Raw genomic sequence first — 72,089 nt, 5'->3', positions numbered from 1 at the left:
CCTATGTATTTGTTTTTCAATATCTGACTTCTAGATTACGTATAGGATCATGATTCTAGTAGCTAAATCTAATGTTTTAGTGTCAGGAAATACACAACCATTTCTCTTGCTGTGAGGACCTACTTCTCAAATTATACTACTACTACACACACACACACACACACACACACACACACACACACACACACACACACACACACACACACACACACACACACACACACACACACACACACGATGTATCTTCTCAACTAGGGAGTCGTGAGAACCGACCGAGACAAAGGGAAAGTCTTGGTGTCTTTACACACACAAACACACGTGTGTGTGTGTGTGTGTGTGTGTGTGTGTGTGTGTGTGTGTGTGTGTGTGTGTGTGTGTGTGTGTGTGTGTGTGTGTGTGTGTGTGTGTGTGTGTGTGTGTGTGTGTGTGTGTGCGTGCACAGCAGCAGCATGCGTTGCGGTGTGCAGGTTCCCAGGGCGAGGGAGGAGAGACAGGGGTGAGGTCACCAGCGCGACCTTTCTGTCTTTGTGACCGCTGTGTGGGAGTCGCTCACAACACACACACACACACACACACACACACACACACACACACACACACACACACACACACACACACACACACACACACACACACACACACACACACCAGTGACTGAACAAGCTTTATAAAAGAGGTTTTGTTTTGTTTCACAGTCAGCTGTTTTGGTCAAGATGTTTCTTATCTGTATTTAAATCCACAACATCTGAATGAATTGCTCTATTGTTGGACTTAGTTAGTTCTCAGTTGCTATACGTCTGATTTCACTCATTAGGATTCCATAGAAGCCAGCGTGCCCTCAATGGAAGCATGTTGCGCTGCGAAAATAGCCGATCTACAAGCTCTCAATGCGTCTGTGACCCACTGAGAGCTTCTAAGATCGGCTTGTAAGATTGTTATTTTTTTTTTAAGATTAAGAGCAGGGGTCAACGTTTTCAGGCCAAGGACCCCTTAGCTGAGAGAGATGAAGCAGGGACCCCTTAGCTGAGAGAGATGAAGCAGGGACCCCTTAGCTGAGAGAGATGAAGCAGAGACCCCTTAGCTGAGAGAGATGAAGCAGGGACCCCATAGCTGAGAGAGATGAAGCAGGGACCCCATAGCTGAGAGAGAGATGAAGCAGGGACCCCATAGCTGAGAGAGAGATGAAGCAGGGACCCCTTAGCTGAGAGAGATGAAGCAGGGACCCCATAGCTGAGAGAGAGATGAAGCAGGGACCCCATAGCTGAGAGAGAGATGAAGCAGGGACCCCTTAGCTGAGAGAGAGATGAAGCAGGGACCCCATAGCTGAGAGAGAGATGAAGCAGGGACCCCTTAGCTGAGAGAGATGAAGCAGGGACCCCATAGCTGAGAGAGAGATGAAGCAGGGACCCCTTAGCTGAGAGAGATGAAGCAGGGACCCCTTAGCTGATAGAGATGAAGCAGGGACCCCTTAGCTGAGAGAGATGAAGCAGGGACCCCTTAGCTGAGAGAGAGATGAAGCAGGGACCCCTTAGCTGAGAGAGATAAAGCAGGGACCCCTTAGCTGAGAGAGAGATGAAGCAGGGACCCCTTAGCTGAGAGACAGATGAAGCAGGGACCCCTTAGCTGAGAGAGAGATGAAGCAGAGACCCCTTAGCTGAGAGAGAGATGAAGCAGGGACCCCTTAGCTGAGAGAGAGAGATGAAGCAGGGACCCCTTAGCTGAGAGAGAGATGAAGCAGGGACCCCTTAGCTGAGAGAGAGAGATGAAGCAGGGACCCCTTAGCTGAGAGAGAGATGAAGCAGGGACCCCTTAGCTGATAGAGATGAAGCAGGGACCCCATAATGTATACAATTGTGTTTCAGATTAAAAATGTTACATAGATTTCTGGTTACTGCGTCATTTTGGTGTGAGTGTCGTGTCTATAGTGTTGTCAGATAACACATTTTATCTGTTTTCTGTGATAAGGTGCTGCCCACCACCGCAGAGTCTGGAGGTTCAAATCCACGGTGATGCATCGAGCTTCTGTACCAATATAATTGGTCTGTGTTCGGGGGGGAGGGGGGGGCGGGTGCGGGCAGGAGGTGATATCTGTCACTGCAGGTACTCCTATACGGGCTGGGGGCGGAGCTTATCAGCAGAGAGGAGTATTAAGGACAAAGAGAAAAAAAAACCTATTTATGGTTATCAAAAATAACCCTCGTTTAATTTGAAAAAAAGTTGCACGGCATGACTTTAAATGAACGCAGAGGATGTGTGTGTGTGTGTGTGTGTGTGTGTGTGTGTGTGTGTGTGTGTGTGTGTGTGTGTGTGTGTGTGTGTGTGTGTGTGTGTGTGTGTGTGTGTGTGTGTGTGTGTGTGTGTGTGTGTGTGTGTGTGTGTGTGTTGGGGGGGGGGGGGGTGTTGAGGAGAGAGGATGGAGGTGAAAACTGTATCCATCAGCATCCATCAGTGTTCCACAGGGAGCCCAGCAGAGCTGCTTTAAAGTAAATTACCATGTGTGGGCGTACGACAAATAGCACTACAGAGAGAGAGAGAGAGAGAGAGAGAGAGGCAATTATGTTGTGAATTTTAAACTTTCATGAAATGCGGAGGAGCACATTTACAGTATGCTGGTATAGGCCTACTGTACACTGTTTACCACAGAGGTCTTCACATTCTTTTCAGCCCACAGACACCCTTATCTGAGAGACAGATGAAGCATGGACCCCTTAGCTGAGAGAGATGAAGCAGGGACCCCTTAGCTGAGAGACAGATGAAGCAGAGACCCCTTAGCTGAGAGACAGATGAAGCAGGGACCCCTTAGCTGAGAGACAGATGAAACAGGGACCCCTTAGCTGAGAGACAGATGAAGCAGGGACCCCTTAGCTGATAGAGAGATAAAGTAGGGACCCCGAGAGAGAGAGATGAAGCAGGGACCCCTTAGCTGAGAGACAGATGAAGCAGGGACCCCCTTAGCTGATAGAGAGATAAAGTAGGGACCCCGAGAGAGAGAGAGATGAAGCAGGGACCCCTTAGCTGAGAGACAGATGAAGCAGGGACCCCCTTAGCTGATAGAGAGATAAAGTAGGGACCCCGAGAGAGAGAGAGATGAAGCAGGGACCCCTTAGCTGAGAGAGAGATGAAGCAGGGACCCCTTAACTGAGAGAGAGAAGAAGCAGGGACCCCCTCTATATATTGTATAACACTGTGTTGCAGATTAAACTTTGTCATATAGATTCATAGATATCTTCATATAGACATGTTTGACAGACACTGTCATCATGTTGGATTCATGTTAATGTGTATTTTAAAACATTTAACCACTATATAAACCCTCAATACTGACTGAGTAAACTTCACCTTTGGCTCTGTACTTGACCACTGTCTAGTACAGAGCTTTGGAAGTTGGAAGCCAAAAAAATGTGCCAGATCTGTGTTGATCACATGACTATAGAGATGTGTACCAATGCCATGTTGCGTGACGTTTGGACAAAATCTGTAGGAGTAAAAAATGGCCTCCTGGTGGCGCTATAAAAGGCCGATGTGGGCCAGAGGTTCAGCTCTGCGTGTACACTTTAAAGTTGATCGGTCCATCATGCATCCTCTCCCTGCTTAGTGTCTATCCTCTAACAGCCCACAGTGTCTATCTCTACACCATTGGTTCTCAAAGTGGGGTCCTGGGACTCCCAGGGGTCCGTGGGGGGAGTTCCAGGGGGTCCCCAGCAAAATGTGTTAATGTAGCATCACAATAAGTTGTGATGCTAGGTGCTATGAGCTTGTAGATCTGCTATTTTTGAAAAAAATCTTGAAAATGTGTGCAAAAAATAATAATATTTAAGCAAACATTTAACTCTAATCTTTGCTTCTGGGGTGGTCCCTGGAACAAAATATTTGAGATGGGGGGGGGTCCGCGGCCACACACACATATAATTTTGGGGCTCCTTGACATGACAAAGTTTGAGGACCACGTACTGCTCTACACAGTGACACGGTCCACGGCCACCAGGCAGAACAGCAGCTGCAGCCAGCCCACCAAATCCCTGTGTGATGTGGGGCGAGACACATGCATACTAATGGAGGAGGAGGAAGAGAGAGAGAGGGGGGCGGGGGGGGGGGGGGGGGGCGGGGGGGGGGGGGGGGGTCTGTCTGTATCTGATTCTAATGGAGCAGGAGGAAGATGAGGGTCTGTATCTGCAGGCAGCACAGACCCCCAACGCAGCCTATAGTCATGCAGTACATGGTCGGGCAATTAGTGCTGTAGAACAGGGGTCTTCAACGTTTCCAGGCCAAGGACCCCCTAGCTGAGACAGACATGAAGCAGGGACCCCCTACTCTATATTGTATAAAATTGTGTTTCAGATTCAACTTTTTTTTGTTTACTTGGTCTGCTCTTTTTTCCTCTCTACACCTATAGCCTCTTTGCCAAAAATAGCAGATCTACAAGCTCACAACGCCTCGCGCTGCGAGGCGTTGTGAGCTTGTAGATCGGCTATTTTTGGCAAGTTCTCCTCAGAAGAGGGATGCTAGGGTTCAAGTGGTTAAGGTAAAAAAAACCTAATCATATCACACAAAGATTAGGCGGACCCCCTGTTGTAACTCTGAGGACCCCCTAGGGGTCCCGGACCCCCTGTTGAAGACCCCTGCTGTAGAATCCTAATCTTCTGTATTGTCATCTTTATATTGGAAGGAAAAAAAGAGAAGGAATCAAAAGAGAGACAAGATACAATATGTACATATTTACACACATCATATCCATCCACACATGATGTACCTGAAGTATTAGTAATGAGGTAGCAGCTGGTACATACAGTACTGTATATACAGTTCATAACAGAGACAGAGTATCAGTGCATATTGTACATGAGATTAAGATGCAGAGTATCCATAGTGTCACTATAGGCAATGAAATATTTAAAACCAATAACCGACTTTATAACAAAATAAGTGAGAGGCAAAGAGTTCAACACGTCACATCATGATGATGATCTGTGAGTTTTTTTACAAAAGTAAATCGATTAGTTCAATTAACTGTTGCACCCTTATAATTTACACTGTGCGTGTGTGTGTGTGTGTGTGTGTGTGTGTGTGTGTGTGTGTGTGTGTGTGTGTGTGTGTGTGTGTGTGTGTGTGTGTGTGTGTGTGTGTGTGTGTGTGTGTGTGTGTGTGTGTGTGTGTGTGAATGTGTGTGTGAATGTAATGCACAATCTATGTAAAGCGCTTTGGATAAAAGCGCTTTATAAATGCACCATTTACCATTTTACTTCATCATCCTACAGCGTCACACAAAAGTATCAAAAATAGCCGATCTACAAGCTCACACACAGCGACGCGTTGTTAGCTTGCCATGGATGCTAAACAGTGATGGTTGCTATGGATGCTACACAGTGATGGTTGCTATGAATGCTACAGAGTGATGGTTGCTACAGAGTGTAGGTGAATAGAAGTCATATCTTATGTAAAGGTTAACATGTAGAAAGCATGTTATGTAGACAGATGCAGGTTCATTTATGGACCTGGCATCCTGGTATGGTTTAAATGTGCAGATTATGTCATTGTTTTGTTATTATACTGTTTAGACTGATGATAGGTTACTGTAAATCGCTCTGGATTAAGAGCGTCTGCTAAATGCCTGAATTGTAATTGTAGATTTAGACGGATGTGCATCAGGCTACGGAACGAGGCTTTTCCATCGCTGGTCGCTATGGTAACGGCATGCACGCTGAGTCTGTTGTGAGGCTGAGTCTCTGCTTCAGATTGACATCCAGTCCAAAGGGCTTTCAGAGGGAGAGAGGAAGATCACTTCTCTGTCTGAAAAGTGCCTTAACATTATGGTGCTTTTAGTGTGTGTGTGTGTGTGTGTGTGTGTGTGTGTGTGTGTGTGTGTGTGTGTGTGTGTGTGTGTGTGTGTGTGTGTGTGTGTGTGTGTGTGTAAGGTTTTTCCTTGGCCTACGGAGTGTGCGTAGAAAGTTTCTCCAAGATCGGTTCAGTTATACAGGTAAAAAACATGAATTGGCCTGTGATAGGGCCACCATGAGGCGGATATTTAGAGTTGCATGTCTTCCTTGGTCTAGTGGGGATGTGCGTTCAAAGTTTCACGGCAACCGCACGCTGCGTTCATGATCTTTTGAAAATCTAGCAGATCTACACGCTCACATTGCGCCTCATCGCGACGCATTGTGAGCTTGTAGATCGGGTATTTTCAAATGGCCGAAATGTATATAGGGCTGAAGTGGGTGATGTATGTAATAGGTAGGTGCATGTGTGTGTGTGCGTGCGTGCGTGCATGCGTGCGTGTGTGTGTGCGTGCGTGTGTGTGTGCGCGTGTGTGTGTGTGTGTGCTGATCTCACAAACCGATCAGCACCAACCTTCTTGTGAATATACTGCTGTAGTCTAAATTAGAACCTCTACAACGTCTTGCCAGGTTTTTTGAAACATTTTAACTTTAATAAAGCGTATAAATGGAATTCAACGTGGCTCGCATAGGGTTGAAACATCCACCATATTGGGAGGTATACGTCATAGATGACTGATGTCACATGACGTCACAGATCCACATTGGATCCACACAGTTCTCACGAGGATCCTGATCCTGAGATCCACATGTTTGCGGGTCTAGCTCACTGTTTCTCAACCTCTGGTCTGGTGCCCCCCCAGGGGTCCAAATGGACCCCCTTTGGTCTGCAAATGGAGCGTGTACAAATGGTCCATTTGGTTCCATTTGTACACTAACTCATTGGTTCTCAAAGTGGGGTCCGGGGACCCCCAGGGGTACTTGAGGGGGTTCCAGGGGGTCCCCAGCTAAATGATGGACAGGAACCAAATGGACCCTTATGGGTCTGTAACTCTCAGAGTTAAATTAACATTGATTTTACAATATAAATTGGGGTCCCAGAGATATAAATGCCATTAAATGGGGGTCCGTAGTAGCCTAATGCATGTCAAACTGGGGGTCCTTGAAATTAAAATGGTTGAGAATCACTGCTAGAGCCGTAAAAATAGTCTCTTATGGGGGTCCCTGGCATATCTTATCAAATGGGGGTCCGCGGGCTAATAAGTGTCAATTTGGGGGTCCTTGACATGAAAAAGTTTGAGAACCACTGCACTAAATGAACACTTGAGGATTGTACAGTGTATAGATGGGGGTCCATGGTTGTGGTTCCTGGCTGAAGCTTTGATCAGAGCCTCATCGGTCCTTGTGTTGGTCTGGAGACATCACTGTCTTATAAATGTATTTATGGAGGTCTTGGCATGGAGCAGACTAAACTGATTATCTACAACAATTACCCTTTATCTCTGCTGGCCCTGGGCCAGTCCCACTGGATGTACCTCCGCTCGGGGGGGGGGGGGGGGGTTACAGGGGACAGGACAGAAACCAGAGCATTTGTACGTCTGTTGTCAGGTTGCATTTGTTGTATTGTATAAACTTTATTTCAGACACATAGGGCCGTATAAAAACAGAGCTACAAAACAGACAATAACAACACATAGGTTTAGATTCAAACCGCATTATTATCGTCGTCCAAAACCGTTACTCGTCAGGATTTGGAAAACGACAACCTTGTGTTCCAATGGATCCAGTGTAGGTATTAGCAGTGGTAACTAAGTACATTTACTCAAGTACTGTAGTCCTACTTACGTACAATTTTGAGTTATTTTTTTACTTTACTTTGGAGTATTTACAATTTTCCAATACTTTTACTTCTACTCCATTACATCTCAGAGGCAAATATTATACTTTTACTCCTGTACAATTATTTGAAAACGTACTAGTTACTTTGTAGATTTTGATTATTATTATAAAACATACATTAACCACTTAAGCCTTATGCTCACTATGCGATGTGAGGTGATCTCACAGATCGTGGCGTTGTGAGCTTGTAGATCAGAGGCTATTTTCACAATATTTATCTGTGGAACCATGTCAGACTAAATGTAAAGCCTCAACTCCTTCCAAGTGCTTGTGTGGGTGGGGGGTCCCCAGTTCAAATATGATTATTTTGGGGGGTCCCCAGTTCAAATATGATTATTTTGGGGGGTCCCCAGTTCAAATATGATTATTTTGGGTCAGTCAGACAGTCAGAAACCGTCTGTCCCACATGGTTCTCCTCAGCGGGTTGACGGGGTTGATTCAATGTGCACGCGGGCATTGACCATTACGACGGACTTGGGGGTCCATGAAACATTCGCTGGGGGGTCCGCGACAATCTGCCTCACGGCTGCGGAGAAAGACTTCTCTCTGGAACACAGGCCTTGTCCACACGTACATAACTCAAAGTCTGAAAATACTTTGAGTGAGCACATGCCCATGTCTGGACTAGTTCTGACTAAATGAGAGATACTGTATAAATAATAATAATAATACCTGCATGTCTGATGAGAGCTTTTACTGTTCCCTCCTGTGGGGGGGGGGGGGGGGTGTGTGTGTGTGTGTGTGTGTGTGTGTGTGTGTGTGTGTGTGTGTGTGTGTGTGTGTGTGTGTGTGTGTGTGTTACATGCCGTTAGAGAGCGTTTTAAGCGTGTGGATGGGGGGTGTGGGATGGCTGCACTCTGCTGCTGTAAGCGCTTTATGAATAACTTTGTACTTTGTGCTTATTATGCATGTTGCCGCTCCGCTGTTGGCATAGCGCTGTGTCTACGTCTCCACATATATTTCCCCCGGGGAAACAGATTATAGCTGGAGGTTTTGGTGGCTTAAGCCTTTAATACCGGGAACGCATCTGTGTCACTTTAAGATGTCTTTGGGCTATTCAAAAATAGCAGATCTACAAGCTCGTAGCGCGGCACAGAGTGCCGCGCTACGAGCTTGTAGATCTGCTATTTTTGAATAGCCCAAAGTATAAGATAAGATGGTAGTCCATGAGCCAGACAAGATTTCATTACAGAAAGAGTGGGAAAAAACAAACCTATATTAAATTGTTCATAGGGTCAATACGAGTAAATAAATATATGATAACCTTTCCACAGGACCAGCTTTTTCATATTTATCACACATTTTGTTATTTTCCCCATACGTACATGACAGGTGAAAAAATGACAACATTTAAAAAAGAGTTATCATAATGAAACTTCCTGAGTTGATTACTTACATGAAGACAATGATTTATCGTATTACAAGTTTTCTGAAACTGTATATTTAAATATGCAAATTATGCATTTAGTCCATGAGCCAGAGCCCCAAAATTGAGCCAGATATTGAATATTCCCTCGTTAAAAACCTTTGACTCCAACATCTTAACAAAATGAAATAAGTATGTTGACTCTGGCTTTGTCCAATGTCCTAATGCCTAATTTGCATATTTAAATATACAATTTCAGAAAACTTGTAATACGAAAAATCATTGTCTTCATGTAAGTAATCAACTCAGGAATTTTCATTATGATAACTATTTTTTAAATGTTGTCATTTTTTCACCTGTCATGTATGGGGAAAATCACAAAATGTGTGATAACCATGATAAAGCTGCTCCTGTGGAAAGGTTATCATATATTTATTTACTCATACTGACCCTATGAACAATTTTATATAGGTTTGGTTTTGCCCACTCTTTCGGTAATCATTTGTCAATTTCGGGGCTCTGGCTTATGGACTATGGTTAGAGTGGTTAAAATCTAAAATGACACAAAATCCTTTCCCGGTTTTAATGACTTCAAGGTTTTTGGAGACGGCACTGATTGGTGTCACATCCCAGATGTGGGATATATATGAGTACGGTATACTGTAACAGTGCCGGCCAATTAAGCAGACCTTCCTTCTCTGTCTGCAACGACCAAATTGTTCCCCAGAAATATGTCATCTTCTGCAGACAGAGAGAAAAATAGAGAGTTTTTGCACAAAGGGAAGCAATTTCTGCATTTCTGTTTACATAAGCACAATTCTTACAGCAGAAACTGTAAGCTGATGGTGTTGCATTGTTGTGATTTAAAGAGATAGTTCACCCCAAAAACATTTAAATTCATGGATTTTTTTGTTTTTTTTGTGTCATTCCTAAGACAATAATTTGATGACCAGCGGATCAGTAGGTAGGCTGCGGATCCGGTAGGAGACACCAAGGAGACTCTTTGTGTCTCCTACCGGAACCGTTGCCGGTCATCAAATTATTGTCTTAGGAATGAGACAAAAACAAAAAAAAATATCCATGAATTCAAGTCTCCATGGGGTGACTATAATCCATAGAAAAAAATAAGTCATTTTGGGGGTGAACTATCCCTTTAAGTCAGTGGTTCTCAAAGTGGGGGACCGGGGACCCCCAGGGGTCCTCAAAGGGGCTCCACTAACACTTAAGCCCTATTTTATTTTTTATTTACTAGCTCTAGTAGACTAGACTAGACCTAGTGTGCTTGTAGATCGGCTATATATATAGATATCATGAAGCCTCGTTCCAATAAAGAAATGTAAAGGGTACTTTTTACCTATTTAAACTTGAAAACGGGTCAAAAATTACCCTAACACAATGGAAGGGTTAAATTGTTGTATTCTATCTCTGTGTTGTGGCTGGAGGTTAGAAACAATCTCTCTTCTTGCTAGATAACTGTCTTTATACCTTTACTCTATAGCCTCACTTTAATAAGGTTATAGGTAATATAATGGTTTAAATAATTGAGGTTTCATCGCTCTGAGTGACGTGACGAGGTGAAACAATCTTTACCTTGACGTGAAACAGGAAAATTATAATCAAACCAAATCTATTGAGTCAGCATATAGGCCTATAGCCTACAACACTTTGTCATGTTTCTGTATTTAACTAACATGAAGGGACACTGTAGAAACTGATGACACAGTAGTTTTACTCAGGCAGAGGTTAGTTAGGTCTATAGAAAGCTTTTTATGGTTCAGTGTGGTTTTCGGCCATCATTAGCGGCCAACAGAAAGCCTGTTTCAGCTTGACCTGCAGTACAGCATGTCATCATAATGCTGCAGTGCTGTTAGTGTAGGAGGGCCTTGCTGTGACCTTTTGAGGTCTTTCTTTCTTTACTTTAAGTCAGGAGCATATAGGCGCTGATTCCATGGGTGCTTTAGAGCCCTGAGAGCACCCACAGAGAACACCCACAGAGAGCCCCCACAGAGAGCACCCACAGAGAGCACCCACAGAGATGTATGTACAGTAGATGTTGGTTGTTGTACAGTGTTCAGCTTAAAACAAATGAATAAATGAGTGAGTGAAAGAGTGAGTGAGTTAATGATTTTATAAAATAAGGCTTAAGTGTTTAACTTTAAACGGTGCCTCGTTTAGCTGGGGACCCGCTGGCTGTTGTTAAAGCATCACAATCATTCTGACCACTTTATCCATTTGGCTATTGAAAAATAGCAGATCTACAATAAGCTTGTACAACTGCTGCTTTCTGAAGCATTTGAGCACGGTCTGGATGCGACTGACATCCATTTGTCTTCACATCCATTTAAATGACAGTAAGTGGAGTGAGGCTGTTTGTAAATGACTGGCACACGTTTTCTGTCTGGAACTGAACCCTGCTTAATATACCAAGTTCCTTTGTGAAACAACTCTATTTTGGCCTTGGCCTGACTGTGTGGTTCTGCACTTTAGGGTCCAACGCTCTTATCTCACTTTGTGACAGAATAATGTTTAGTAGAGATTGACGGTACACAGGAGGATAGCAATACTGGCATTGTATAGAGGATATGCGTGTGACATCATCATCAAACCCGGAAGTTATGCAGGAATGCCTACTGAGTGTCAAAAAAATACTTTCTGGCCTTGACAGCCCATGCATCCAAACAGAAAAGTCATATCTGATTGCATTAAATAACATTAAACAATGTTAAACTCATTTTGCATGTTTCTTTGCCACTCGATTTGCCACTCGATGTGCCATTCACTTTAAGCATGCGCATATCCTCTATAGGAGTCAATAAAGAACATTAAAACACAGAGCAAGTAAACCGAAAGAAATGAAATAATAAATAAGTATTAAAAAACTATTACAATACCCCAACCCTGCTGGAAAACAAAATAAAGGAGCACACCAAACATAATCAGAATCAACTATTGTCACATCACACAACCAGATTCAATGATAACATGTAGCAAAGATCATTTATCAGCATTATCCATCATTCCCTAAATAAAAAGAAAAATGGTTTGCATAGAAGTCTGTCAATTGTCTTTCACATTATTTATTTTATTTTTGATCACAATTGGGTTTGTGGGGAGGGGGCTAAGGGGGGGCTTCAGCCTTCACCCTAGTCTCCCCCCCCGCCCCCCCCTCACATTCAGCAAATTATAAAATAAAATGTAATTGTTTTGTTTTGTGTGGATTCATTGTGGTAAGAAGAATAAATCTGACCGATTGCTCAGTGGTTTGATGCAGTGTGAGTCAATGAATAGTCCAGTTCCTTCAGGTAATAATCATCAATAATGAATAATAATGAATCATAATGAATAATAATGCTTGAGCAACAGCTTCAGAGGAAGACATAGTGGTCACATGATACAGGAGAGACAGCTTGATGAGTGTGAAACACCATGGAGCAATATGTGCTCATCCTTCACATGAATACACACACGCACGCACGCACGCACGCACGCACGCACGCACACACACACACACACACACACACACACACACACACACACACACACACACACACACACACACACACACACACACACACACACACACACACACAGAGGGCGGATGCCCCCCCCCCCACCCCCCCCCACAGTGCAGACAGGTGTCTGAGTTTTATTACCTCACAGCGTGGAAGCAGGCATTACCTCTCCTGTCTGTCTGTCTGTCTGTCTGTCTGTCTGTCTGTCTGTCTGTCTGTCTGTCTGTCTGTCTTTTTTCCATCTACACTAAATGGAAAAATCTCTTCGCCAAATATATCCGATCTACAAACTCACTGTGAGCTTGTAGATCGGATATTTTTGGTGAATGTTCCCCCGAGAATAGGGATGCTGGGGTTCAGGTGGTTAGGTTTTTTCAATCTGTCCTAATAATGGAAACGGATATTCTCTCAGGTTTTCCTCGTGACATAACAATGTCATTCAGGTGGTGCTGTGGATGAAAGAGTTCTTTACAGAACCACTGGTACAGATACCTGTTTGTTTCAGTCAGTTTGTGTCAGATCTACTGTTTTGTTTCCTGTTCTGTTACTATTATTATCTGACTTAGAGACTTAGAGCTCTGTTGTCAAGTGTGTGTGTGTGTGTGTGTGTGTGTGTGTGTGTGTGTGTGTGTGTGTGTGTGTGTGTGTGTGTGTGTGTGTGTGTGTGTGTGTGTGTGTGTGTGTGTGTGTGTGTGTGTGTGTGTGTGTGTGTGTGTGTGTGTGTGTGTGTGTGCTTGTGTTGTGTTCCTGTGTTTGGGTCTACCTTTGTAAACCTCTGACAAGATCTACATGAAAAATATTCATCAAACAAAATGCTACAATAGGTGAAAAAAAAATCATCACATCATTAAAAAAACATCTAAGGACTGAAACAAAACATTTAAAACATGAGCCATAAAGCCTAGAGGTAAAACTAGTGAAGCTAAAATAATGCTTTGTTAAAAAGGTCTGTAGTCTCTTAGCCTGAGCCTGACTTTGTCATGAAAATATATAAATAAAAACATCGTATTATGGATTATTAAACCATTAAACAGTTAATCATTAACGTGTTTAAGGGACAGCAGGTTGAAAGTGTTTAAACGAAGCCAAAGCCAGGTTATAAGAATACATGACAGTACTCACTCTCTCTCTCTGACTCTCTCTCTCTGTCTCTTTCTCACTCTTTTTCTCACTCTTTCGCTCTCTCTCTCTCTCTCTCTCTCTCTCTCGGTATAGAAGGCTGATTATTCATCCCAGTTTAGCAAATAATAAATTGCCTTCTTCAGCAACAACACAGCGTACACACACACACACACACACACACACACACACACACACACACACACACACACACACACACACACACACACACACACACACACACACACACACACACACACACACACACACACACACACACACACACACACAGCCCACTGGAGTTCAGCCTGAGCTCACAGCTCATAGCTGCAAGGCAATGATTTAACAATTCTTTCTTTCTTTTATTTTGTACCAAAACACAATAGAGTGGAATGGTGATGGATTAGGTTTACCAGGAACACAAGGTTCAATTTGTACCGTACTGACTGACTGACTGACTGACTGACTGACTGACAGTGTGACTGACTGTGAGGTTCAATTCATAAAGGTCTCACAGGTCATTTTATTACCTGTGTAGGCCCTATAAAGAGAAGAATGCATTCACCATCTGTTTTGAATAAGGGGTGCTATGTTTTAGCAATTAATTAAGCTTACCTAGACTATTTCTGTTATTAAGGCTTTGTGATTTCTCTCAGACTGTGCAGGGCAGAGGCGTCTAATCTCTGAGTTAGGGTAACCGCATATCCTGACTGACTGACTGACTGACTGCTGACTGTGATGTTCAATTCATAAAGGTCTCACAGGTCATTTTATTACCTGTGTAGGCCCTATAAAGAGAAGAATGCATTCGCCATCTGTTTTGAATAAGGGGTGTCATGTTTTGCAATTAATTAAGCTTATCTAGACTATTTCTGTCTGTGGCAGGCTTCCGTCGTAGAGATCTATATTTCTGATGTAGTCATCGCTATAGGAACACTCTACTCGTTATATTACATCTGATTATTTACCACGATGCATTTATCTTATCAGTTTTGTTCTTTTCACTGTATTAACATATTTGAACAAACCTCATTTGCCATATGTTTAATGTACTGTATAATAACTGTGGTGTTTGTCGGGTGAACTCAAATGCCTCTTTCACATAAAGCACTTAAAGTCTTTACTTTTCACTCCCAAGTTCAACATTCAGTCGTAGCTTCTTTTCTTTTTTTTAAACACAATCCATTTTCAAATTGCCTCGGGTTGTGTAAGTGCTCATTAAAACATAGGAATGAAGGCCTGTGCAGCGGTAAGGCCACAAGGAACATTTCACAGATTTATTCCACTCTGTTAGGCATGTCAAATTAGTCCCTTTAAAACGTCTAGTCAGGCACTGTGTGTGAGAATGGGATCCTGACACATTATGTGACCCAGTGCAAAAATAAAACCAAGGAGGCGTCTCTTTCTAACTCTCTAAATCCTCTCTGTCAGAAACCTCATACGTCCAAAAACTGTTACTTTGTTTTCAGGATTCAAATTCAAAAACATCAAGAGTAGCAGATCTACAAGCTCAAAATGCATTGCTTCGAGCTTGTAGATCTGCTACTTTTGATGCTTTCGTGTGACGCTGTAGTAAGATTAAGTAGGGTGTTAATTTATGGGGGGAAAAAAGAAAAAGGTAGAATATGGAGATATTAGGTTTCTGCCTGACAGCAACGAAATCTCCATATTTCAACTTTTTAGGTTTTTGTGTATAGTAGAGGAATTAGATACAAGCTTCTGAAGTCTCTATTTTATTATGAAAGTGAAGAGTGGTGAAGTCTGTGAAAAGTATTTGTGACTAAATAAATAATAGCTTCATTGGATCCACTGGAACACACATTCTGTTTTTTTTTTTCTAATTCCTGAAAAGTAACAGTTTTAGTTTCCACATGACATTAGACATTATTCTTTTGACTAGAATTCCATTTAGTTTTAGTCATATTTTTGTCACCTGGAATGTTTTACTTTTAGTTTTAGTTGACTAAATATCATCAAGATTTTACTCCACTAAATCTACACTTGATTTAGTGGACAAAAACTTCTACAAGATCACAACGCGTCTGGACACCTGCACACAACCAAGCATAAGTCTTCGTTCTACTGGCTCTCTTCTCCACTAGTATTAGTTCTACTGGATCTCTTCTCCACTAGTATTAGTTCTACTGGATCTCTTCTCCACTAGTATTAGTTCTACTGGATCTCTTCTCCTAATCCCTAACATTTTAGTCTAGTTTTTATTTGATTTCTTGAGTCATCATGGCTTAGTTTTTATTTAGTTTTCATCCGTGAAGAAAGCTAGTCGACGGACACTTTTCGTCATAGTTAGTCTGACACGCAACAATATTTTTCTGTTGCAGCTTATGGCTTTAACATCTTCAAATTGTTTTGTGTCTTTCAGGTTTATTCTGCTGAATAGAGGCAACAAGTGAAGGAGAGAGAAACCCAGTCAGCTAGAGGAGGTGGACACTGCACTGGACGGTCCATCAAATTCACACTTTTTATTATAATCCTGGATTTTTTAACCTCTGCTCAGAAACAGTAAGTCCATCACAATTATTACATAATCCCCTAATCGCATTTCTTTTTTGATTATCACAATTAATGTTTGCATAATGGTTTCCCATGTTGAAACAATTGCAGAAATAGCTGATCTACAGGCATTAGTATTACATTATTAAATATGTCAGTAATGTCTTTGTATACCGGTATTTAAGTTATTTGTCATGTGGCTAATTTTTGATTAGGAAACCTAAAATGGCCAAACAGAAATTACATTTATATTCATTACGTTCCAATGTTCATTAAATTCCCGAAAACACAATTAAATCATTAATCACAATGTATTCGTACAACAAGTTAATCATCAACTTTAAATGTTGTCATGGTGATCGACAGCCCTCAGAAACATCTCCATCCAGTAGGTTGGTTGTTGGAGCCAGAGACGAGGCTGATGCCCCGTGGACCTGTGTGGTTCACCTTCCCACCACCAGGAGGCCCTCTATCTCCTCTCCTCTGAGCTCTCCTTTACCGTGAAGCAGAGAGAGGCATGATGATGGCCACGCCCCGCTGCCCCCTGCAGCACGCCTTTAGGTCAGTGTTGATTTCGCCAACTAAAACTATGACAGAAAACATTTTGGCGACTACCTTTTTTCACTGACAAAAACTAAGCTATGATGACTAAAACTAAGATTAAATATATATTTACAATATCGTCAACAAATAAAAACTAGACTAAGATGTTAGTGAGGGAACAAGTGGAGAAGAGATCCAGTAGAACTAAAAGACAAGTCATTTTATGTTTGTTGCGCTCTGAAAATAGCCGATCTACAAGCTCACAACAGCGCGACGCGCTGTGAGCCTGTAGATCGGCTATTTTCAGCATCCAACCAAGTGTAAAATCAGCCATTACGACGCCATTAAGGCACCGCCAACACACATTTTAGTCGACTAAATCAACTGTAGATTTAGTCGACTATTATGATATTTAGTCGACTAAAACTAGACAAAAACTAAAACATTTCAGGTGACTAAAACTAAACATAATTTTATTCAAAAGACTATGACTAAAACTAAATCAAAATTTGCTGTCAAAATCTACACTGCTATAGGTTATGTGCTGCAGGGGTTATGCTGCTGCTGATGCCACTGCTGCCCTCGGTGGCGCCCTCCTCCCCTGGCGCCAACGGCGCCAAGGAATGCCCGCGGCTGTGCGTGTGCGAGGTGCGGCCCTGGTTCACCCCCCAGTCCACCTACAGAGAGGCCACCACGGTGGACTGCAACGACCTGAGGCTGACCCGCGTGCCCACCAACCTGTCCCTGGACACACAGGTGAACCCTCACAATCATTACTAAATAATCGCCTGATCTCAAATTAGTTGAATATACTCTGAATTATTTGTGAGATTGTAGATCTGCTACTTTTGCTGTTCTTGAATTTGAATCCTGAAAAGTAAACAGTTTCGGACAAATGATGTTTCCACCCGACAGAGACTCCTAAAAGAAAACCACACTATTAAACGTTATTATTTGTATGACAATTAATCGTCAAGTCAGCACTTAATTTGCCGTAGCCTTGACGACCTTGCAGGCTTTATGCAAACGTTAACATTTAGATGTTCGACATGTTATGTAGACAGATGGTTCATTTGTTGACCTGGTAGTTTCAATGTACAGATTGTAGATTTGTTTTAAATATTCTACTGTTTAGACTGATGATAGGTTCCTGGTTTACCTATGATCCTAGATGACTATTTCTATGCATTTGATGTACAGTATTACCTTGTGTTTACCTTGCTTACTGTAAGTGTCTCTGGATTAAGAGCGTCTGCTAAATGCCTACATTGTAAATTGTATCATTCAGACATCCCACCTCTCCCGGAAATTACCATCTGCTCCCGGACACCGGACAAATAAATCTCCCGCAAATGCCGGATCCGGTCTAGAGTAGGGATGTAACGATATAGTAACTGCATCGAAAAATTGTTTTGAATTTTCAACGATCTACTATATGGTTATGCAAACAGCAAAATATCGTATTGTTTTACTTTGTATCGTATCGAATCGTTTTGCAATGCAAATAATCCATTTTATCAATACTAAGTACTTTTAAGAAGAAAAAAGAGAAAGAGGGCTTTATATCCAGTATCCAGATTAAAATACAGATTTTTTGGGTAAATAAATAGATACTATATTGATTTTAAATCATCGAATCGAATCGTATGGTTCTAAATGAACCTGTCCTGTATCGTTCATGTATCGTATCGACTAAATCACTGAATTGAAGCGTATGGTATGGTTCTAAATGAACCTGTATCGTTCATGTATCGTATCGACAACCAAGTATCGTGATACGTATCGAATCGTTGTTAAAACGTATCGTTGCACCCCTAGTCTAGAGCCCGCCTACTAAATATATGAACATTTATGCCAATATATGTTAAACATATGCAGAATATATGCTGCATATATATGCCATATATTCAGGTTCATATATGTGCATATTTGTGAATTTATAGGACATATATGTGTCCTATATATAGCTCATATTATGTTAACCCATTGATACCTGGAACGCATCTGTGTCACTTTAGATTTCTTAGGCTATTCAAAAATAGCAGATCTACAAGCTCGTAGCGCGGCACCGAGTGCCGCGCTACGAGCTTGTAGATCTGCTATTTTTGAAAAATCGTGAAAATATTTTTTTTATATTTTTTTCCGATTTTTTTTTTTTGGATTTAATTTTTTTAGACGCGGCCTCAGGTCTTAATGGGTTAAACATATATGTGGGACATACATATGACATTTTCCAGGGTGGGATTTTCTAAACATATATCATATGGATCTTGACCCTCTAACAGGTGCTGCTGCTGCAGAGCAACCTGATCTCTCACACCAGCGGAGAGCTGCAGGTCCTGGTCAACCTGACGGAGCTGGACCTGTCCCAGAACAACTTCAGCACCGTGGCGGCCGCGGGCCTCAGCGGCATGGACCAGCTGACCACCTTACACCTGGAGGAGAACCGCATCACCACGCTGCCGGACCACTGCCTGAGAGACCTCTCCGACCTCCAGGAGCTCTACGTCAACCACAACCAGATCGCCTCCATCTCCCCCGGGGCCTTCACGGGCCTCCACAGCCTGCTGCGCCTCCACCTCAACTCCAACAGGTATACTACTCAACTCAACCAGGGGAGGGTTCATATGATCTTGTTCTAACCCCCCCTTAACCCATTAAGACCTGGTACTGTGTCATTTTTAGATTTGAGCTAAAAAGCATTATTTTACACTTTGGGCTATTCAAAAATAGCAGATCTACAAGCTCATAGCGCGGCTACGAGCTTGTAGATCTGCTATTTTTGAAAAAACATGAAAATGTGTGCAAGTCTTTGAATATATATATTTTTAAAGCGAACATTTTTAACTCAAATCTTTGCTTCTGGGGGTCTCTGGAACAAAACATTTTGATGGGGGTCCGTGGCCAAATACATATAATTTTGGGGGTCAAAAAAAAAAAGATTGAGCACCACTGATACAGAAACACACGTTTTTCAGAATACTGTTGAGATTTAGGAGACATGTAGAATCGGCTTCAGGTCTCAATGGGTTAAGACGCTGGACACTTAACGGGGGAAAATGTGTTTTATTACGTCGTCGGCACCACTGCTCCCCTACTTCAGTCCTGACATCTCTAAATTCACTAGCAAAATTCAAGAATGACCTCAAAGGGATAGTTCACCCCCAAAATGACTTAGTCACCCCATGGAGACTTGAATTCAAGGATATTTTTTTTGTTTTTGTTGCATTTATAATCCAATAACTTGATGACCAGCGGACCAGTTGGCAGCGGTTCCGGTAGGAGATACAAAGGAGACTCTTTGTGTCTCCTACCGCAACCGCTGCCGGTCATCAAATTATTAGTTTAGGAATGAGACACAAACAAAACAATATCCATGAATTCAAGTCTCCATGGGGTGACTAATCCATAGAAAAAAAGGAAAAAAAGTCATTTTGGGGTCACCCTGGATAGCCCGCTCCTCTGGCACATTGAATGGGGTGATTCATAGTAGATCGGGTGCCTCTGGCTGCATTGGATTCTTCTCTTAGTGAACGTCTTGTCCTATGTACTGTATAAGCATCGTTTCTAACATTATGTATAAGGATTTAATTTTCTTTGTTTTATGGTTGTTTGTACAGTTTATTTCTTTCCACAAAACAAGCTTTGGCTTTTTTGTGTTTAATCCACGTTGGCGTGACATCGTTTGAGATGTATTTTTGCCACTAAAAGTATTGTATTCTATAACAGGCTCCGGGTCATCGACAGCCGCTGGTTCGAGGCCACGCCCAACCTGGAGATCCTCATGATCGGGGAGAACCCGGTGGTGGGCCTGCTGGACATGAACTTCAAGCCCCTGGGGAGCCTGAGGAGCCTGGTGCTGGCCGGCATGGACCTCACCGACGTCCCCGCCCACGCCCTGGTGGGCCTGGACAGCCTGGAGAGCATGTCCTTCTACGACAACAAGCTGGCGGGGATCCCGCAGCTCGCCCTGCAGAAGGTCCCCAACCTGAAGTTCCTGGACCTCAACAAGAACCCGGTGCGCAGGATCCGGGAGGGAGACTTCAGGAACATGCTGCGCCTGAAGGAGCTGGGCGTCAACAACATGATGGAGCTGGTGTCCATCGACCGCCACGCCCTGGACAACCTCCCCGAGCTCACCAAGCTGGAGGCCACCAACAACCCCAGGCTGTCCTTCGTCCACAGGACGGCGTTCAGGGACCTGCCGTCCTTGGAGAGCCTGATGCTGAACAACAACGCTCTCAGCTCCCTGTACCAGCGCACCGTGGAGGTTTGTTTGTTTGTTTGTTTGTTTGAATCCCCATTAGCTACTACCTTAGCAGCCGCTACTCTTCATGGGGCCCACGCAGAAATAAATGACATTACATTACATAACATGAAGACATTTTACATGACAGTATAAAAATAAACACTTAAAATGCAACCAAAATGGAAAATATTAATCAATCTCGATTATATGGTTTTGTAGCCTAAATTATAAATTTAACACCTTAATGATACCTCAACAACCGTAGTTACAAACTCAGGTTTACAAATACAGTTAAACTATGTAAAAAACATTAAACAGTGTGCAGTTAGCCGTTATCAACAAGCAGATTCCTGAAGATATTTCTTCCATTTCTTTTTACAATCAGATTTACTTGTTGCCTGTATGAGTTGTGATGGAAGACTTTGCAGCTCTTTCATTGCTCTATACATTATTGCGTGTTGCATTGAATTAGTGTTTGAAATGGGAAGCGTAAAGAAACCTTGTGATGAATGTCTAGTGTTGTAAGTGTGTTCATCTGAGCTAAACTTCATACATACAGGACAGCCGGGACCCTGGATGAAATAATGCCTCTGACAAAAGACAGCAGGGAAATATGAAGTCTTTCCTCCACCAAAGGCCATCCCAAAATGCCATGCATTCTTTGGTGTTTGTTCTTTTTGTCCAGCACAGAGCAATTTGTGAAGCTCTATTTTGGACCAGTTGTAATTTTACTAAATCTTTTTTGGCAGCACTAGACCAAACCGTTGGACAATAATCCAAATGTGTGAGGGCTAGTGTTTGCATTGTTGTGGTATGTATTTGGTACGTCTCTTGATAACGGACAGACTTCTTCCCATTGCTGCAACAGACTTATATCAACCTGCTTTGACCGTGTAAATGTACTCATTTAGGCCCTGCCCAACCTGCGTGAGATCAGCCTGCACAGCAACCCGCTGCGCTGCGACTGCGTCACCCAGTGGATGTGCTCCAACCGCAGCACGGCCGTGCGCTTCATGGAGCCGCTGGCCATGCTGTGCGCCTCCCCGCCCGAGCTCCGGGGCCGGCGCCTCAGGGAGCTGCGGCCGCTGCCGGACGCCCCGGAGCAGTGCCTGCCCCTCATCTCCCACGACACCTTCCCCGCCCACCTGAGCCTGGAGCTGGGCATGAGCGTCAGCCTGGACTGCCGCGCCGTGGCGGAACCCGAGCCCGAGATCTACTGGGTCTCCCCTCTGGGCGCCAAGATCACCGTGGACACTGTGTCCGAGCGCTACCACCTGAGCAGCGAGGGCACCCTGAGGCTAAACCACATGCAGGTACAGTGGGCCCTCCTGTCACTATTATTAACGTACATAATGGCCTGGTCACTATTATCCTACATTAACACATTGAGTGCAAGGTAATTGGCATCCAAGTCATCCTCAAACTTCTAGCGTTTTTTTTACCGTGTTTTGACGATCCTTGAAGCGCCACAGAAGCCACAACGTGCACCCGGATGTAAAAATAATTGTCCGGGGGGTGGGGGAGGGTCCCGTCTATCCACTGGAACAAAAACATTTCTTCCGCGATCTGACGTTTTGGAGCGATCGCCCGTTGATAATGTCTGGTTTCGGAATTCGACGTCACATCCATCGAAATCGAAGCAGAGTCGAGGGAACATTCTTAAGTTGCGTTAGAGCACCCTCTTGTGGAATTTTCAAAAAAAAAGTCAATGTGTTAAAATTGGCTATGGGAGGGAACCATAAACAAACCATAGGCATAATGAGATCCGGTTGTCTGACCGCTAAGCCCATAGGTGGGCATGCCGATATATACAGGCTATGGGCATTTACTACTGACATCAGGGATCTCCATGCATTGTATGGGCATAAAGGGGACAAGGACTGACACATACAGAGATCTCCATATATGGGCACTAACGGGTACTCTCACAAATCCCTGACTCTATGACTCAGAAATATCGGTCGGATTAGCGGTACGCCATGGGTGTGGAGGGCCGCCCGAACTCTGGAGGTTCGGGCGGCCCCGGTTTGAGATAATCACGATTATTTTTGCCTAATCATCAGAATCGTTTCCATTCGTCTGTGTTGAAAAATATCTCACACTGCGTCGCAAAGCTATTTTTGAAAACGTATTAAATTGTGAAAAGTATTACATTCTTAAATATATTAAAGCCTGTTTTGGCCAGAGACATTGCATTATTTATTTTGATTATTGTTACCGGTCAGTGTCAGTTATTTGTCATAATATCTGCCCTGATGTGTTTGTAATTTCAATGATTTATACGACAATTAATCATGAATTCATCGCCCCCCCGCCTGCAGGTGGAAGACTCTGGCCGCTACACCTGCGTGGCTCAGAACACGGAGGGCGCCGACACGCGCGTCTCCACCGTGCGTGTCAACGGCACGCTGCTGGGCAGCGGCGAGGTGATGAAGATCTACGTGAAGCAGACCGCCGCCCACTCCGTCCTGGTCTCCTGGAAGGTCAACTCCAACGTCATGACCTCCAACCTCAAGTGGGCGTCGGCCACCATGAAGATCGACAACCCCCACATCACGTACACGGCGCGCGTTCCCGTCGACGTGCACGAGTACAACCTGACGCACCTGCAGCCCGCCACCGAGTACGAGGTGTGCCTGAGCGTGTCCAACGCCCACCTGCAGACGCACAAGTCCTGCGTCAACGTGACCACGCGCGGCGCCGCCTTCGACCTGTCGGACGCCGCGGCGGAGCGTCAGCGGCAGCACCCCAGCGCCGCGGTGGTGGCCGCCATGGCCGCCGTGCTGGCGTTCGTCAGCCTGGCCACGGTGGGCGTCTACGCGGCCCGCCGCTGGAAGAGGAAGAACTACCACCACTCCCTGAAGAAGTACATGCAGAAGACCTCGTCCATCCCGCTCAACGAGCTGTACCCGCCGCTCATCAGCCTGTGGGACGGCGACGGCGAGAAGGACAAAGATGGCGGTGGCTGTGCGGAGGGCAAACCGTCGCCCGTGGACACCACGCGTAGCTACTACATGTGGTGAGGGGGAGACCGTCGCCCGTTGACACCACGCGTAGCTAGCTACTACATGTGGTGAGGGGAAGACCGTCGCCCGTGGACACTACGCGTAGCTAGCTACTACATGTGGTGAATGAAGACCGTCGGCCATTGACATCACGCGTAGCTACTACATGTGGTGAATGAAGACCGTCGGCCATTGACATCACACGTAGCTACTACATGTGGTGAAGGAAGACCGTCGCCCTTGGACACCACGCGTAGCTAGCTACTACATGTGGTGAAGGAAGACCGTCGCCCGTGGACACTACGCGTAGCTAGCTACTACATGTGGTGAAGGGAGACCGTCGCCCTTGGACACCACACGTAGCTAGCTACTACATGTGGTGAAGGAAGACCGTCGCCCTTGGACACCATGCGTAGCTACTACATGTGGTGAAGGGAGACCGTCGCCCGTTGACACCACGCGTTGCTAGCTACTACATGTGGTGAAGGGAGGCGCCCGACCGCCAGCAGCACAAACTAGACACACTTTTGCCATTTTGGTGCAAAAGTCTGATTAATAAAAGTTGCAAAATGTTTTTTGTATTCTCAGCTTTGCTGATAAGAGGCAGAGTGATGAAAGGACTGGATTTTTAATTGTATAGCGTATCGCCTTTGTTTACATTTGTTTAATAATAGTCTCTATGCGCCAGTGGCCATATTGGAATGAAATTGGGCCTCTTCCTTACTTCCTTGTTACCAATTATACTCTCTTTTCCATTCTGGTCAAACAGAGGTGCTGTCATTGTGCATGTCGGCTCACTGGAAACGCTCTGCTACACCAGTGGGTCTCAAAGTGTGGTGCAGGGACCCTCATGGTTCCTTGGGGGGTTCCAAATGGGCCCTTGCGGTTCCATTTGGTTCCATTTGTACACTCTCAGAGCTATGGTACATGTATGTGCTACACTAAATGGAACAGAGCCTTCATTTGTATAAGGTAAGACGCAGTTACTGTGAAGGAAGTAAGGAAGATGCCCAATGTCTTTCCAATATGGCGGCTGTGCATGGAGCCTAATCTCTTTCTCTGTTTTGGGGCTTTTTCCGATAAGGCAGCTGTGTTTTAGCCTCCAAGTTGTCTTAGTTGCGATAATGCAGATTTTTTTGTAGTTTGTTGCTTGTTTTTTTTCCCCATAACCCAGAGAGAGACCTGTGGTCTTCTTGAGGTTATTATTATTATTAGCAGAGATCAACGTTTTCCTTCTTCTGTTTTATGAAACAGGTATGATTTCTGAGCACCGATAAGGTTTGTATGAACTTGTATTAAAAAGGCTGACTGTGGGGGTTTAGACTTTCTATTCCGTCTACAGAATAACGTTAGCGATTGTGCAGTAATGTTGTATCAACTATGATTTTGAAACTTTGCTTATTTTACTTGCAAGAATTATAGGATTTTAGTTTGTTGATGAATGTGCTGTTAAATAATAGAAACATGAATGTTTAATAATAACATTCTGTGTTATTTACTAAATACAGTAGATTTGATTGTATATCCTTTTGATTTTTCTTTTTCGGATACATTTATTTGTTTTTAGTTTTTTTTGCTTATTTGCTTGTTGCGTAGTTTATTTCCACACGCAAAATGTATACTGACGATGTTTAAATAAATGACTTTTTGTTTTTTCTTTTGCACAAAATCAGCCTCTTTTTCCTAGTATTTTACTACAGTATTCACCTGTTTCCTAGGCTGTGTTTTCCACTTCCTGTCGATTTGATCCAATTAAATCCATTGAAACTGGTCAGATGACCAATGATATCCAATGAAATCGACAGGAAGTGGAAAACACACAGCCTAGGAAACAGGTGAATACAGCTCCGGTGTTGGACAGCTGTTCGGTCACCTTCCTCCGGTGTTATAAAGGTTCATGTGGTCTCCTGACATCTACGAACCTCTCACTCCGCTATACAGCTCCGAGATGAGCTTGGTTCCTTGGGGGACTTATCGCTTATTTAGTTAGCCTGTGGCCATGTGTCCCATTCAACCCGGAAAACCCCCCTACGTCAGGTGCCAGTACTGCTCCCGGTTTGGCTACAACGTGAAAACATGGCCAACAGGCTGACTAAATAAGAGATTTAAACGGTTGTTTCGTGCCGGTCCAAAAAGTCATGGTTCCGGAACATCCTCAAACATCTGTACAGTTTGGAAACTACCATTAGTGTTTGGATACGATGTGGAGAAAAAGGTAATCCACGGACCCCTTGCGGCCGTTCCACCGATTCCGGTAGAGCCTGCAGTGGAACCTCATCTCGGAGCTGTATAGAGCACCGAAGTCTGACGTCATTTACACATCCTACCTGGTTTGCTGTTCCCCCCCCCCCCCCCCGTTCTGAATCCCCATAGACGTGTTTAATATCGCGTCAAATAAGAACTGTGTTCCAAAAATAAACAACTTATCCCGGCGGTTTGACTCTTATGGATATGAAGCATCAACTGACGGTGAGAAAATGCTAATGTTACTTCCGCCAAATTAGTTACATGAAACCTCCTCCCTGACAATATCACAGAGACAGTTTGTTTATTCTTGGACCACAATTCTTATATGAGACGTTTCTAAGATGACCCAATGTTATTCTCCACAGAGAAATTACCTTACGAACCAGGGGATGAACGAGTGACGTCAGGACTTCTGTACTCTATAGCGGAGTGAGAGGTTTGTGATGGGTCTCCTGACATCTCATCACATGGTCCCTAAAGAACCCAAATCTCAGCACAAAACTGCCTGGATCACATTCCACCGTGACATCTCATCTAAAGTACAGTGGTTCACTTAATGTTTTCATGTCAAGGACCCCCGAATTAATATGAATTTTGGCCAAGGACGGAGAGAAATAATTTAGATATGTTATTTAGACAGATGCCGGGTTAATTTATTGACCTGGCAGTACAGATTATTACAGTAAAACTGTGATGTCATTAAAAACATCCTACAGTAAAACCATGATGTCATTAAAAACATCCTACAGTAAAACTGTGATGTCATTAAAAACATCCTACAGTAAAATTGTGATGTCATTAAAAACATTCTACAGTAAAACTGTGATGTCATTAAAAACATCCAAAACATCCTACAGTAAAACTGTGATGTCATTAAAAACATCCTACAGTAAAACTGTGATGTCATTAAAAACATCCTACAGTAAAACTGTGATGTCATTAAAAACATCCTACAGTAAAAATGTGATGTCATTAAAAACATCCTACAGTAAAAAAGTGATGTCATTAAAAACATCCTACTAACTAAAACACCTGCAAGAATGGATAGTTGAGCCACCACTGCCCTCTGGTGGTGGATACAGGAGTACTACATCAAATGTTCTAATTAAGGCCCTGTTCCATTTAGTGTAGCACAGTGGTTCTAATGAAGGCCCTGTTCCATTTAGTGTAGCACGGTGGTTCTAATGAAGGCTCTGTTCCATTTAGTGTAGCACGGTGGTTCTAATGAAGGCTCTGTTCCATTTAGTGTAGCACAGTGGTTCTAATGAAGGCTCTGTTCCATTTAGTGTAACACAGTGGTTCTAATGAAGGCTCTGTTCCATTTAGTGTAACACAGTGGTTCTAATGAAGGCTCTGTTCCATTTAGTGTAACACAGTGGTTCTAATGAAGGCTCTGTTCCATTTAGTGTAACACAGTGGTTCTAATGAAGGCTCTGTTCAATTTAGTGTAGCACAGTGGTTCTAATGAAGGCTCTGTTCCATTTAGTGTAACACAGTGGTTATAATGAAGGCTCTGTTCCATTTAGTGTAACACAGTGGTTCTAATGAAGGCTCTGTTCCATTTAGTGTAACACAGTGGTTCTAATGAAGGCTCTGTTCCATTTAGTGTAGCACAGTGGTTCTAATGAAGGCTCTGTTCCATTTAGTGTAGCACGGTGGTTCTAATGAAGGCTCTGTTCCATTCAGTGTAGCACGGTGGTTCTAATGAAGGCTCTGTTCCATTTAGTGTAGCACGGTGGTTCTAATGAAGGCTCTGTTCCATTTAGTGTAACACAGTGGCTCTAATGAAGGCCCTGTTCCATTTAGTGTAACACAGTGGTTCTAATGAAGGCCCTGTTCCATTTAGTGTAGCACAGTGGTTCTAATGAAGGCCCTGTTCCATTTAGTGTAACACAGTGGTTCTAATGAAGGCTCTGTTCCATTTAGTGTAGCACAGTGGTTCTAATGAAGGCCCTGTTCCATTTAGTGTAGCACGGTGGTTCTAATGAAGGCTCGGTTCAATTTAGTGTAGCACAGTGGTTCTAATGAAGGCCCTGTTCCATTTAGTGTAACACAGTGGTTCTAATGAAGGCTCTGTTCCATTTAGTGTAACACAGTGGTTCTAATTAAGGCTCTGTTCCATTTAGTGTAGCACAGTGGTTCTAATGAAGGCTCTGTTCCATTTAGTGTAACACAGTGGTTCTAATGAAGGCTCTGTTCCATTTAGTGTAACACAGTGGTTCTAATGAAGGCTCTGTTCCATTTAGTGTAGCACAGTGGTTCTAATGAAGGCTCTGTTCCATTTAGTGTAGCACAGTGGTTCTAATGAAGGCTCTGTTCCATTTAGTGTAGCACAGTGGTTCTAATGAAGGCTCTGTTCCATTTAGTGTAGCACAGTGGTTCTAATGAAGGCCCTGTTCCATTTAGTGTAGCACAGTGGTTCTAATGAAGGCTCGGTTCAATTTAGTGTAGCACAGTGGTTCTAATGAAGGCCCTGTTCCATTTAGTGTAACACAGTGGTTCTAATGAAGGCTCTGTTCCATTTAGTGTAACACAGTGGTTCTAATGAAGGCTCTGTTCCATTTAGTGTAGCACAGTGGTTCTAATGAAGGCTCTGTTCCATTTAGTGTAGCACAGTGGTTCTAATGAAGGCTCTGTTCCATTCAGTGTAGCACGGTGGTTCTAATGAAGGCTCTGTTCCATTTAGTGTAGCACGGTGGTTCTAATGAAGGCTCTGTTCCATTTAGTGTAACACAGTGGCTCTAATGAAGGCCCTGTTCCATTTAGTGTAACACAGTGGTTCTAATGAAGGCCCTGTTCCATTTAGTGTAGCACAGTGGTTCTAATGAAGGCCCTGTTCCATTTAGTGTAACACAGTGGTTCTAATGAAGGCTCTGTTCCATTTAGTGTAGCACAGTGGTTCTAATGAAGGCCCTGTTCCATTTAGTGTAACACAGTGGTTCTAATGAAGGCTCTGTTCCATTTAGTGTAACACAGTGGTTCTAATTAAGGCTCTGTTCCATTTAGTGTAGCACAGTGGTTCTAATGAAGGCTCTGTTCCATTTAGTGTAACACAGTGGTTCTAATGAAGGCTCTGTTCCATTTAGTGTAACACAGTGGTTCTAATGAAGGCTCTGTTCCATTTAGTGTAGCACAGTGGTTCTAATGAAGGCTCTGTTCCATTTAGTGTAGCACAGTGGTTCTAATGAAGGCTCTGTTCCATTTAGTGTAGCACAGTGGTTCTAATGAAGGCTCTGTTCCATTTAGTGTAGCACAGTGGTTCTAATGAAGGCTCTGTTCCATTTAGTGTAACACTGTGGTTCTAATGAAGGCTCTGTTCCATCTAGTGTAGCACAGTGGTTCTAATGAAGGCTCTGTTCCATTTAGTGTAGCACAGTGGTTCTAATGAAGGCTCTGTTCCATTTAGTGTAGCACAGTGGTTCTAATGAAGGCTCTGTTCCATTTAGTGTAGCACAGTGGTTCTAATGAAGGCTCTGTTCCATTTAGTGTAACACAGTGGTTCTAATGAAGGCTCTGTTCCATTTAGTGTAACACAGTGGTTCTCAAACATTCTAATTGCAATGACCCCCATAGCTCTGGGTGTACAAATGGAAACAAATGGACCCTTACGGGTCCATTTGGTTCCATTTGCACACTCTCAGAGTTACACACCTGTAAGGGGCCATTTGGAACCCCCTCAAGGAACCATGAGGGTCCCTGGACCACACTTTGAGACCCACTGGTGTAGCAGAGTGTTTCCAGTGAGTCAACACCCTGACCAGAATGGAACAGAGCCTTCATTAGTATCATTGGTAACAACCTGTGAAGGAATTAAGGAGAGGCCCAGTTTCTTTCCAATATGTCTGCTGTGCATAGAGCCTGTTGGAACGGAATCCAAACCCTCTGACGGATACATCTTGATCACATGACTACAGAGGTATATGGTGTACACATGTGGGTGAGGTTTGGACAACATTGGTAGGAGTAACAACAACAAGTGTTTTGAAAAAAAAAAAAAGGTAAACGTGTCTCTCTGGAAACCCCCTTGAAGCTCTGGAGAGAAAAGGTACTTTCTGTACCTATTTCCAGTGCTGTAAAATAACTAAGTGCATTTACTTAAGTACTGTACTTAATTACAATCTTGAGGTATTTGTTACTTTACTTGAGTATTTTGAATTTCCAATACTTTTACTTCTACTCCACTACATCTCAGAGGCAAATATTGTACTTTTACTCCACTACAATTATATGAAAACTTTAGTTACTGGTTACTTTTCAGATGATATTAACATACATTAACCACTTTAGCCCTATTTTATACATAGGCTATTTGTAAATAGCCGATCTACAAGCTCACATGCGACACGTTATGAGCTTGTATATCAGCTATTTACAAACAGCTTAGTACTTTTACTTTTGGTATTTTAAGTACATTTTGATGCCAATACCTTTACTCAAGTACATTTTTAATTCTGGACTTTCACTTGTAACAAAGCATTTCTATAATGCAGTATTGGTACTTTTACTTAAAGTAAAGCATTTGAGTACTTTTTCCACCACTGCCTATTTATGACTCTCTGTCTGGGGAAATCCCCTAAGACCGCGCGTGTCTGTCTGTCTGTCTGTCTGTCTGTCTGTCTGTCTGTCTGTCTGTCTGTCTGTCTGTCTGTCTGTCTGTCTGTCTGTCTGTGTGTGTGTGTGTGTGTGTGTGTGTGTGTGTGTGTGTGCGCGTGTGCATGTGCGTGCGTGCGTGCGTGATTGAGCATATGGCCACGGACATGCCACAAATGTGTATGTGTGTAAATGTGCATGTGTATAGTTAGGCCTAGTTCAACATAAACTACACACACACACACACACACACACACACACACACACACACACACACACACACACACACACACACACACACACACACACACACACACACACACACACACACACACACACACCAAGAACAGGTGCAAAATATATTATGTATTTAGAGGTACGTTATGGTAACATGTTATATTTTATAAATGATGTTGTGACGTAGTGTTTACTGTATGTGATGCACTGTTTACTGTAAGTCGTGTTGGAGTTTCCATGGCAGGTTGAAGACTTATTAATAACAGCTTCCTGTCAGAATGTGTGTGAAAACATTAACCGTAACCACACACACACACACACACACACACACACACACACACACACACACACACACACACACACACACACACACACACACACACACACACACACACACACACACAAAACCTGATGAAGAGATAAGCATGAAGGGGAGACTTGACGTGTCAAAAACACAGACGTCAAAGACAGCACTTCTTGTTGAGTGTCAGTTCAGTTCAGTCTCCAGTCAGTCCAGTTCAGTCTCCAGTCAGTCCAGTTCAGTCTTCAGTCAGTCCAGGTCAGTCTCCAGTCAGTCCAGGTCAGTCTTCAGTCAGTCCAGTTCAGTCTTCAGTCAGTCCAGGTCAGTCTTCAGTCAGTCCAGTTCAGTCTTCAGTCAGTCCAGGTCAGTCTCCAGTCAGTCCAGTTCCGACTCCAGTCAGTCCAGGTCAGTCTCCAGTCAGTCCAGGTCAGTCTTCAGTCAGTCCAGGTCAGTCTTCAGTCAGTCCAGTTCAGTCTTCAGTCAGTCCAGGTCAGTCTTCAGTCAGTCCAGTTCAGTCTTCAGTCAGTCTAGTTCCGACTCCAGTCAGACCAGGTCCGACTTCAGTCAGTCCAGGTCAGTCTTCAGTCAGTCCAGTTCAGTCTTCAGTCAGTCCAGGTCAGTCTTCAGTCAGTCCAGTTCAGTCTTCAGTCAGTCCAGGTCAGTCTTCAGTCAGTCCAGTTCAGTCTTCAGTCAGTCCAGGTCAGTCTTCAGTCAGTCCAGGTCAGTCTCCAGTCAGTCCAGTTCAGTCTTCAGTCAGTCCAGGTCCGACTCCAGTCAGTCCAGGTCAGTCTCCAGTCAGTCCAGGTCAGTCTCCAGTCAGTCCAGTTCCGACTCCAGTCAGTCCAGGTCAGTATCCAGTCAGTCCAGGTCAGTCTTCAGTCAGTCCAGTTCAGTCTTCAGTCAGTCCAGGTCAGTCTTCAGTCAGTCCAGTTCAGTCTTCAGTCAGTCTAGTTCCGACTCCAGTCAGACCAGGTCCGACTTCAGTCAGTCCAGGTCAGTCTTCAGTCAGTCCAGTTCAGACTCCAGTCAGTCCAGTTCCGACTTCAGTCAGTCCAGGTCAGACTCCAGTCAGTCCAGTTCAGACTCCGGTCAGTCCAGTTCAGACTCCAGTCAGTCCAGTTCCGACTCCAGTCAGTCCAGGTCAGTCTCCAATCAGTCCAGTTCCGACTCCAGTCAGTCCAGGTCAGTCTCCAGTCAGTCCAGGTCAGTCTTCAGTCAGTCTTCAGTCAGTCTTCAGTCAGTCCAGTTCAGTCTTCAGTCAGTCCAGGTCAGTCTTCAGTCAGTCCAGTTCAGTCTTCAGTCAGTCTAGTTCCGACTCCAGTCAGACCAGGTCCGACTTCAGTCAGTCCAGGTCAGTCTTCAGTCAGTCCAGTTCAGTCTTCAGTCCAGGTCAGTCTTCAGTCAGTCCAGTTCAGTCTTCAGTCAGTCCAGGTCAGTCTTCAGTCAGTCCAGTTCAGTCTTCAGTCAGTCCAGGTCAGTCTTCAGTCAGTCCAGGTCAGTCTCCAGTCAGTCCAGTTCAGTCTTCAGTCAGTCCAGGTCCGACTCCAGTCAGTCCAGGTCAGTCTCCAGTTAGTCCAGGTCAGTCTCCAGTCAGTCCAGTTCCGACTCCAGTCAGTCCAGGTCAGTCTCCAGTCAGTCCAGGTCAGTCTTCAGTCAGTCCAGTTCAGTCTTCAGTCAGTCTAGGTCAGTCTTCAGTCAGTCCAGTTCAGTCTTCAGTCAGTCTAGTTCCGACTCCAGTCAGACCAGGTCCGACTTCAGTCAGTCCAGGTCAGTCTTCAGTCAGTCCAGTTCAGACTCCAGTCAGTCCAGTTCCGACTTCAGTCAGTCCAGGTCAGTCTCCAGTCAGTCCAGTTCAGACTCCGGTCAGTCCAGTTCAGACTCCAGTCAGTCCAGTTCCGACTCCAGTCAGTCCAGGTCAGTCTCCAGTCAGTCCAGTTCCGACTCCAGTCAGTCCAGGTCAGACTCAAGTCAGTCAAGTTCAACTGGTCTGACTGGAGTTCAGTCTCCGGTCAGTCCAGTTCAGTCTTTAGTCAGTCCAGGTCAGACTCCAGTCAGTCCAGTTCCGACTCCAGTCAGTCCAGTTCACTTTCCAGTCAGTCCACGTCAGTCTTCAGTTAGTCCAGGTCAGTCTTCAGTCAGTCCAGGTCAGTCTTCAGTCAGTCCAGGTCAGTCTTCAGTCAGTCTAGTTCCGACTCCAGTCAGACCAGGTCCGACTCCAGTCAGACCAGGTCCGACTCCAGTCAGTCCAGTTCAGTCTCCAGTCAGTCCAGTTCCGACTGCAGTCAGTCCAGGTCAGTCTTCAGTCAGTCCAGTTCAGACTCCAGTCAGTGCAGTTCCGACTTCACTCAGTCCAGGTCAGACTCCAGTCAGTCCAGTTAAGTCTCCAGTCAGTCCAGTTCCGACTCCAGTCAGTCCAGTTCCGACTCCAGTCAGTCCAGTTCAGTCTCCAGTCAGTCCAATTCCGACTCCAGTCAGTCCAGGTCAGACTCCAGTCAGTCCAGTTCCGACTCCAGTCAGTCCAGTTCCGACTCCAGTCAGTCCAGTTCAGTCTCCAGTCAGTCCAATTCCGACTCCAGTCAGTCCAGGTCAGACTCCAGTCAGTCCAGGTCAGACTCCAGTCAGTCAAGTTCAACTGGACTGACTGGAGTTCAGTCTCCGGTCAGTCCAGTTCAGTCTTTAGTCAGTCCAGGTCAGACTCCAGTCAGTCCAGTTCCGACTCCAGTCAGTCCAGTTCACTTTCCAGTCAGTCCACGTCAGTCTTCAGTCAGTCCAGGTCAGTCTCCAGTCAGTCCACGTCAGTCTTCAGTCAGTCCAGTTCAGTCTCCAGTCAGTCCAGGTCAGTCTCCAGTCAGTCCAGTTCCGACTCCAGTCAGTCCAGGTCCGACTCCAGTCAGTCCAGTTCAGTTTCCAGTCAGTCCACGTCAGTCTTCAGTCAGTCCAGTTCAGTCTTCAGTCAGTCCAGTTCCGACTCTAGTCAGTCAAGTTCAACTGGACTGACTGGAGTTCAGTCTCCGGTCAGTCCAGTTCAGTCTTTAGTCAGTCCAGGTCAGACTCCAGTAAGTTCAGTCCAGTTCAGATACAGTGAAGTCCAGTCCAGCCCCCTGTGAAGTCCAGTCCAGCCTCCAGTGAATCCAGTCCAAACTCCAGTGAATCCAGTCCAGACTCCAGTGGGACAGAATCGTGGGCAGACAGAAATGGGTCAAATCCTGATCCTGTTCCTCCTGTTGTGGAGTTCAGGTAGGATCCTGCTTTAATGATTATTGGTTTTAAATGATTGATGATGGTATTTAATCACTCTGTGTTTTAGGGTAAAAATGTTTCTTTGACTTGTTGTTACATTCTGACCTGAGAGAAATGTCAGGTTGTCCAGGACTGATATACTAGCTGGTCATAGAGGTGTTTTTAGCGGCGCCGGCCACTCTCTGACTTTGTCATGTGTCCGTATGTCCGTCCGTATGTATTCCCCTCTGTATTCTTATTGGCTGGGCTTTAAACAAATATTGATGACAACACAAACTCCCCATGGATGCGTATGTATGTTTGAGCACGGGGCTCATCAAAGGCGCCGCTTCCTTCACACAGGGTGTGATTTATTTATTATTATAATATTTTATTATTACTATAGTATTTTCCAGGTTGTTATTGTGTTTATTGACAGTCACAGTGTAGAGAGACAGTCACAGTGTAGAGAGACAGTCACAGTGTAGAGAGACAGTCACAATGTAGAGAGACAGTCACAGTGTAGAGACAGTCACAGTGTAGAGAGACAGTCACAGTGTAGAGAGACAGTCACAGTGTAGAGAGACAGTCACAGTGTAGAGAGACAGTCACAGTGTAGAGACAGTCACAGTGTAGAGACAGTCACAGTGTAGAGAGACAGTCACAGTGTAGAGACAGTCACAGTGTAGAGAGACAGTCACAGTGTAGAGACAGTCACAGTGTAGAGAGACAGTCACAGTGTAGAGACAGTCACAGTGTAGAGAGACAGTCACAGTGTAGAGAGACAGTCACAGTGTAGAGAGACAGTCACAGTGTAGAGACAGTCACAGTGTAGAGAGACAGTCACAGTGTAGAGACAGTCACAGTGTAGAGAGACAGTCACAGTGTAGAGAGACAGTCACAGTGTAGAGACAGTCACAGTGTAGAGACAGTCACAGTGTAGAGAGACAGTCACAGTGTAGAGACAGTCACAGTGTAGAGACAGTCACAGTGTAGAGAGACAGTCACAGTGTAGAGACAGTCACAGTGTAGAGAGACAGTCACAGTGTAGAGAGACAGTCACAGTGTAGAGACAGTCACAGTGTAGAGACAGTCACAGTGTAGAGAGACAGTCACAGTGTAGAGAGACAGGAAAGAGCGACGTTTAGCAAAGGTCCACTGGGCCCGGGAATTGAACCAGGGACTCCCAGAGACAGATTTAAGGTCTCCCTGGGACCCGAAGTAGAGAAAATAGTTCACAATGCGTCACAATGTAACGCATTGTGAACTTGATCTGATATTTTCACTACTTTATATTTAGTTTGTTCTATTTCATGAGATTTATTTGAGTTTTTATTAATTCAAGAAAATATTTTTGAAAAAGATATTTTAATTTGTTTTTAATTCATGAATTTTAAAGGATTCTTCTGAATAATCTTTTGTAATAATAAATGCAGTAAATTAAAAATAAGGGAATATTTACTTTTGAGCCGACCTGTTGGGGGGGAAAGGGGGGGTGGCTATGTGTGACTCACCTTAACCACTGTGCTATCAGCACCATGACGCACATTAAAACATAACATTAAGGGTGCGTTCGAAAATACAGCACTGAGTGCACTGACCAATACAAACTAATAGGTGAGTGTGCTCCGGTGCGTAATTTCCGAACGCACCCTATGTTTGACAACAAACACACAGTTGTATCTCAGACTTATTACGATCCACTTATATTTTTGATGCATAATATGGTGATTTAAAAACGAACAAACACATACAGTACGTTTATTTGAGATAAATAATAGTGAATGGTGAAATGAATTATTATTAATATTAATATTAATATTATTATCAAGATATTGTGAACTTGTAGATCTGCTATTTTCACAACTTTATATTTTTTAAAGTAGAGGGGGGGGGGCTATCAGCACCTTGACGCACATTAAAACCAAACATGTATTTTTACACTATGTATTTTACACTGTAGAATGGATTGTAAAGTGACCAGAGATTATTATTATTATTTTTTTTTAATCTAATGTGGGTCTGTGGTCTCATACAGTGGTTCTCAATGAGGGGTCCAGGGACCCCCAGGGGTCCTTGAGGGGGTTCCAGGGGGTCCCCAGCTAAATTAGTTAATATAGCATTTTAACCACTTTAACCCTTATAAAACCATACATAGATGCATTATGCCTAAACACACATGGACTCTCTTATACTTCAGTATTTTCAGGGTATTTTATCTAAATTTCTCTCATCAACATGTACTTGGAAATCAACAGAAATCTAACCCTAACCCTTACATTAAAACATAACATTTAGTTTGACCACAAATACACAGTTATATCTCAGACTTATGATCCACTAATATTTAAAATATGAATACATAGGTTTATGTTTGATGCATAATGATGATAAAAACATCTACAGTACGTTTATTTGTGATAAATAATACAATGACTCCACAAAGACTCCCTGAATACGTTTATGAAAACCTAAATGAACCAAATGGACCCTTATGGGTCTGTTTGGTTCCATTTAGGTACTCTGAGTTAAATTATCACTCAGCATTTTACACTGTAGAATGAAACCCCAGATATTAAAACATAAATATTGATGATTTTTTTTTATCAAATGTGGGTCTGTGGTCTAATACAGTGGTTCTAAAAGTGTGGTCCGGGGACCCCTAGGGGTCCTTGAGGGGGTTCCAGGGGGTCCCCAGCAAAATGAGTTCATACAGCATCAAAACCAGTTTAATCACTTTAACCCCTTAAACACATACAGGCTATTTGGAAATGTTTAAAACGTTTTTTTTATCTTGAAATATGTTTTAAACATGTGGAATATTAAACACTTTAACATGAATGGGTGTCCCTGGGGGTCCCTGGGGGTCCCTGGCACAACATATGTTCAGATGGGGGTCTGTGGTCCTTGACATGAAAATGTTTGAAAACCACTGATCTAATATATAACATGATTTATTAACCCATTCAATACAAATGTCTTCTAAATCTTAACAATTTTTCTGAAAACCATATGTTTCTGTCAGTGGTTCTCACACTTTTTCATGTCAAGGACCCCCAAAATAATATGTATTTGGCCGCGGACCCCCATATCAAAATATGTTTTTCCAGGTACCCCCCAGAAGCAAAGATTTGAGATACAAATGTTTGCTTTAAAATATATATATTCAAAAATTTGAAATATATGTAGGCTGTTATATACTGTATTTGGACATTCAAAATATGTTGTAATTATTTTTATGTTGATGTGATTTCATAATTAAACTTTATATTGATAAGGCATACTGATAATAACAACATGGCACTTCATGTCAAAAAGGTTGCTCTGTGTGTGTGTGTGTGTGTGTGTGTGTGTGTGTGTGTGTGTGTGTGTGTGTGTGTGCGTGTGTGCGTGCGTGCGTGCGTGCGTGCGTGCGTGCGTGCGTGTGTGTGTGAGAGAGAGTGAGCTCATCACCATAGCAACCCTTCTAAGTCTTCCTCTGTGGTTAAACTGCCTTCATTCTACCACACGGACCCCCTTTCCATTTGGTATCTTCTCATGTGTGCAACCTTTTTTACACAGACATCAGTTTTTTCACACTTTTTGTTGTTGAAATGTTTAAATGTATGAATGTTTAAATGTTTAAAGTGCTCATGTGGTCTATAGTCTATGTTTTCATAGACCTGGTTGCTTATTTCAACGCCTCACACAGCGACTGAGCTTGTAGATCGGCTATGTTCACAATATTTGCCTCTTTCTTACCTAATATTTGACATTTTGGACAATTTGGTATTAAAAAGGTCTTAAAAGTCTTTAACAATTTAGTGAGAAAACATTATTGCACATTAAGCTAATCATCTGGGGACCCCCCAAAGTAATGTAGTGACACCCTGGGGTAAATCAACCTATAATGGTTACAATGTAACCAAACATTTATAAATGAATCTATAATGGTTATTCAAGTAGGTTTAGGTAAATACTGTTGTATTTTCCAGGTTGTTCTTGTGTTTATTGACAGTCACAGTGTAGAGAGACAGTCACAGTGTAGAGAGAGACAGTCACAGTGTAGAGAGAGACAGTCACAGTGTAGAGAGACAGTCGTGTAGAGAGACAGGAAACAGTGACGTGTAGCAAAGGTCCGCTGGGCCCAGGAATTGAACCAGGGACTCTCTGTCAGACATCTGACACCTTAACCTCTGAGCTATCAGCGCTGTGAGGCAGATAAAAACCTGCTCATGTTAAAACATGATGAGTCAGCATTTAGTTTAACACACATACTGTAGTTACTTAGAACAAACATCCAGAGGATCTGAGACATGGGACAATATTATACATTTACTTTTATTTAAACATATCAATGCACACATGCATAAAGGTGCATTTAAGCTGTTTTTTTCTCTGCTTTAATTCCGATGTGATGCCTAAAATTGGGATCAATGAATTTGTTTTTTTATTAAAGTATCAATTTGTAGCTGTCTCAGAGATGGCATGATATACATTCTGAAAATGTGTCAATTGTGAATACTAGAAGCTCGGCCCTGCTACGCAGGGCCTCGCGTCTAGCCCGCCGCCACGCCCACGTAGCGCCCGCGGCCACTTGGCAGCGCATATAAGTGGCATAGCGACATGAGGGCCAGTGGGGCCGTGGCTCGGTCAGTGAAGACCCTGTAGCGCGGATGATATGTGGCATAGAGGGGCAGATTTTAAATCTCCAGAGGAAACATCCGTGGGCTACCATTGGTTCAGCGATGTGTGCGGGCGCCCTGCGGGCCCTCCTCCTCCACCAATGTGCAGTATTGAGAGCCCTGACGTCACAACATTTGGAGCGATGGGCACTGCACTCTGGTTGGTTAGGGTACACCTAGGGCCCAGGTAGAACCCAGTTAAAGCCTGCATGGGCAAACCCAGTTAGGACCCGCCTTGGTCCCACATAAACGTGGCTAGTTGGGGCCCACCTAAGGGCCAGGTAGAAGCGACTTATAGCCCGCATGGGCATCGCAGTTAAGACCCACCTCGGCCCCACATAGAATTGCCTAGGTGGGGCCCACCTAAGGGCCAGGTAGAGTCGGTGGGGACCCCCCACAGGCTAATGTTAAAATGGTAGCACTTGTTCCTCAACATAGTGTGAATGTGCGTGCAAAGTTGACCACAATCGGACGCTGCATTCATGATTTGCGGCATTTTGTGCAAACTTTAGATGTGAATCTTAGCCAATCGGGATGGAATATGAAAGATTAAACAGATCCGTCTTGATCACATGACTATAGAGATCATGTGTACCGATTTGCGTGAAATGTAGATAAAATCGGAAGGAGTAATGTAAAGAAATATGTTGTACATAAGGCGGCCTCCTGGTGGAGCTATAAAAGGTAGATGTGAGAAATGCAGGGGAAAGGTTTTTCCTTGACCTCTAGAGAGTGCACATACAAAGTTTTACACAGATTGGTGCAGGTATAGGTAAAAACACAAATCGGACTGTTATAGCGCCACCATGAGGCTGATTAGAAAAATCTGAAGTGGAATTTCTTGCTCGGCATAGTGGGAATGTGGGTGCAAATGTGCACGGAAAGTGCATGCTGTGTTCATAATTTGAGGCATTTTGGTCAAAACGGAGCAGTCCTGGAAACTTTGGAAGCCATTTTTAGTCAATCAGGATGGAAAATGAGAAATCTGAAATACCGTGGTTTTTTTTAATGACTGTAGAGATACTGTGTATCGATGTGCGTGATGTTAGGACAAAATGTGTAGCAGTACTGTGAGAAAATGTGTTTTGCAAAAAGCGGCCTCCTGGTGGCACTATAACAGGGCCATGTGAAAGAAATGGGGTAGAGGTTCTGAATTGGCATCCAGGGAGTGTGTGTGCACAGTTGCGCTGCGATCAAGCCAACGATGCGGGAGATTAGCTATCCACAGACCGTCGGACGGACAGGGGGTAAAACATACTCTCGCGCCATCCCTTTCGGCCTGGCGGAGACAATAAAAAAGCTAAAGTAAAGGAAAATACCATTACTGCAACAAAAGGAGTCAACAAACTATACTATAAAACATTGGCCACATTGTCAAAAAATTTAAGAAAGAGGCAAACATGTTGAAAATAGACGATCTACAAGCTTACAACGCCTCTCAACGTGAGGCGTTGTGAGCTTGTAGATCTGCTATTTTCACAATATTGACTTGTGGAACGGAGTCAAACAAAATTGGGGGGGTCCCCAGTTCAAATATGATTATTTGGGGGGGGGGCGTAGCCACTGCCCTAATCGGACCGAAATGATCTGAAATTACTACATGACCATAATGCAGCCTAAACGTGCGTTGCACGGGGCGGTCCTGCCATTACGTTAGTTACTGGAGTAAGTTGCTGTGGAGCTACACCAGAAGACACACACAACATACACCATCTACAATGGACTAACGGAGCAGCAATAATAACAGTTACCGCACGAACGTGCATTGTTCACAAAGTGATTGCACAGCCGCTGCAGGCATGACAACCACGTTAGCGTTAGCTACGGCAACTATCACAGCGCCCTGTCCGTCGTCGCTGCGACTGACTCTGGTGGCTACAGCCATAGATATATAAACACTACAGCAAGCTCTCTGAGATGCCATTGTCTGGGAACTGCTCTTAGCGTGACACGACCAATGAGAGTGAGCGCTTTCGTTGTTGCTAAGATACGGTGCATGGCACACGGCGTCTCTGCCCCATAGCTTGTAGATCTCACACATGATTGGCGTAGGCTGCGTTGCCGTCGACGCTGATTGGCTGCATGTTGCTGTGACGTTGAAATGGGGTGCCAGGTCTGCTTTGTGTGTAAGCGATTTTGGGCTCATTTGGGCGCGCTTTTGGACTGTTTTCCATAGAGCACGGCAGGGCTTGTTTCTGTCCCGTGACGGATGTGGCAAAGAAGGTGCAAAACGAACCATCCGGAAGTAAAGTGCGAGATGAAATATATAGCACTTTATGATTATTAGAGAAGGAGACAGATGTGAAGGTGGAAAATGGAATGTAGGAGGTTATATATTTTTTCATGAGCGATTTTTGTAGCAAGTTGTGAGTGAATTGGGCCACTCCTGTGGGCGGGGGGCTGATTAGAACCATTGGGGTTTGGGAAGGAGACGCTCTCTGTTTGAGTAGTAGAGATATTTGTATTTTGGGTCAGATAATGTCCCAATTTGTATGGTGTAATAGTGACATCTACTGTTCAGTTCATTATATGGTCAGTTGAAGGGTCAGATATCATGTGACACTAATCACAGCAACATTGATTCAGCTGTTTGAGTGAAGGTTCAGGTAATCAGAACAAAGTGAGTTTTCAGAGGTGAAAGGAGCTCTTTTCATGTCAACAAGAGTCTCTACTAAATACTAAATAAGAAAAAGTAAACGTAACAACTCCTGAATATTGTGGGCAGAGAGCGCACACGGTATGTCACTTGTTATTGTCATTGTAGTTTGTGTATATGAGTGTGATGATGCAACTTGAATGTGGACATTTCATGAATATGGACATTTCATGGACTCTTAAAAAGATGACAGCAAATGGCTGCCAACAAAAAGTTAAAAAATATGATTTTTTTTTTATGTTAGAGTTTTTCATGGTGTGTTGCTGGGCAAATAAAAGCTCTTGTGAAACAGCACAGCAGTTGGAGCAAAAACATTCATTAGATTGATTAACTGTTGCCTCCCTAGTGTGTTGGAAAAAGTGGGTGTTCCTTTATGCTTCAAGATCAAGGTTACTGGTCTAGTAGAGTGTGTTGGTACTGATGGATCCACACTGGTCTAGTAGAGTGTGTTGGTACTGATGGATCCACACTGGTCTAGTAGAGTGTGTTGGTACTGATGGATCCACACTGGTCTAGTAGAGTGTGTTGGTACTGATGGATCCACACTGGTCTAGTAGAGTGTGTTACTGATGGATCCACACTGGTCTAGTAGAGTGTGTTACTGATGGATCCACACTGGTCTAGTAGAGTGTGTTACTGATGGATCCACACTGGTCTAGTAGAGTGTGTTACTGATGGATCCACACTGGTCTAGTAGAGTGTGTTGGTACTGATGGATCCACACTGGTCTAGTAGAGTGTGTTACTGATGGATCCACACTGGTCTAGTAGAGTGTGTTGGTACTGATGGATCCACACTGGTCTAGTAGAGTGTGTTACTGATGGATCCACACTGGTCTAGTAGAGTGTGTTGGTACTGATGGATCCACACTGGTCTAGTAGAGTGTGTTACTGATGGATCCACACTGGTCTAGTAGAGTGTGTTACTGATGGATCCACACTGGTCTAGTAGAGTGTGTTGGTACTGATGGATCCACACTGGTCTAGTAGAGTGTGTTACTGATGGAGCCACACTGGTCTAGTAGAGTGTGTTACTGATGGATCCACACTGGTCTAGTTTAATGGATTTGAACCCACATCCTCGGTGGTGGAGGGCAGGGTCTTTACCACTGCACCACCCGAGCTCGCTGTCACATGTATTACATAAATGCCTGATTTGTAATTATTTGAGCTAAGTGAAATTATTTTTGCATAATTGCTGGAATTGTTTCCATTATGAAAAAACTGTTGGATGAGATGAACATGAATGTGAACATGGGGGGGCTATGTGTGACTCACCTTAACCACTGTGCTATCAGCACCATGACGCACATTAAAACATAACATTAAGGGTGCGTTCGAAAATACAGCACTGAGCGCACTGGCCAATACAAACTAATAGGCGAGTGTGCTCCGGTGCGTAATTTCCGAACGCATGTTTGACAACAAACACAGTTGTATCTCAGACTTATTATGATCCACTTATATTTTTGATGCATAATATGGTGATTTAAAAACAAACAAACACATACAGTACAGTACGTTTATTTGAGATAAATAATAGTGATTGGTGAAATGAATTATTATTAATATTAATATCAACATATTGTGAACTTGTTGATCTGCTATTTTCACAACTTTATATATTTTTTAAAGTAGAGGGGGGGGGGGGGCTATCAGCACCTTGACGCACATTAAAACCAAACATGTATTTTTACACTAATTATTTTACACTGTAGAATGGATTGTAAAGTGACCAGAGATTATTATTATTATTATTTTTTTAATCTAATGTGGGTCTGTGGTCTCATACAGTGGTTCTCAATGAGGGGTCCAGGGACCCCCAGGGGTCCTTGAGGGGGTTCCAGGGGGTCCCCAGCAAAATGAGTTAATATAGCATTTTAACCACTTTAACCCTTATAAAACCATATATAGATGCACATGCCTAAACAAACATGGACTCTCTTATACTTCAGTATTTTCAGGGTATTTTATCTGAATTTCTCTCATCAACATGTACTTGGAAATCAACAGAAATCTAACCCTAACCCTTACATTAAAACATAACATTTAGTTAGACCACAAATACACAGTTATATCTCAGACTTATGATCCACTAATATTTAAAATATGAATACATAGGTTTATTTTTGATGCATAATGATGATAAAAACATCTACAGTACGTTTATTTGTGATAAATAATACAATATTGTTGACATTGTGATGAAGGCAGAAAAGACTCCCTAAATAACTATTATGAAAACCTAAATGAACCAAATGGACCCTTATGGGTCTGTTTGGTTCCATTTAGGTACTGTGAGTTAAATTATCACTCAGCATTTTACACTGTAGAATGAAAACCCAGATATTAAAACATAAATATTGATGAATATGTTTTTTTTTATCAAATGTGGGTCTGTGGTCTAATACAGTGGTTCTAAAAGTGTGGTCCGGGGACCCCTAGGGGTCCTTGAGGGGGGGGGGGGGGGGATATATGTAGGCTGTTATATACTGTATTTGGACATTCAAAATATGTTGTAATTATCTTATGTTCATGTGATTTCATAATTAAACGTTATATTGATAAGGCATACTGATAATAACAACATGGCACTTCATGTCAAAAAGGTTGCCGGGTTCGCGCGTGTGTGTGTGTGTGGAGTCAGCTCATCACCATAGCAACCCTTCTAAGTCTTCCTCTGTGGTTAAACTGTCTTCATTCTACCACACTGCCCCCCCTTTCCATTTGGTATCTTCTCATGTGTGCAACCTTTTTTACACAGACATCAGTTTTTTCACACTTTTTGTTGTTGAAAATTGCAGATCTATGAGAGCTTGTACATGTATAAATGTTTAAATGTATGAATGTTTAAATGTTTAAAGTGCTCATGTGGTCTATAGTCTATGTTTTCATAGACCTGGTTGCTTATTTCAACTCCTCACACAGCGACTGAGCTTGTAGATCGGCTATGTTCACAATATTTGCCTCTTTCTTACCTAATATTTGACATTTTGGCCAATTTGGTATTAAAAAGGTCTTAAAAGTCTTTAACAATTTAGTGAGAAAACATTATTGCACATTAAACTAATCATCTGGGGACCCCCCAAAGTAATGTAGTGACACCCTGGGGTAAATCAACCTATAATGGTTACAATGTAACCAAACATTTATAAATGAATCTATAATGGTTATTCAAGTAGGTTTAGGTAAATACTGTTGTATTTTCCAGGTTGTTGTTGTGTTTATTGACAGTCACAGTGTAGAGAGACAGTCACAGTGTAGAGACAGTCACAGTGTAGAGAGACAGTCACAGTGTAGAGAGACAGTCACAGTGTAGAGAGACAGTCACAGTGTAGAGAGACAGTCACAGTGTAAAGAGACAGTCACAGTGTAGAGAGAGACAGTCACAGTGTAGAGAGACAGTCACAGTGTAGAGAGACAGTCACAGTGTAGAGAGACAGTCACAGTGTAGAGAGACAGTCACAGTGTAGAGAGACAGTCACAGTGTAAAGAGACAGTCACAGTGTAGAGAGAGACAGTCACAGTGTAGAGAGACAGTCACAGTGTAGAGAGAGACAGTCACAGTGTAGAGAGAGACAGTCACAGTGTAGAGAGACAGTCACAGTGTAAAGAGACAGGAAACAGTGTAGAGAGACAGTCACAGTGTAGAGAGAGACAGTCACAGTGTAGAGAGAGACAGTCACAGTGTAGAGAGACAGTCACAGTGTAAAGAGACAGGAAACAGTGACGTGCAGCAAAGGTCCGCTGGGCCCAGGAATTGAACCAGGGACTCTCTGTCACCTTAACCTCTGAGCTATCAGCGCTGTGAGGCAGATAAAAACCTGCTCATGTTAAAACATGATGAGTCAGCATTTAGTTTAACACACATACTGTAGTTACTTAGAACAAACATCCAGAGGATCTGAGACATGGGACAATATTATACATTTACTTTTATTTAAACATATCAATGCACACATGCATAAAGGTGCATTTAAGCTGTTTTTTTCTCTGCTTTAATTCCGATGTGATGCCTAAAATTGGGATCAATGAATTTGTTATTTTATTAAAGTATCAATTTGTAGCTGTCTCAGAGATGGCATGATATACATTCTGAAAATGTGTCAATTGTGAATATATTTGTATTTTGGGTCAGATATTGTATTTGTATGGTGTAATAGTGACATCTACTGTTCAGTTCATTATATGGTCAGTTGAAGGGTCAGATATCATGTGACACTAATCACAGCAACATTGATTCAGCTGTTTGAGTGAAGGTTCAGGTAATCAGAACAAAGTGAGTTTTCAGAGGTGAAAGTAGCGCTTTTCATGTCAACAATAACTCCTGAATATTGTGGGCAGAGAGCGCACACGGTATGTTACTTAATATTGTCATTGTAGTTTGTGTATATGTGTGTGATGATGCAACTTGAATGTGGACATTTCATGATTATGGACAATTCATGGACTTGTAAAAAGATGACAGCAAATGGCTGCCAACAAAAGGTTCTTGTGAAACAGCAGTTGGAGCAAAAACATTCATTAGGTTGATTAACTGTTGCCTCCCTAGTGTGTTGGATAAAGTGGGTGTTCCTTTATGCTTCAAGATCAAGGTTACTGGTCTAGTAGAGTGTGTTGGTACTGTTGGATCCACACTGGTCTAGTAGAGTGTGTTGGTACTGTTGGATCCACACTGGTCTAGTAGAGTGTGTTGGTACTGATGGATCCACACTGGTCTAGTAGAGTGTGTTGGTACTGATGGATCCACACTGGTCTAGTAGAGTGTGTTGGTACTGATGGATCCACACTGGTCTAGTAGAGTGTGTTACTGATGGATCCACACTGGTCTAGTAGAGTGTGTTACTGATGGATCCACACTGGTCTAGTAGAGTGTGTTGGTACTGATGGATCCACACTGGTCTAGTAGAGTGTGTTGGTGCTGATGGATCCACACTGGTCTAATAGAGTGTGTTACTGATGGATGCACACTTGTCTAGTTTAATGGATTTGAACCCACATCACCCGAGCTCGCTGTCACATGTATTACATAAATGCCCGATTTGCAATTATTTTAGTTAATTGAAATTATTTTGCATAATTGCTGGAATTGTTTCCATTATGAAAAAAAACTGTTGGATGAAATTATCATGAATGTCATATTTTCATCATTATTTCCATGCTATTGTCCACACTCTTTAACAACTGTCAATCCCTGTTTTGGGTATTATGGGCAAACATTTAAAATGTTCATACATTTTCAAAAACATTTTTCAAAAATAGCAAGAATAGCTGATCAACAAGCTCACAATGTTGAATAATGTGACACGTTGTGAGCTTGTAGATCGGCTATTTTAATCTGAGGAGATGCTAGTTTTCCTACAGGATAATTTGGAAAGGGGGGGGGGGGGGTTACCATAACATAAATTAACCTATAATGTCACAAGTAGGTTTGACAAAGAATTAAACCATAATTACACCTTAAAAGGATCCCTGGATAATAAGCCAAATATGCCTTAATACATTATAATTGCCTCTATAACTAAAATAAAAAATGTAAAACGCCTTAAACATTTTATTTATTAAAATACATGAAATATTTAAGGTGTTTTTAATTTTACATTTTAGTTATTGAGGACAATTATAATGACAATTATAATATTGTTATTATTAAGCCATATTTGGCTTATTAGCCAGGGATCCATTTAATTTTTATTTTATGGCTGTCTTACGTGCATATATTGTTATGGTGCTTTAAAATGTATTTATTTTCTTATACATTATGCCTTGAATACTTTGAATTGTCTTTGTGTATGAAATGTTTTACATGTTTAAATATATTTAATAACTGCTGTGTGTGTGTGTGTGTGTGTGTGTGTGTGTGTGTGTGTGTGTGTGTGTGTGTGTGTGTGTGTGTGTGTGTGTGTGTGTGTGTGTGTGTGTGTGTGTGTGTGTGTGTGTGTGTGTGTGTGTGTGTGTGTGTGTGTGTGTGTGTGTGTGTGTGTGTGTGTGCGTGCGTGCGCGCAGACAGATCATCACCATAGCAACCCTTGTAACTCTTCCTATGTGGTTAAACTGCCTGAATTCTACCACGCTGAAAATACACACACACATCTCAGTCATATGCGAGAAGTGCACTGTACCTCTGGCGGTGTTACACCCCATGTTGTTACTCATAATATTATGTGACGGTGACCTACAGTCAGTGCAGTATAAGGCTAGAATGCAATGGGTAACAACTTGTGGTGTAACACCGAGAGAGGCACCGCTTTTGCATTTGGTATTTTCTCATGTGTGTTGCCACTGTGCCTCTGGCAATGTTACACCTCATGTTGTTACCCATAATATATAATGTGACCTATAGTCAGTGCATTAGGTGACAGAATGTGATGATGGTAACCATGGTGATGGGGTTAGGATACTTTGTAACTAATAGATTTGATAGACATTACAAGTTGTGACAACAACCTGAGACTGTATCAGCTGTGTGTGTGTGTGTGTGTGTGTGTGTGTGTGTGTGTGTGTGTGTGTGTGTGTGTGTGTGTGTGTGTGTGTGTGTGTGTGTGTGTGTGTGTGTGTGTGTGTGTGTGTGTGTGTGTGTGTGTGTGTGTGTGTGTGTGTGTGTGTGTGTGTGTGTGTGTGTGCGCGCGATCCGCCAGAACACACACACATATCATGATCACGTCATTCACCACATTCAATTTCATTTAAATTCAAAGGATCTTTATTGACATGAGAAAACATACGTTTACATTACATTGCCAAAGCAAGTGTCAAATTAATATTCATACATGTATCCATGTGGAGGATTGTAAACATTAAGGATGTTTCTTTTAAAATATAATATTTTAAAACATGTAGTCATTTAAATGAAGTCCCCTCACATCTGTATGTAAATTATATCCTGAACATAATTCTACATTCATTCAAACTGTGAACTCTGACTGGGCAGAGAGTCTGCAGATAGGTGGGTTATTGATAATGATTACAATGTCCTCCTGATGTGAAAGAAAATATCTCAAAAGTAGAAGAAAATAAATGTATAGGAAAACAAACTCTGTTGTAAATATATTATTTTGATGTGATGTCATAATTAAATGTAATGTTGATACGACACACTGACTACTATTAAGACAATAAAAACATGACACTTTGTGTCAAAAAGGTTGCTGACCCCTGATTAGATTTTTACAAACATGTTCATGTCAAGAACCTCACATTAACCCCACATTAACCCCACATTAACATGTATTTGGCTGCAAACCCTCACGTGAAAATATTTAGTGTTGTAAAAAATAGGTATATTAGATAATCATCATCATAATAGATTTAATAAAAGATTTATTTGAAATTAGCAGATCTACAACTAAGCGCACAACACATGCTTGTAGATAGTAAGTAAGTACCTTTATTTAATGCATATATTTATTTATATAAGATGTATTGTATATAGGGTTAAAGGGTAAAGTTGTTGCCCTGATTATTTATTTATTAAAATAAAATTGATTCAGACACTTATTTATTAATTAAAATAACATCGATTCAGACACTTGTTTATTAATTAAAATAACATTGATTCAGACACTTGTTTATTAATTAAAATAACATTGATTCAGACACTTGTTTATTAATTAAAATAACATTGATTCAGACACTTAATTATTAATTAAAATAATGTTGGATCAGACACTTATTTTTTAATTAAAATAACATTGATTCAGACACTTAATTATGAATTAAAATAATGTTCGTTCAGAAATGTATTTATTCATAAGAATAATGTTTCAGAAACGTATTTATTAATTACATAATATTGGTTCAGACATTTATCTATTAAAATAACGTTGGTTCTGATACTTATATTACGCTTTTACAATTAATTTACAGTTACACTTCAACCATAAGTAAAAAAAAATATTTTTATGTCTCTAGGCTATTGTATTTCTTCTATTTTGCTTTAAAATATATTTTACAAAATGTCTTGAAATGTTTTTAATGCCTCATGCACTGAATGATGTTTGTATGAAATGTGTTCTACTTTTAAATACATTTAGTGATCGGGTGTGTGTGTGTGTGTGTGTGTGTGTGTGTGTGTGTGTGTGTGTGTGTGTGTGTGTGTGTGTGTGTGTGTGTGTGTGTGTGTGTGTGTGTGTGTGTGTGTGTGTGTGTGTGTGTGTGTGTGTGTGTGTGTGTGTGTGTGTGTGTGTGTGTGTGTGTGTGTGTGTGTGTGTGTGTGTGTGTGTGTGTGTGTGTGTGTGTGTGTGTGTGTGTGTGTGTGTGTGTGTGTGTGTGTGTGTGTGTGTGTGCGCGTGTGTGTGTGTGTGTGTGTGTGTGTGTGTGTGTTCACTGAACAGTGCAATGCTGCCCTCTACAGGAAAGAGTCTGATGTTGAACCACACACACACACACACACACACACACACACACACACACACACACACACACACACACACACACACACACACACACACACACACACACACACACACACACACACACTCTACATAGTATAATATTATAATGAGCATTACTGAAGACCAATTATATGAAGATGAATACTATTTTATTATGTTGTATCATGTGTGACGAAGCTGATATGCATTATGACAGTATTATAATGTAACAATTATTTATTGTACTTATATGTGTGTTTAGGTCCTTCTACTCCAGCTGAGCCTGATCCAGATACTGGTGAGAGAACATGTTTTATTTATATTAACTTTATACTGGTTGATCCTCAGACTACTGGTGAGAGAACATGTTTTATTTATAACTTTTATTGTAAACTAAAGTGTTTTTATGTTTTTAGGTGAAGCCCTAAGACGCTCACACTCACATACTTACCTGTTTTCTATAGAGAAATCAAAGTGAATCCTAATATTTACTCCCACTATGAGGATGTCTATATTATATCTCTGTTGTCTGGCAGAAACCAGCTATGTCCAACATATGAAGTTTTCAGGAAATGAAAAAGAAAACATGTTTTCATAACAACACAACACTGTCTCATCAAAGTTGATGACTTTATATAATGTCAGATACTTGAATGTGTCATTATATTATCATCACTTTACCCACATACATTATATTATCATCACTTTACCCACATACATTATATTATCATCACTTTACCCACATACATTATATTATCATCACTTTACCCACATACATACATTATATTATCATCACTTTACCCACATACATTATATTATCATCTCTTTACCCACATACATACATTATATTATCATCACTTTACCCACATACATACATTATATTATCATCACTTTACACACATACATTATATTATCATCTCTTTACCCACATACATTATATTATCATTACTTTACCCACATACATTATATTATCATCACTTTACCCACATACATTATATTATCATCACTTTACCCACATACATACATTATATTATCATCACTTTACCCACATACATTATATTATCATCACTTTACCCACATACATTATATTATCATCACTTTACCCACATACATTATATTATCATCACTTTACCCACATACATTATATTATCATCACTTTACCCACATACATACATTATATTATCATCACTTTACCCACATACATTATATTATCATCACTTTACCCACATACATACATTATATTATCATCACTTTACCCACATACATTATATTATCATCTCTTTACCCACATACATACATTATATTATCATCACTTTACCCACATACATTATATTATCATCTCTTTACCCACATACATTATATTATCATCACTTTACCCACATACATTATATTATCATCACTTTACCCACATACATTATATTATCATCACTTTACCCACATACATTATATTATCATCACTTTACCCACATACATACATTATATTATCATCACTTTACCCACATACATTATATTATCATCACTTTACCCACATACATTATATTATCATCACTTTACCCACATACATACATTATATTATCATCACTTTACCCACATACATTATATTATCATCACTTTACCCACATACATTATATTATCATCACTTTACCCACATACATTATATTATCATCACTTTACCCACATACATACATTATATTATCATCACTTTACCCACATACATTATATTATCATCACTTTACCCACATACATTATATTATCATCACTTTACCCACATACATTATATTATCATCACTTTACCCACATACATTATATTATCATCACTTTACCCACATACATTATATTATCATCACTTTACCCACATACATTATATTATCATCACTTTACCCACATACACTATATTATCATCACTTTACCCACATACATTATATTATCATCACTTTACCCACATACACTATATTATCATCACTTTACCCACATACATTATATTATCATCTCTTTACCCACATACATTATATTATCATCTCTTTACCCACATACATTATATTATCATCACTTTACCCACATACATTATATTATCATCTCTTTACCCACATACATTATATTATCATCACTTTACCCACATACATTATATTATCATCACTTTACCCACATACATACATTATATTATCATCACTTTACCCACATACATTATATTATCATCACTTTACCCACATACATACATTATATTATCATCACTTTACCCACATACACTATATTATCATCACTTTACCCACATACATTATATTATCATCACTTTACCCACATACATTATATTATCATCACTTTACCCACATACATACATTATATTATCATCACTTTACCCACATACATACATTATATTATCATCACTTTACCCACATACATTATATTATCATCACTTTACCCACATACATACATTATATTATCATCACTTTACCCACATACATACATTATATTATCATCACTTTACCCACATACATACATTATATTATCATCACTTTACCCACATACATACATTATATTATCATCACTTTACCCACATACATACATTATATTATCATCACTTTACCCACATACACTATATTATCATCACTTTACCCACATACATTATATTATCATCACTTTACCCACATACATTATATTATCATCACTTTACCCACATACATACATTATATTATCATCACTTTACCCACATACATTATATTATCATCACTTTACCCACATACATACATTATATTATCATCACTTTACCCACATACATTATATTATCATCACTTTACCCACATACATACATTATATTATCATCACTTTACCCACATACATTATATTATCATCACTTTACCCACATACATTATATTATCATCACTTTACCCACATACATTATATTATCATCTCTTTACCCACATACATTATATTATCATTACTTTACCCACATACATTATATTATCATCACTTTACCCACATACATTATATTATCATCACTTTACCCACATACATTATATTATCATCTCTTTACCCACATACATTATATTATCATCTCTTTACCCACATACATTATATTATCATTACTTTACCCACGTACATTATATCATCACTTTACCCACATACATTATATTATCATCACTTTACCCACATACATTATATTATCATTACTTTACCCACATACATTATATCATCACTTTACCCACATACATTATATTATCATCACTTTACCCACATACATTATATTATCATCACTTTACCCACATACATTATATTATCATCACTTTACCCACATACATTATATTATCATCACTTTACCCACATACATTATATTATCATCTCTTTACCCACATACATTATATTATCATTACTTTACCCACATACATTATATTATCATCTCTTTACCCACATACATTATATTATCATCACTTTACCCACATACATTATATTATCATCTCTTTACCCACATACATTATATTATCATCTCTTTACCCACATACATTATATTATCATTACTTTACCCACATACATTATATCATCACTTTACCCACATACATTATATTATCATCACTTTACCCACACACATTATATTATCATCACTTTACCCACATACATTATATTATCATCACTTTACCCACATACATTATATTATCATCACTTTACCCACATACATTATATTATCATCACTTTACCCACATACATTATATTATCATCACTTTACCCACATACATTATATTATCATCACTTTACCCACATACATTATATTATCATCACTTTACCCACATACATTATATTATCATCACTTTACCCACATACATTATATTATCATCACTTTACCCACATACATTATATTATCATCTCTTTACCCACATACATTATATTATCATCTCTTTACATTATATTATCATCTCTTTACCCACATACATTATATTATCATCACTTTACCCACATACATTATATTATCATCTCTTTACCCACATACATTATATTATCATCTCTTTACCCACATACATTATATTATCATTACTTTACCCACATACATTATATCATCACTTTACCCACATACATTATATTATCATCACTTTACCCACATACATTATATTATCATCACTTTACCCACATACATTATATTATCATCACTTTACCCACATACATTATATTATCATCACTTTACCCACATACATTATATTATCATCTCTTTACCCACATACATTATATTATCATTACTTTACCCACATACATTATATTATCATCTCTTTACCCACATACATTATATTATCATCACTTTACCCACATACATTATATTATCATCACTTTACCCACATACATTATATTATCATCACTTTACCCACATACATTATATTATCATCTCTTTACCCACATACATTATATTATCATCTCTTTACCCACATACATTATATTATCATCACTTTACCCACATACATTATATTATCATCTCTTTACCCACATACATTATATTATCATCACTTTACCCACATACATTATATTATCATTACTTTACCCACATACATTATATTATCATCTCTTTACCCACATACATTATATTATCATTACTTTACCCACATACATTATATTATCATCACTTTACCCACATACATTATATTATCATCTCTTTACCCACATACATTATATTATCATTACTTTACCCACATACATTATATCATCACTTTACCCACATACATTATATTATCATCACTTTACCCACATACATTATATTATCATCACTTTACCCACATACATTATATTATCATCACTTTACCCACATACATTATATTATCATCACTTTACCCACATACATTATATTATCATCACTTTACCCACATACATTATATCATCACTTTACCCACATACATTATATTATCATCACTTTACCCACATACATTATATTATCATCACTTTACCCACATACATTATATTATCATCACTTTACCCACATACATTATATTATCATCACTTTACCCACATACATTATATTATCATCACTTTACCCACATACATTATATTATCATCACTTTACCCACATACATTATATTATCATCACTTTACCCACATACATTATATTATCATCACTTTACCCACATACATTATATTATCATCACTTTACCCACATACATTATATTATCATCTCTTTACCCACATACATTATATTATCATCTCTTTACCCACATACATTATATTATCATCACTTTACCCACATACATTATATTATCATCTCTTTACCCACATACATTATATTATCATCTCTTTACCCACATACATTATATTATCATCTCTTTACATTATATTATCATCTCTTTACCCACATACATTATATTATCATCACTTTACCCACATACATTATATTATCATCTCTTTACCCACATACATTATATTATCATCTCTTTACCCACATACATTATATTATCATTACTTTACCCACATACATTATATCATCACTTTACCCACATACATTATATTATCATCACTTTACCCACATACATTATATTATCATCACTTTACCCACATACATTATATTATCATCACTTTACCCACATACATTATATTATCATCTCTTTACCCACATACATTATATTATCATCTCTTTACCCACATACATTATATTATCATCTCTTTACCCACATACATTATATTATCATCACTTTACCCACATACATTATATTATCATCACTTTACCCACATACATTATATTATCATCACTTTACCCACATACATTATATTATCATCACTTTACCCACATACATTATATTATCATCACTTTACCCACATACATTATATCATCACTTTACCCACATACATTATATTATCATCACTTTACCCACATACATTATATTATCATCACTTTACCCACATACATTATATTATCATCACTTTACCCACATACATTATATTATCATCACTTTACCCACATACATTATATTATCATCACTTTACCCACATACATTATATTATCATCACTTTACCCACATACATTATATTATCATCACTTTACCCACATACATTATATTATCATCACTTTACCCACATACATTATATTATCATCACTTTACCCACATACATTATATTATCATCTCTTTACCCACATACATTATATTATCATCTCTTTACCCACATACATTATATTATCATCACTTTACCCACATACATTATATTATCATCTCTTTACCCACATACATTATATTATCATCTCTTTACCCACATACATTATATTATCATCTCTTTACATTATATTATCATCTCTTTACCCACATACATTATATTATCATCACTTTACCCACATACATTATATTATCATCTCTTTACCCACATACATTATATTATCATCTCTTTACCCACATACATTATATTATCATTACTTTACCCACATACATTATATCATCACTTTACCCACATACATTATATTATCATCACTTTACCCACATACATTATATTATCATCACTTTACCCACATACATTATATTATCATCACTTTACCCACATACATTATATTATCATCTCTTTACCCACATACATTATATTATCATTACTTTACCCACATACATTATATTATCATCACTTTACCCACATACATTATATTATCATCACTTTACCCACATACATTATATTATCATCTCTTTACCCACATACATTATATTATCATCACTTTACCCACATACATTATATTATCATCACTTTACCCACATACATTATATTATCATCACTTTACCCACATACATTATATTATCATCTCTTTACCCACATACATTATATTATCATCACTTTACCCACATACATTATATTATCATCACTTTACCCACATACATTATATTATCATCACTTTACCCACATACATTATATTATCATCTCTTTACCCACATACATTATATTATCATCACTTTACCCACATACATTATATTATCATTACTTTACCCACATACATTATATTATCATCTCTTTACCCACATACATTATATTATCATTACTTTACCCACATACATTATATTATCATCACTTTACCCACATACATTATATTATCATCACTTTACCCACATACATTATATTATCATCTCTTTACCCACATACATTATATTATCATCTCTTTACCCACATACATTATATTATCATCTCTTTACCCACATACATTATATTATCATCACTTTACCCACATACATTATATTATCATCACTTTACCCACATACATTATATTATCATCTCTTTACCCACATACATTATATTATCATCTCTTTACCCACATACATTATATTATCATCACTTTACCCACATACATTATATTATCATCACTTTACCCACATACATTATATTATCATCACTTTACACACATACATTATATTATCATCACTTTACCCACATACATTATATTATCATCTCTTTACCCACATACATTATATTATCATCTCTTTACCCACATACATTATATTATCATCACTTTACCCACATACATTATATTATCATCTCTTTACCCACATACATTATATTATCATCTCTTTACATTATATTATCATCTCTTTACCCACATACATTATATTATCATCACTTTACCCACATACATTATATTATCATCTCTTTACCCACATACATTATATTATCATCTCTTTACCCACATACATTATATTATCATTACTTTACCCACATACATTATATTATCATCACTTTACCCACATACATTATATTATCATCACTTTACCCACATACATTATATTATCATCACTTTACCCACATACATTATATTATCATCACTTTACCCACATACATTATATTATCATCACTTTACCCACATACATTATATTATCATCTCTTTACATTATATTATCATCTCTTTACCCACATACATTATATTATCATCACTTTACCCACATACATTATATTATCATCTCTTTACCCACATACATTATATTATCATCTCTTTACCCACATACATTATATTATCATTACTTTACCCACATACATTATATTATCATCACTTTACCCACATACATTATATTATCATCACTTTACCCACATACATTATATTATCATCACTTTACCCACATACATTATATTATCATCACTTTACCCACATACATTATATTATCATCACTTTACCCACATACATTATATTATCATCTCTTTACCCACATACATTATATTATCATCTCTTTACCCACATACATTATATTATCATCACTTTACCCACATACATTATATTATCATCTCTTTACCCACATACATTATATTATCATCACTTTACCCACATACATTATATTATCATTACTTTACCCACATACATTATATTATCATCTCTTTACCCACATACATTATATTATCATTACTTTACCCACATACATTATATTATCATCACTTTACCCACTTACATTATATTATCATCACTTTACCCACATACATTATATTATCATCTCTTTACCCACATACATTATATTATCATCTCTTTACCCACATACATTATATTATCATTACTTTACCCACATACATTATATTATCATCTCTTTACCCACATACATTATATTATCATTACTTTACCCACATACATTATATTATCATTACTTTACCCACATACATTATATTATCATCACTTTACCCACATACATTATATTATCATCACTTTACCCACATACATTATATTATCATCTCTTTACCCACATACATTATATTATCATCTCTTTACCCACATACATTATATTATCATCTCTTTACCCACATACATTATATTATCATCACTTTACCCACATACATTATATTATCATCACTTTACCCACATACATTATATTATCATCTCTTTACCCACATACATTATATTATCATCTCTTTACCCACATACATTATATTATCATCACTTTACCCACATACATTATATTATCATCACTTTACCCACATACATTATATTATCATCACTTTACACACATACATTATATTATCATCACTTTACCCACATACATTATATTATCATCTCTTTACCCACATACATTATATTATCATCTCTTTACCCACATACATTATATTATCATCACTTTACCCACATACATTATATTATCATTACTTTACCCACATACATTATATCATCACTTTACCCACATACATTATATTATCATCACTTTACCCACATACATTATATTATCATCACTTTACCCACATACATTATATTATCATCACTTTACCCACATACATTATATTATCATCACTTTACCCACATACATTATATCATCACTTTACCCACATACATTATATTATCATTACTTTACCCACATACATTATATTATCATCACTTTACCCACATACATTATATTATCATCACTTTACCCACATACATTATATCATCACTTTACCCACATACATTATATTATCATCACTTTACCCACATACATTATATTATCATCACTTTACCCACATACATTATATTATCATCACTTTACCCACATACACTATATTATCATCACTTTACCCACATACATTATATTATCATCACTTTACCCACATACATTATATCATCACTTTACCCACATACATTATATTATCATCACTTTACCCACATACACTATATCATCACTTTACCCACATACATTATATTATCATCACTTTACCCACATACATTATATTATCATCACTTTACCCACATACATTATATTATCATCACTTTACCCACATACACTATATTATCATCACTTTACCCACATACATTATATTATCATCACTTTACCCACATACATTATATCATCACTTTACCCACATACATTATATTATCATCACTTTACCCACATACACTATATCATCACTTTACCCACATACATTATATTATCATCACTTTACCCACATACATTATATTATCATCACTTTACCCACATACATTATATCATCACTTTACCCACATACATTATATTATCATCACTTTACCCACATACATTATATCATCACTTTACCCACATACATTATATTATCATCACTTTACCCACATACATTATAATCATCACTTTACCCACATACATTATATTATCATCACTTTACCCACATACACTATATTATCATCACTTTACCCACATACATACATTATATTATCATCACTTTACCCACATACATTATATTATCATCACTTTACCCACATACATTATATTATCATCACTTTACCCACATACATTATATCATCACTTTACCCACATACACTATATTATCATCACTTTACCCACATACACTATATTATCATCACTTTACCCACATACATTATATTATCATCACTTTACCCACATACATTATATTATCATCACTTTACCCACATACATTATATTATCATCACTTTACCCACATACATTATATTATCATCACTTTACCCACATACATTATATTATCATCACTTTACCCACATACATTATATTATCATCACTTTACCCACATACATTATATCATCACTTTACCCACATACACTATATTATCATCACTTTACCCACATACACTATATTATCATCACTTTACCCACATACATTATATTATCATCACTTTACCCACATACATTATATTATCATCACTTTACCCACATACATTATATCATCACTTTACCCACATACACTATATTATCATCACTTTACCCACATACATTATATTATCATCACTTTACCCACATACATTATATTATCATCACTTTACCCACATACATTATATTATCATCACTTTACCCACATACATTATATTATCATCACTTTACCCACATACATTATATTATCATCACTTTACCCACATACACTATATTATCATCACTTTACCCACATACATTATATTATCATCACTTTACCCACATACATTATATTATCATCTCTTTACCCACATACATTATATCATCACTTTACCCACATACATTATATTATCATCACTTTACCCACATACATTATATTATCATCACTTTACCCACATACATTATATTATCATCACTTTACCCACATACACTATATTATCATCACTTTACCCACATACATACATTATATTATCATCACTTTACCCACATACATTATATTATCATCACTTTACCCACATACATTATATTATCATCACTTTACCCACATACATTATATCATCACTTTACCCACATACACTATATTATCATCACTTTACCCACATACACTATATTATCATCACTTTACCCACATACATTATATTATCATCACTTTACCCACATACATTATATTATCATCACTTTACCCACATACATTATATTATCATCACTTTACCCACATACATTATATTATCATCACTTTACCCACATACATTATATTATCATCACTTTACCCACATACATTATATTATCATCACTTTACCCACATACATTATATCATCACTTTACCCACATACACTATATTATCATCACTTTACCCACATACACTATATTATCATCACTTTACCCACATACATTATATTATCATCACTTTACCCACATACATTATATTATCATCACTTTACCCACATACATTATATCATCACTTTACCCACATACACTATATTATCATCACTTTACCCACATACACTATATTATCATCACTTTACCCACATACATTATATTATCATCACTTTACCCACATACATTATATTATCATCACTTTACCCACATACATTATATTATCATCACTTTACCCACATACATTATATTATCATCACTTTACCCACATACATTATATCATCACTTTACCCACATACACTATATTATCATCACTTTACCCACATACACTATATTATCATCACTTTACCCACATACATTATATTATCATCACTTTACCCACATACATTATATTATCATCACTTTACCCACATACATTATATTATCATCTCTTTACCCACATACATTATATTATCATCACTTTACCCACATACATTATATTATCATCTCTTTACCCACATACATTATATTATCATCACTTTACCCACATACATTATATTATCATCACTTTACCCACATACATTATATTATCATCACTTTACCCACATACATTATATTATCATCACTTTACCCACATACATTATATTATCATCACTTTAGGAGGTATTTAACCATTAACTCATTAACCAAAAGAGTAAAACATCGTCTTTAGCCGACCTTGTCAGTGATTCCGAGCGTTTTCACTAACCTTTGAAAAATCATAGCATATTATTCTTCACAACGATGCATCCACCGATCACTTTAAAAGATGTATCCAAGTCTCGTAGAATCGGGGGGAAGCGTGCCGTCGCGATAATCGGTTCGATAGATATTGGCAGAATGTACATGGTTTTCGCCAAAAAGCAACAGAAAGCAGAGAAAAGGGCATTTTTCCAAATCCATTAGAATGGGACTGAATGTGGCTGTAGTAGTTTTGCAATCATGTGATTTGCTGCTTCAATGGGAGTCAAATGGTGACTCATAGGTTATCGAAGAGCGCCATCTAGCGTAAACACCAGTACACGTCAAAACACGTTTATTATTCTATTTGGCTCATAGGATAACACAAAGTCATGGGGACCATTGTGTATTCAATTCATCGACAGAGCTTGACGTATCAACACATTAATACGTCATTGAATAATAGGGCAGGGCAGCAGTGTATGATTTATAATAATAATATAATAACTATAATAATAATAAGGGTAATAATAATAATAATAATAATAATAATAATAATAATAATAATAATAGGACAGGGTAGCAGTGTATGATTTATAATAATAATAATAATAATAATAATAATAATAATAATAATAATAATAATAATAATAATAATAATAATAGGACAGGGTAGCAGTGTATGATTTAAAATGTAACTCCACCTGTCATTTTCTGACATGATGATTTCAGGATAGTTTTGAAGGAATTCCATTGTTTGGTGGCATAGTAGTAACATTTAATTGTGCCCATGTTTGTGCTAACTCTGGGGGGTTCCATACCAGAGGTGTTGTGTGTGTGTGGGTAATTAAGCCATTTTACGTCAACATATTTATATGTAGGCCTGTGCTATGAATCTGTAAAGTTGTTGAGGTAGGCAATTTCCAGAAAATCTCCATGATGTAATATTACCTTTCTTCTGCAAACTGTCTCTGTACAGAGCCTGATGTCAGGTTGGTGGGAGGAACCAGTAGCTGTACTGGTAAACTGGAGATGAAAGACCAGGGAGAGTGGAGACCAGTGGATGATGATGACTGGAACCTGAAGTCAGCATCTGTAGTGTGTAGACAGCTGGCCTGTGGCTCTGCTGTTTCAACAAAACGTATAGCTGGTTTTTGGTTTTTGTGGCTTACAAGTTCACCTGTATGGAAGATTACATCTTCCTGTGTTGGTTCTGAGTCTTCACTGAGGGAGTGTGGAACAATGGAGCCTGATACTTCCACTGGCAGAATGGAGGTGATCTGTTCAGGTAACACTGTCTGTCTGTCTGTCTGTCTGTCTGTCTGTCTGTCTGTCTGTCTGTCTGTCTGTCTGTGTTTTTGGTCTGCTGTGATAATATCACCTAATCTAATTTCAACCTTTCCGAATCATTAAACAGGACTAAGTCAAAACCAGGAATATGACTGGATCATGTCTGAAATGCTGGAGGGCTTTTAATTTGAAGCAACAACTCTCAACCGGTGTGACCATAGAGATATACATACTGTAGATAACCAGATATACTGTATATACATTACATAGACACTGTATTAACTGCTTTGTACCTTTGCCCGTGAAGTTATTAAGTAATTTAGAAATCAGGCACATACAAGTTATGTAAATAAATGCTAATTAAATGATGACTTCATCTTGTTCAATGACATGAGTTCAACATTTCACTCTTCAAGAGGTTTGCACGGTGTCAAACTTTAAGCAATAACATTGTGTTGTTGATTCAAGAACAACTGCATTAGATTAACATTTATGATCAGTCTGATCAGTCAAAGAATAACAATAAATATTAATGTTAACCAGGTTTATTATTTTGCACATAATTGGAGAATAGAGCACAATGAATAAATATGAATTTACATCAAAGAATATACTTTCTTATTGAGCAAAGACCACCCACAGAGCCGAGAGGTGGTCCTCAAACGAATTTATGTAGACCAATATATCGTCAAGATACACCATACAGATGTGCCACAGCAGCCGTCTCAACACCAGCTCCATGACCCTCTGGAAGGCAGCATTGGTGAGGCCCAGGGCCATGGATTTAAACTGGTACAGGCCCTGGCCAATGTTGAAGACGGTCTTCTCACGCTCCTCCTGTGTCACTTCCTTCTGCCAGGAGCCATCTGAGAAGTCCAATGTGCTGAACCAGGTGGCCCTCGCCTACGCATCCAGTGTGTCAAGAGAGTCCTTTACTGTCACAGAGTTGAGGCCCCTGTAGTAACACAGAACCACCATGTCTTATCCTCCTTCCTCATAAGCACCACAGGAGAGGACCAGGGGCTCCTCGGTGACACCCTCTTTCAACAGGCGCTTCACCTGTCTGTCCATCTCCCTCTGCTTCTCGGTGGAGGTGTGGTCAGCCAGTTGCTTCACTGGGTTCACCACCTGTCTGAATGCAGTGTTTGACCAGAGCGAGGTTCACTGCACCGCCCCGTCCGTTGCAGAACACCCGTTTCTCCTCCAGGAGAGCCTGCAGTTGTTGCTTCTGTTCTACAGACAACAGACAGTCAGTTATATCTGTGTAGAAGCCTCTGTTCCACAGACAACAGACAGTCAGTTATATGACATATGCAGTGAAACGGCATACTGTGTAGAAGCCTCTCAACATCTCCAATCTAGAGTAGTCCCTGACCAGTGTCCAAAACAGCATGGTTCAGCAGCATCAGATCAACCCCCCCCCCCGTATGGGAAGGGTCATTGTACCCACAGTGTTCAGTAATTGTCCATTAACTGCACGGGCAAAGCTGTACTGCTGACTCAACACACGCCTACTTAGAGTTGGAATGGACATTTTAAACTCTTCAGAAATCAGTGAAACACTGAAACCAGAGTCAATAAGTACAGTCACATCAACATCCTCCATGACTCCTTTAACATGGCCGTACACTTGGACTCACCCACAGCATATGAGTTGTTTGACCTGGGGCTGCTGCCGTTGAGTCACTTTGACCCTGGGGCCGCAAAAAACTCTCATTCACTTGGCAGGCCGTGCAGACAGACACGCACGTCTGAAAATACAGCAGGAACTGTTTCATCTCGTGTGTGTGTGTGTGTGTGTGTGTGTGTGTGTGTGTGTGTGTGTGTGTGTGTGTGTGTGTGTGTGTGTGTGTGTGTGTGTGTGTGTGTGTGTGTGTGTGTGTGTGTGTGTGTGTGTGTGTGTGTGTGTGTAGATGAGTGTAGCACCTATCCCTGCACCCAGCGCTGCATCAACACACCTGGCAGCTTCCACTGTCTCTGTGTGGAGGGCTTCCAGCTCAGCCCTGAAGACCCCACCATCTGCAAGTCCACGTCTGGTAAGAAACAACCATAGTCCTGCTTTGAGAGCTGTGTGGATTTTTTAATTTTAACCAACTTACATGTCATGCTTCACTTTCTCCAGAGGTGGAACCCTTCATCATCTATGCCAGCGGCAACTATCTGAGGAAGATGAACTTGAACGGCTCCAATGACACAGTGCTCAAACAGGTGAAAACCACTGAACATAACAACACATCCTATACAATACTCTGTACAGACTGCTTTAGACATGTTGGAATGTATTCCTGTCAGAGACTAACACAACTACTGTGGTGTGACAGGACTCACCCGATGCAGTGGCTCTGGACTTTAACTATCAGCAGCAGATGATCTACTGGACAGACGTCACTCCCCCAAACAGCAAGATCAGTCGCATGAACATCAATGGCAGTGACGTCCAGGTCAGTGTGACAATGACAACAATGAGGACAGATGATGGGGAAGGGAAATCATATTCAAAATGTTTATATTTTTATTCAAATGTTTCAAAATGTTTTGTGATATCACCTTTAATGTGTTAAATGGAAAACAAGGAAACCAAATGTCTGGTGGCTCAGCCATGTGCTCCTTGTGAGCCGCGAGGACCAGAGTTTGAATCCGACTCCTTGTCTTGTGTTTCTGCTGTCTCTGCACTTGATTTAGTGTCACTCTACACTATCTAACAAATAAAGTACAAAAATGGCAAAATAAATGCTTTAAAGTGATGAAAGAAGTAAAGAAAGAAAGCTTTTATTGCTTGTTGACAGGTCCTTCACAGCACGTCGATCAGTAAACCAGGCGGTCTGGCTGTTGATTGGATAGGAGGAAACCTGTACTGGTGTGACATTGACAGGGACACCATAGAGGTGTCCAAACTAAACGGGTCGTACCGAACAGTCCTGGTCAACACCGGCCTGAAGGAGCCACGTGGCATGGCTGTAGATGTACGCTACGGGTAAGAGCACTGTGGTGTGATCATGAACCTCATGTTGAAATTATCAACTATCCTGTGAAACAAGAAGACTGAATTAGATCTGTACGGATATTTCTAAATTACAACCCTAACTATGTTTTAACCCTCCGCACAGGGTATTGTTTGTGAAGGATAAACCAGTGAAAACCACTCAACCAAACTCTTGAATTTGAAAAAAATAAGTATTCTTGACATTTATTACTAAACACACTCGTACAATATACAAACACACTTCTAACTAAACTGTGCACAGTAAATTTATGACCAGCCCGTGACGCCACGGACGATCCAACTTCACAAACACCAGCGTAACGACTGGCTGATGAAAGTCAAGCCTGCGCATAAGAGATCACTGACGTGCATGAGCCTTATATCAACCCATTCTCTGCCACGGCAACTTTTGACCTGTTACACAACAAAAGCCCAGCCGAAACATGAACATGCCAATACTCAACAAATCACCTCTAAATATCTTTATAATATGCAAAATACTCTCCTGTCCCATAACCGCCAGAATAGATTGTAAACTATAAAAGAGATACATAATAACGAAAAAGATGTAATAACCCCGACCAACCACTGGGGAGATCCATCCACGCTAACCCTTCCTTATACAGTATGGTAATTACCAGGTAATAACCAGGTAATTAACAGGTAACTACAGGTAATAATAAGTATTTACTAGGTAATTACCAGGTACCCGATGCAAGTACATGGTAACTACCAGCCAAATTACTCAGTAGTTACTAGATAATTACTAAGTATTTTTCTGACAACTACCAGGTAGTTACCAGGTAATAATAAGTATTTATTGTGTGATTACAAATTACTCAGTATTACTGGGTAATTGCAAAGTATTTACCAGGTAATAAGTATTGATTGTGTGATTACCAGGTAATGACATAGTCATTTCCAGGTGAATTACCCAATAGTTACTAAGTAATTACCAAGTATTTTCATGACAACTACCAGGTAATAAGTATTTGCTCTGTAATTACCATGTAATTACATGGCAATTACCAGGTAAATTACCCAGTAGTTAATAGGTAATTACCAAGTATTCTCCTGACAACTACCAGGTAATTATTAGGTAATAATAAGTATTTATTGTTTAATTACATAGTAATTACATGGTAACTATCAGGTAAATTACTCAGTAGTTACTAGATAATTACCAATATTTTCATAACAATAACCAGGTAATTATAATTATGTTTTGTGATTACCAAGTAATTACATGGTCAATACCCAGTTGTTAGGGTTTTAGGAGCACGGTGACGCAGTCGGTAGCGCTGTCGCCTCACAGCTTGAAGGTCCTGGGTTCGATTCCTGCCGGGGACGCTGTGGGCGCTGGGGGCGTGTCTTCTCCTCCACGTCATCAGCGCCCATACCCTAGGTGGGGTTGGCGAAAGGGCCCACTCTGTGTGGAGTTTGCATGTTCTCCCCGTGTCTCCTAGGGTAGTTAATACCCTCACAAAAACATGTAGTAATCCTGGTCACTATACTGCCTCCCCCTGGTCAGCCGGGGCGCCTGATGGAGGGGAAAGGAACTGGTTGGAAGAACGTGTTCCTTCCACACGCTACGTCCAACCAGGGAAACTCCCCCCTGTCAGGTGACAAGAAGGTCAGTTGGCTCTCATGCATTGAAGGAGGCATGAGCTCGGCCCTGGCCTCCCTAGGCTGCAGGGGGGAGTGTAGTGCCCAGGATCACTTAGCAAATTGGCACCGGGTGAAAAAAGGGTAACAAAATCGAGGGATCAAAATTATAAAAAATACCCAGTAGTTAGTAGGTAACTAGCAAGTATTTTCATAATCAACTACCAGGCATTTACTTGATAATTACCTGGTCTGTAGATTATAACCTCCACTATTACCCTGTCAATTTGTTTAAATGTGACTGTGTTAGGATAACAATAACTCAGATATGTACCAGGTAATTACTCAACAATGGCCATGTAATTACCTGGTACTTACCTAGTATTTGCTAGATATTTCACTTACGACTACCCGGTAATTACCTAATATTTACCCAGTAATAAGTAAAACATTATCAGGTAAAACCTTGAGAGTTACCCTGTAAGTAAGGTTTAAGTGTACTATAAAAGGAAGTGTGGTTTGTTACCATGATATTATCACGTACTTACCTGGTAATTGTAGATTATAATCCTCCACAATTACCCATCAGGCTGTGTAGGTTTGAACATGTTACCTGGCAATAACTCTGATAATTACCTGGTCTTTACCCAGTAATTAGAAAGTTGGACCACATACATTTCCAAAACGTTATCAAGTAAAACCTCACAAGTTACCGTGTAAGAAAGGTCTAACTGTACTGTAAAAGGAAGCATTGTTTGTTTCCGTGATATTACCCTGTACTTTATCAGTAATTGCAGATTACCCTCCCAGCTATTTAGCCAGTAATTACCTGCTATTACACAATTGTTAGAAACTTGTACCACGTACATACCAAACCATTATCAAGTAATACCTCGCAAGTTACCCGGAAAGTCATTTGGAACTGTACTGTCAAAGGAAGCGTGGTGTGTTTCCATGATATTACCATGTACTTTCCCAGTAATTGGTGCTGTATGATAGTTTTGGACGTGTTAACTGGCAACAACTCAGATATTGAACCAAATAAAAAAAACAATAACCTGGTATTTACCCAGTAATTAGAAATTTGTAACGCATACATTCCAATAAATTATCAAGTAAAACCTTGCAAGTTACCCAATAAGTAAGGTGGACCTAAACTATTAAAATTAGCCTTGTTTATTTCCCTGCTATTGTTACAGGTCTCAGGTCAAAGACCCATAGGCAGATAAGTATTGCTACTGTAAAGCCCTGGTACGGGCCTGTTAAAATAGGGATACAATGAATGACACTGATGACGACATCTTTCTCCAGCAAGCCTCCACAGCAGAATGTATTAATTCACAACCTCTATAGTTTATTTGTATCTTGTTTTCTGTTCTGTTTTTCTCAATATCAATCAAAAAAAAGAAAAGTTACAATATTCTCTTTTATTTTCAAATACATTACATTTCAATAGCTTTCACATTTAGTTACAATAAACCGTTTTTCAGTTACTTTTACATTTCAGTTAGACCAAAACACAAGAAAATGCATGGAATATTATGTAACCTGTGTGACCATTGTTACAATATTAGAGTGGTTATATCAAGTGGCATAACTGTAAAAACTTGTTATAGTTATGTTGGGTTTGGACTAGTGACCAGACAATGTTAAGATCGACTATGGAACCAGTTACCATTAATTACACCAGAATGAGCACCACTGCACAGTTTTTACTCGTTGGAAGGTTATGAACTGGAAACACTTACTTTTATTAGCAATAATAGATAGATAGATAGATAGTTTATTTATTTCGGTCATGGTTTACAAAAACAAAACATTTTGAACATACAAAGTATTTTTAGCAAAATCATTTGACCGAAAAGGTTTGGGCTGAAGCCGAAGCTTATTATGCCCACCTTATTAATAATCAAAGTAAATGACTTGTCACACAAAAAGAAACAAAAAACAAAGAAAAGAAAACAAAAGAGTAAAAAAGAAAACAAAACAAACAGAAGAAAACCAAGTGTCAACAATGCTAAGTCTTACATAATTATGAAAACAAAACGAATTAAACAAAAACAAAATGAAGAGAAATATTTCGTGATTATTTACACAGAAAAAATAAATAAGAAACAAAACCATTCAAAACTATTTATACTTATTGTAGTGGTAGTTTCATATATATGTTCATTGTTTATATTAAGTAGAAGACAATTTGATTCGAAAACAAAAACCCGAAACAAAACAGTTCAAAAATATTTATATCTATTGAAGTGGTAGCTTCATACATATAAATATGTTCATTGTTTATGTTAAGTTAGAGACAATTAGGTTCGCATAAATATTGGTTACATACACATATATACGTATATACTTATACATACATATATATATATATATTCATAGAAATACGTACGTGTGTTCGTATGCACACGTACATAGTGGGAAGATAATAAATGTATATAGAATGAAATAGAAAAAACATACAAATACTTTTTACCTTTGAAAATACAAAATACAACCCGGGTTATGCAAAACCAAATAAATCCTAATTGGCCAATATCTAAATTCAATTTATCACAAAATCCCCTTAGTCTATGTAATGGTTCAGTTCACACCACTGTGGAAGTGGTATGCGTGTGTTGGTCCCACTGCACAGTGGATGTGCAGTGGAGGTTGATTTGTCCTACCACACTGTAGAGCAAGGGCGCCGATATTTATAAACTCCTGCGGGTGCCCAACCTGCCACACATGCACGCGCTTGCAGCGCGGGTAATTAACTTTTTTGGGGGGGTTTTGTAACTTTATTTCGGTTAATTCGGTTTATTCAGTACACAAAATTTACTCTGAACTGAGTATGTTTAAACTCCCCCGCCCCCCCACCCGCGGCCGAAAGAAAAGGCATTATTTTTCATTGGGTACTTGCGGCTGCTGCTGCTGCTATCCTCCGCCACCGCCGCCTCCTCCTCCTCATCATCCTCACTGTCGGCCTCCCCCTCCTCCTCCTCCTCCCTGTCGGCCGGGTCACGGGCACGACCACCAGCAGCGGAGCTGGCTGTGCTATCCTCCGCTTCCTCCTCCTCCTCCTCCTCCTCACTGCCGCGGCAGATCTGACTGTGCTGTTCGCCTCGGCGGTTTTGAAGAAATGTAGTTTCTGCTGGGTGAATCTCTTCTTTGCTGAAGGTGCTGGTGGCTTCATCTTGCTATTAGTGCAGTAAAGGCAAGCCTCTCTCTCTTAGTTTGTGAACTTTGTGTTAATTTACCTGCTAGGTGAAGACTGTCTAGAGCCGGCAAAACTTAAACAAATGGGAGCGCGCTGCGAGTACGAGCGGCTGCGCGTTGTGTGCGAGTATGAGCGCCCCCCTCATACTCGCGCGCGGCGCCCCCCCCCCCCCACCAATGAGTGGATCTCCGAGTTAGACAGCTAGTAGCTACTGTAATGGTTATGGTACTGTAAATCCGGGCACCCACCACTACTGATTTTGAAAAAATAAAAAATAAAAAAAAATATTTTTTTGGGACCAGCACCCAGTGGGTGCTCCTCATTTCAGGTGGGTGCTTCAGCCCCGAGGCACCCACGGTATCGGCGCCCTTGCTGTAGAGTGAATTGGAACGATACGCGTGTATCAAGACTGTCAGTGGATTCCGTCTTCTATCTTCTGCATGCTATTGTTAGTTGATTTCCTGGTTCATCTCCATTGGGTTGGGTAGCTCGCCATCAAACATCAAGTTGTCCAAGCAGAATCAAACTCCAAGCAGTTTCAAAAAAACTGACCTACAATTAGTAAGGTCAGAATGTATTCATTTCCGTATATGGTATAGGGGACCATAAAATAAAATAAAATAAAGCTTAGCTTAGCTTCATTCATGAAATGATCTCATTA

The 72,089-nt window shown here is 40.0% G+C and overlaps 2 protein-coding genes across 2 annotated transcripts; both read left to right on the top strand.

The window, feature by feature from the left end:
- Positions 1 to 16,710: 16,710 nt before the first annotated feature.
- Positions 16,711 to 23,993, top strand: LOC311048729 (leucine-rich repeat neuronal protein 1-like; the record flags this gene model as incomplete). Its single annotated transcript, XM_084062000.1, has 6 exons — positions 16,711 to 16,739; positions 17,258 to 17,477; positions 19,007 to 19,314; positions 20,451 to 20,991; positions 21,882 to 22,283; positions 23,292 to 23,993. Exons 2-6 carry the CDS (start codon positions 17,277 to 17,279, stop codon positions 23,991 to 23,993), a joined length of 2,154 nt encoding a protein of 717 aa, XP_083918126.1. The 5' UTR covers positions 16,711 to 16,739; positions 17,258 to 17,276.
- A 10,466-nt stretch (positions 23,994 to 34,459) lies between these two features.
- Positions 34,460 to 66,613, top strand: LOC311048681 (low-density lipoprotein receptor-related protein 1-like; the record flags this gene model as incomplete). Its single annotated transcript, XM_084061943.1, has 6 exons — positions 34,460 to 34,587; positions 50,523 to 50,558; positions 65,549 to 65,671; positions 65,758 to 65,843; positions 65,957 to 66,076; positions 66,422 to 66,613. The coding sequence occupies exons 1-6, from the start codon at positions 34,545 to 34,547 to the stop codon at positions 66,611 to 66,613; spliced, it is 600 nt and encodes a 199-aa protein (XP_083918069.1). The 5' UTR covers positions 34,460 to 34,544.
- Between the last annotated feature and the right edge of the window lie 5,476 nt (positions 66,614 to 72,089).

Source organism: Gymnoscopelus microlampas, assembly GCF_963454915.1.
Source record: "Gymnoscopelus microlampas genome assembly, chromosome: 7".
NCBI classification, from domain to species: domain Eukaryota; kingdom Metazoa; phylum Chordata; class Actinopteri; order Myctophiformes; family Myctophidae; genus Gymnoscopelus; species Gymnoscopelus microlampas.
Note: the sequence above shows the minus strand (reverse complement) of the source record. Positions and strands in the feature narration are given on the sequence as shown.